This window comes from Callionymus lyra, chromosome 9, assembly GCF_982586985.1.
Source record: "Callionymus lyra chromosome 9, fCalLyr1.hap1.1, whole genome shotgun sequence".
Taxonomy (NCBI): domain Eukaryota; kingdom Metazoa; phylum Chordata; class Actinopteri; order Syngnathiformes; family Callionymidae; genus Callionymus; species Callionymus lyra.
The window spans coordinates 22,702,928-22,759,317 of NC_141826.1; the positions used below are offsets into that span (position 1 = coordinate 22,702,928).

Here is a 56,390-nt window from a genome sequence, read left to right on the forward strand (position 1 = left end):
CACTCCTCTCCTTATCCATCTGTCTACCCCCCCATCCTTCCTCCCAGCCGGTCAAAGCGGCAGGCCGTCAACAATGAGTCGGGTTCCGCTCGAGGTTTCTGCCTTCTAAAAGGAAGTTTTTCCTCGCCATTGCTCACTGTACAGCTCATTGTACAGTGTTTTGTTTCTTGCTCGTTGTTGAATTGCTGGGATCTATTTTTCCTTAATCAACTGTAGTCTTATTTCAACTGTATAGTGTCTTGAGATAACTTTGTTATGATAAGACACTTTAAATAAAATTGAATTGAATTGAATTGAATTAAATATACATACGCCCATATACATATGTGCATAAGCATTTATAAAAATACATAGTTTTTCACGAGTACAGCCAAAATGTTTTTTCTTCAAATGTTTGAATCTTTAATAATCTATCTGTAAATAAATCTTGAGTTAAAAAAATAAAATCAAGATCAGATCAAATACAAATCTTGAAAATAAATGCGGATTCTCAAGCCCACCACTTGTGGGCCATCTGCAGTTTTCCAAATATTACATTATTTATTAACAATAACATTGCTACTTACACATTACCTACAAAGTTCAAGGAGTGATCTAAAAGAAAATAGATCATAAACCACCGGTTTATGGTAGTTTTGGCACTCGAGTTATTATGCATCAAAAACATGTCTGTGAAACTGTAGTGACTTCATCAAGCGCCAGCTTCTCCTATGCTATATAAATGACTTACTTACTTACTAACTATACCTGCCCGAATCCTTCTGAAGCAGGTTGAGTTCAACACCTGTCCTCGCCATCATAAGGGTTGTTTCATTTCTCTCATCAGCTCAGTTGAACTTGGAAAAATCGACCCCTTGAGGACTGAGGGAATCGATACTTGCTCCAGATCAGTCAATCACCCACAATGCATTGTGGTGGGGCATGAAAAATACTTCCGTGGAGTGGCAGTAATGAACCTTAATCACCGTTGTCTGTTTTCCACAAAAAGAACATATTGATTTTGAAATGTCTAAAAATGAAGGAGGTTAATTGAGTTTAAACAATAAAACTGTCTAAAAAAGGTTACAAAACAGATTCATTTCCTGACTAAAACATCATTTAATATAATTTAAATAAATTATTCTGATAATCAGGGGCGCACAGTGAAAAGGTTGCTGGTTTGCTTCCAGGCCGAGCCAACTTGTGACTTTTCTTTGTGGAGTTTGTATGTTCTCCCCGTGTTGCGGGGGTTTACTCCAAGCACTCCGGTTTCCTCCCACAGTCCAAAAACATACAAAGGTTGATTGAGAACTTTTGGACAATTGTCCATAGGTATTTTTATATAATCAAAAATATTGAATCTTGAAAATTGATTTTTGAATTATTGAAATTAAAATATCAAACTGAATGTGTAAAAAATGACATTTTGATAATATTCAAAAATAAAATGTATTCAATTATTCAATTAAAGAATTAAACCGTTCAATATTCAAATTATTTAATTCAATTATTCATAAAACAAATTCAATTTTACAACATTTGAAATGTTTAATTCAACCATTAAATATTCTGATGGCACTGATATACTTCTGGTGAGATAAAACCTCATACCAGGCTTTAATAATTAAGTTAATAATCAATATGTTTGGAGGAATCGTTAATATAAACACTCCTAATTACGACACATATTTTGAACATCTTTAAATGAACACAAACTAAGAGCATGTTTTCAATATATTTTATTAAGCAGAATGCACACAAACCCAAATATTTACTGTATAGCACTTTCTGTGATGAAAAATATTTAACTCCTTAACAGAGATTTCGCTAGCAAACAACAACAAACATGGAAATACATGACTGTTTATTGGTGACATTTTTTACATACACTGGAAAAAACAAAATGAAAATGAAAATGAGAAACATGAGTTACATGTCAGACGTAATTTATTGGAAAGAAATCATTGTAACGATAAAAAAAAAGTTACTGAGAACAGAGCTTGTAATTTAGTGATAAACTTTCATTTGATCTACATGTTACTGTCTGTATGGTAGCTGGTGATATGCGTGTTCACTGGATATACTATGTTAAAGCTTGTCATTACCCTTGTGTTACATAGAAAATGTTACTGGTTACTTTGCGTTGCTCATATAAACAGTTTCCTTCAAAATTCTGCTTTATGAATGACACCCCGAGATACAGATACACCACACCATTGCATCCAAAATATTCATGATGAAAACACTAATTGATATATATTCTTTTGTGACACATTTTCATTAAATCTGGTCTATGTACAAAAAAAGAAAATTAATTACAATAATGACTCTTATTTACAATTTTAATGTAATTAAACAAAAGTTATTGAATTGTATTACTTGAAGAAACAACAGTTTATTGCAGCAATTTCAGACCAATGTGGTAAAATATCTACCATATTAGCATAGACAGTTTTGATGTATATAAAAAGTTCCCATGGCAGTTTATTTTTTGGGCGAGACAGACAACTCGAGTCTCGGGAACCTAAAACCACCCTTTGATCCACTATCACTGCTTGAAGAAGATAATCTGGATTTTCTAGAAGACATAGCTATCCCAGCCTGACCTTCTGCTGCTGCCTCTTTGTCATCATCAAGTGTAACTTCGTAAGAACCCTTGGTTTTGGAACCAAAACCACCAAACGTGCCAAATTTCAACTTGCCTTTCTTTCCTTTACTCTTCGAACCGAGCATGTCAAATGATACACCACCCGCCTCTTCCTCCAAATTAGCACCAACCTCTGCTACCCCACCCTCGTCACTAAAAGAGGAAGACCTGTGCCTTGACTTCTTGAAAAGATCAAGTGAAGCTGACTTGCTTTTTGGTGAAATACCACCATGGGCTCTAGCCCCCTCTCCACTAATAAATCCCTTTCCTTCGCCACTCATTTCTACCTCCAGTCCCTGAAGGTCACCTACACTTCTACCCTTAGTTTTCGATTTTCCAAAAAACTTGGGCAACTTCACGTTTACTTTGCCCTCATTCTGCTTAATTTCCGGGCCCTGAATTTTGATGTTTTGAGAACTACTTTCAGCTTGAATTGCCACACTTTCACTTGCTCCACTGTCTTTTAAGTCCTCAACTTGTGCTTGAACAAACCCAAATTTTGGTACCTTTATTTTTGGGAATGTCATTAGACCCTCTGGATATTTAAGGCCTCTGAATCCAATCCCTTGTGGCCTGTAGTCAACCCCTGAACTGCCTTTGACATTCGAACCACCAGAAATAGTTGTCCCTTCTAATTCAATATCAGAAGAAGAAATTGTTAAACCTGGCCTTTCAATATCAGTGGTCCCTACTCCTGCCACTGCACTTCCTGAATCAAACTTTACATTTCCACTGCCAGATCCGACTTTGGCACTCTTTAAACTAATAGATGGCAGACTTGTGTCAGATGATTTCAGCTCTCCAGATGACGATACATCTCCTTTCACTTTTGGCGACTTAATGTCTAACTCCACATCAGGAAAATGAAGCTTTCCAAAAAGGGGCTTTTTGGCCTTTATTCCCTTTACATGTGTGTCTAAACCCAAGTCCCCTTTTGCTTCTAATTCAACTTCACCTTTTTTGATCTTTCCTTTTCCTTTAGGAAGCTTTAATTTACCAGTTTTTGCTGTGATATTGGCATCAAGGTTTTGTGGTTCTAACTTAACTTCAGGACCATGAAAGGTTACGTCAGATTTTGAAATACCAGATTTCCCCTCAACTTCTGGTAACTTGACTCCAAATTTTGGTTGTTTGAATCTTGGAAATGTAACTTCTGGCATCGTTGTGTTTCCCTCAAACTGAGGGAGAGTAAAATTAACATCTTTACCCTGAATATTTGGGGCGCTGATGCTGGATTCAGGTAATGAGATTTCGACCTCACTTTGTAATTTTGGCGTTGACAGACCTACACCACCTTTCAAACTTAAGTCAACATCAGGCCTTTTTGGTCCTGAAATTGATGGCTTATTGAAATTTGGTCCTTTGATTTTTAAACTTGGACTCTCCAACTCGACATTGGTGCCATGTATGTCCACTTGAGGTATTTCCACATCAATCTTACCGCTGGCATCAAATTCTGGTCCTTGACTACCAGGACCCTTCATGCTAAATTTGGGCATGCTGAATTTGGGCATTTTGAAGCCAGATTTTCCTGAATGAACATCAGTATCAGGTAACTCTACCTGAACTTTTGGCATTTTAATTTTCCCTTCAGATGTTGGAAGAGAAATGTCTGCATCTCCTTTAATTGCTGGTCCTTTCAGACCAACATCAAATCCAGGCATTGTGGGGGCTTTTATTGATGGTAGCTTGAATTTGGTTCCTTTGATTTTTGCATCAGGGCCTTCAACATCAATGTCTAAGCCTGGAATGTTAATGTCAGCATTACCCTGTGGTAGATTGACATTGATGTCTGGACCCCCAATTTTTGGCCCTGATACGTTAAAACTTGGAATTGTTATTCCACTTTCAAGACTTTTAACGTCAACTATGGGAGCTTTGATGTCAACATCTGGTATTTCAAGGTCAACTTTGGGGGATTTAACATCAATGTCAACATCAGGAAGTTCCCCACTTCCAGTTTTAATCCCAAATGATGGCATCTTAAATTTGGGCAGTTTCATTCCACCTCCAGATGCCCCAATGTCAACTTTGGGGGCTTTAATATCGACATCTGCAGTTGTTAAATCAACTTTAACATTTGGAGAAGACAAATCTGTATCACCCTTTACTCTAGGGCCTTTCAAGTTCACATCCCAATCAGGCAAAGAAAGGTCTGGCATCTTAAATTTAGGGCCCTTTATTCCAGCCTTGCTACCTTCAATGTCAACATTGGGTCCTTTGATTTCAACTTCTGCACTGTGCCTATCAAATTCAGCCTTTGGAAGGGTGACATCCAAGTTGCCCTCTGTTTTGGGGCCTTTCAAATTAAAATCAATATCAGGCATGTTAATTTTAGGCCCAGAAATGGTTGGCATCTTAAATTTGGGCATTTTCATTCCACCTCCAGTTGCCCCCATGTCAACTTTGGGAGCTTTAATATCAACATCTGCAGTTGGTAAATCAACTTTAACATTTGGACCAGACAAATCTGCATCACCCTTTACTCTAGGGCCTTTCAAGTTCACATCCCAATCGGGCAAAGAAATGTCAGGCATTGAAAGGTCTGGCATCTTAAATTTAGGGCCCTTTATTTTCCCTCCTTTAGCGTCAATGTCAACATCTGGTACTTCAAGGTCAACGTTGGGTGATTTAACATCAATGTCAACATCAGGAAGTTCCCCACTTCCAGTTTTAAACCCAAATGATGGCATCTTAAATTTGGGCATTTTCATTCCACCTCCAGGTCCCCCAATGTCAACTCTGGGGGCGTTAATATCAACATCTGCAGTTGGTAAATCAACTTTAACATTTGGACCAGACAAATCTGCATCACCCTTTACTCTAGGGCCTTTCAAGTTCACATCCCAATCAGGCAAAGAAATGTCAGGCATTGAAAGGTCTGGCATCTTAAATTTAGGGCCCCTTATTTTCCCTCCTTTAGCGTCAATGTCAACATCTGGTACTTCTAAGTCAACGTTGGGTGATTTAACATCAATGTCAACATCAGGAAGTTTCCCACTTCCAGCTTTCATCCCAAATGATGGCAACTTAAATTTGGGCATTTTCATTCCACCTCCAGATGCCTCAATGTCAATTTTGGGAGCTTTAACATCAACATCTGCAGTTGGTAAATCAACTTTAACATTTGGACCAGACAAATCTGCATCACCCTTTACTCTAGGGCCTTTCAAGTTCACATCCCAATCGGGCAAAGAAATGTCAGGCATTGAAAGGTCTGGCATCTTAAATTTAGGGCTCTTTATTTTCCCTCCTTTAGCGTCAATGTCAACATCTGGTACTTCAAAGTCAACGTTGGGTGATTTAACATCAATGTCAACATCAGGAAGTTTTCCACTTCCAGCTTTCATCCCAAATGATGGCATCTTAAATTTGGGCATTTTCATTCCACCTCCAGATGCCTCAATGTCAATTTTGGGAGCTTTAACATCAACATCTGCAGTTGGTAAATCAACTTTAACATTTGGACCAGACAAATCTGCATCACCCTTTACTCTAGGGCCTTTCAAGTTCACATCCCAATCGGGCAAAGAAATGTCAGGCATTGAAATGTCTGGCATCTTAAATTTGGGGCCTTTGATTTTCCCTCCTTTAGCGTCAATGTCAACATCTGGTACTTCAAGATCAACGTTGGGTGATTTAACATCAATGTCAACATCAGGAAGTTCCCCACTTCCAGTTTTCATCCCAAATGATGGCATCTTAAATTTGGGCATTTTCATTCCACCTCCAGATGCCTCAATGTCAATTTTGGGAGCTTTAACATCAACATCTGCAGTTGGTAAATCAACTTTAACATTTGGACCAGACAAATCTGCATCACCCTTTACTCTAGGGCCTTTCAAGTTCACATCCCAATCGGGCAAAGAAATGTCAGGCATTGAAAGGTCTGGCATCTTAAATTTAGGGCTCTTTATTTTCCCTCCTTTAGCGTCAATGTCAATATCTGGTACTTCAAAGTCAACGTTGGGTGATTTAACATCAATGTCAACTTCAGGAAGTTTTCCACTTCCAGCTTTCATCCCAAATGATGGCATCTTAAATTTGGGCATTTTCATTCCACCTCCAGATGCCTCAATGTCAATTTTGGGAGCTTTAACATCAACATCTGCAGTTGGTAAATCAACTTTAACATTTGGACCAGACAAATCTGCATCACCCTTTACTCTAGGGCCTTTCAAGTTCACATCCCAATCGGGCAAAGAAATGTCAGGCATTGAAAGGTCTGGCATCTTAAATTTAGGGCTCTTTATTTTCCCTCCTTTAGCGTCAATGTCAACATCTGGTACTTCAAAGTCAACGTTGGGTGATTTAACATCAATGTCAACATCAGGAAGTTTTCCACTTCCAGCTTTCATCCCAAATGATGGCATCTTAAATTTGGGCATTTTCATTCCACCTCCAGATGCCTCAATGTCAATTTTGGGAGCTTTAACATCAACATCTGCAGTTGGTAAATCAACTTTAACATTTGGACCAGACAAATCTGCATCACCCTTTACTCTAGGGCCTTTCAAGTTCACATCCCAATCGGGCAAAGAAATGTCAGGCATTGAAATGTCTGGCATCTTAAATTTGGGGCCTTTGATTTTCCCTCCTTTAGCGTCAATGTCAACATCTGGTACTTCAAGATCAACGTTGGGTGATTTAACATCAATGTCAACATCAGGAAGTTCCCCACTTCCAGTTTTCATCCCAAATGATGGCATCTTAAATTTGGGCATTTTCATTCCACCTCCAGATGCCTCAATGTCAATTTTGGGAGCTTTAACATCAACATCTGCAGTTGGTAAATCAACTTTAACATTTGGACCAGACAAATCTGCATCACCCTTTACTCTAGGGCCTTTCAAGTTCACATCCCAATCGGGCAAAGAAATGTCAGGCATTGAAAGGTCTGGCATCTTAAATTTAGGGCTCTTTATTTTCCCTCCTTTAGCGTCAATGTCAACATCTGGTACTTCAAAGTCAACGTTGGGTGATTTAACATCAATGTCAACATCAGGAAGTTTTCCACTTCCAGCTTTCATCCCAAATGTTGGCATCTTAAATTTGGGCATTTTCATTCCACCTCCAGATGCCTCAATGTCAATTTTGGGAGCTTTAACATCAACATCTGCAGTTGGTAAATCAACTTTAACATTTGGACCAGTCAAATCTGCATCACCCTTTACTCTAGGGCCTTTCAAGTTCACATCCCAATCGGGCAAAGAAATGTCAGGCATTGAAAGGTCTGGCATCTTAAATTTAGGGCTCTTTATTTTCCCTCCTTTAGCGTCAATGTCAACATCTGGTACTTCAAAGTCAACGTTGGGTGATTTAACATCAATGTCAACATCAGGAAGTTTTCCACTTCCAGCTTTCATCCCAAATGATGGCATCTTAAATTTGGGCATTTTCATTCCACCTCCAGATGCCTCAATGTCAATTTTGGGAGCTTTAACATCAACATCGGCAGTTGGTAAATCAACTTTAACATTTGGACCAGACAAATCTGCATCACCCTTTACTCTAGGGCCTTTCAAGTTCACATCCCAATCGGGCAAAGAAATGTCAGGCATTGAAATGTCTGGCATCTTAAATTTGGGGCCTTTGATTTTCCCTCCTTTAGCGTCAATGTCAACATCTGGTACTTCAAGATCAACGTTGGGTGATTTAACATCAATGTCAACATCAGGAAGTTCCCCACTTCCAGTTTTAATCCCAAATGATGGCATCTTAAATTTGGGCATTTTCATTCCACCTCCAGGTGCCCCCATGTCAACTTTGGGAGCTTTAATATCAACATCTGCAGTTGGTAAATCAACTTTAACATTTGGACCAGACAAATCTGCATCACCCTTTACTCTAGGGCCTTTCAAGTTCACATCCCAATCGGGCAAAGAAATTTCAGGCATTGAAAGGTCTGGCATCCTAAATTTAGGGCCCTTTATTTTCCCTCCTTTAGCATCAATGTCAACATCTGGTACTTCAAAGTCAACGTTGGGTGATTTAACATCAATGTCAACATCAGGAAGTTTCCCACTTCCAGCTTTCATCCCAAATGATGGCATCTTAAATTTGGGCATTTTCATTCCACCTCCAGATGCCTCAATGTCAATTTTGGGAGCTTTAACATCAACATCTGCAGTTGGTAAATCAACTTTAACATTTGGACCAGACAAATCTGCATCACCCTTTACTCTAGGGCCTTTCAAGTTCACATCCCAATCGGGCAAAGAAATGTCAGGCATTGAAAGGTCTGGCATCTTAAATTTAGGGCTCTTTATTTTCCCTCCTTTAGCGTCAATGTCAACATCTGGTACTTCAAAGTCAACGTTGGGTGATTTAACATCAATGTCAACATCAGGAAGTTTTCCACTTCCAGCTTTCATCCCAAATGATGGCATCTTAAATTTGGGCATTTTCATTCCACCTCCAGATGCCTCAATGTCAATTTTGGGAGCTTTAACATCAACATCTGCAGTTGGTAAATCAACTTTAACATTTGGACCAGACAAATCTGCATCACCCTTTACTCTAGGGCCTTTCAAGTTCACATCCCAATCGGGCAAAGAAATGTCAGGCATTGAAAGGTCTGGCATCTTAAATTTAGGGCCCTTTATTTTCCCTCCTTTAGCGTCAATGTCAACATCTGGTACTTCAAGGTCAACGTTGGGTGATTTAACATCAATGTCAACATCAGGAAGTTCCCCACTTCCAGTTTTGATCCCAAATGATGGCATCTTAAATTTGGGCATTTTCATTCCACCTCCAGGTGCCCCAATGTCAACTCTGGGGGCGTTAATATCAACATCTGCAGTTGGTAAATCAACTTTAACATTTGGACCAGACAAATCTGCATCACCCTTTACTCTAGGGCCTTTCAAGTTCACATCCCAATCAGGCAAAGAAATGTCAGGCATTGAAAGGTCTGGCATCTTAAATTTAGGGCCCTTTATTTTCCCTCCTTTAGCGTCAATGTCAACATCTGGTACTTCAAAGTCAACGTTGGGTGATTTAACATCAATGTCAACATCAGGAAGTTTCCCACTTCCAGCTTTCATCCCAAATGATGGCATCTTAAATTTGGGCATTTTCATTCCACCTCCAGATGCCTCAATGTCAATTTTGGGAGCTTTAACATCAACATCTGCAGTTGGTAAATCAACTTTAACATTTGGACCAGACAAATCTGCATCACCCTTTACTCTAGGGCCTTTCAAGTTCACATCCCAATCGGGCAAAGAAATGTCAGGCATTGAAAGGTCTGGCATCTTAAATTTAGGGCCCTTTATTTTCCCTCCTTTAGCGTCAATGTCAACATCTGGTACTTCAAGGTCAACGTTGGGTGATTTAACATCAATGTCAACATCAGGAAGTTCCCCACTTGCGGCTTTCATCCCAAATGATGGCATCTTAAATTTGGGCATTTTTATTCCACCTCCAGACGCCTCAATGTCAACTTTGGGGGCTTTACTATCAACATCTGCAGTTGGTAAATCAACTTTAACATTTGGACCAGACAAACCTGCATCACCCTTTACTCTAGGGCCTTTCAAGTTCACATCCCAATCGGGCAAAGAAATGTCAGGCATTGAAATGTCTGGCATCTTAAATTTGGGGCCTTTGATTTTCCCTCCTTTGGCGTCAATGTCAACATCTGGTACTTCAAAGTCAACGTTGGGTGATTTAACATCAATGTCAACATCAGGAAGTTTCCCACTTCCAGCTTTCATCCCAAATGATGGCATCTTAAATTTGGGCATTTTCATTCCACCTCCAGATGCCTCAATGTCAATTTTGGGAGCTTTAACATCAACATCTGCAGTTGGTAAATCAACTTTAACATTTGGACCAGACAAATCTGCATCACCCTTTACTCTAGGGCCTTTCAAGTTCACATCCCAATCGGGCAAAGAAATGTCAGGCATTGAAAGGTCTGGCATCTTAAATTTAGGGCCCTTTATTTTCCCTCCTTTAGCGTCAATGTCAACATCTGGTACTTCAAGGTCAACGTTGGGTGATTTAACATCAATGTCAACATCAGGAAGTTCCCCACTTCCAGTTTTGATCCCAAATGATGGCATCTTAAATTTGGGCATTTTCATTCCACCTCCAGGTGCCCCAATGTCAACTCTGGGGGCGTTAATATCAACATCTGCCGTTGGTAAATCAACTTTAACATTTGGACCAGACAAATCTGCATCACCCTTTACTCTAGGGCCTTTCAAGTTCACATCCCAATCAGGCAAAGAAATGTCAGGCATTGAAAGGTCTGGCATCTTAAATTTAGGGCCCTTTATTTTCCCTCCTTTAGCGTCAATGTCAACATCTGGTACTTCAAAGTCAACGTTGGGTGATTTAACATCAATGTCAACATCAGGAAGTTTCCCACTTCCAGCTTTCATCCCAAATGATGGCATCTTAAATTTGGGCATTTTCATTCCACCTCCAGATGCCTCAATGTCAATTTTGGGAGCTTTAACATCAACATCTGCAGTTGGTAAATCAACTTTAACATTTGGACCAGACAAATCTGCATCACCCTTTACTCTAGGGCCTTTCAAGTTCACATCCCAATCGGGCAAAGAAATGTCAGGCATTGAAAGGTCTGGCATCTTAAATTTAGGGCTCTTTATTTTCCCTCCTTTAGCGTCAATGTCAACATCTGGTACTTCAAAGTCAACGTTGGGTGATTTAACATCAATGTCAACATCAGGAAGTTTTCCACTTCCAGCTTTCATCCCAAATGATGGCATCTTAAATTTGGGCATTTTCATTCCACCTCCAGATGCCTCAATGTCAATTTTGGGAGCTTTAACATCAACATCTGCAGTTGGTAAATCAACTTTAACATTTGGACCAGACAAATCTGCATCACCCTTTACTCTAGGGCCTTTCAAGTTCACATCCCAATCGGGCAAAGAAATGTCAGGCATTGAAAGGTCTGGCATCTTAAATTTAGGGCCCTTTATTTTCCCTCCTTTAGCGTCAATGTCAACATCTGGTACTTCAAGGTCAACGTTGGGTGATTTAACATCAATGTCAACATCAGGAAGTTCCCCACTTCCAGTTTTGATCCCAAATGATGGCATCTTAAATTTGGGCATTTTCATTCCACCTCCAGGTGCCCCCATGTCAACTCTGGGGGCGTTAATATCAACATCTGCAGTTGGTAAATCAACTTTAACATTTGGACCAGACAAATCTGCATCACCCTTTACTCTAGGGCCTTTCAAGTTCACATCCCAATCAGGCAAAGAAATGTCAGGCATTGAAAGGTCTGGCATCTTAAATTTAGAGCCCTTTATTTTCCCTCCTTTAGCGTCAATGTCAACATCTGGTACTTCAAAGTCAACGTTGGGTGATTTAACATCAATGTCAACATCAGGAAGTTTCCCACTTCCAGCTTTCATCCCAAATGATGGCATCTTAAATTTGGGCATTTTCATTCCACCTCCAGATGCCTCAATGTCAACTTTGGGAGCTTTAACATCAACATCTGCAGTTGGTGAATCAACTTTAACATTTGGACCAGACAAATCTGCATCACCCTTTACTCTAGGGCCTTTCAAGTTCACATCCCAATCGGGCAAAGAAATGTCAGGCATTGAAAGGTCTGGCATCTTAAATTTAGGGCCCTTTATTTTCCCTCCTTTAGCGTCAATGTCAACATCTGGTACTTCAAGGTCAACGTTGGGTGATTTAACATCAATGTCAACATCAGGAAGTTCCCCACTTCCAGTTTTGATCCCAAATGATGGAATCTTAAATTTGGGCATTTTCATTCCACCTCCAGGTGCCCCAATGTCAACTCTGGGGGCGTTAATATCAACATCTGCAGTTGGTAAATCAACTTTAACATTTGGACCAGACAAATCTGCATCACCCTTTACTCTAGGGCCTTTCAAGTTCACATCCCAATCAGGCAAAGAAATGTCAGGCATTGAAAGGTCTGGCATCTTAAATTTAGGGCCCTTTATTTTCCCTCCTTTAGCGTCAATGTCAACATCTGGTACTTCAAGGTCAACGTTGGGTGATTTAACATCAATGTCAACATCAGGAAGTTTCCCACTTCCAGCTTTCATCCCAAATGATGGCATCTTAAATTTGGGCATTTTCATTCCACCTCCAGATGCCTCAATGTCAATTTTGGGAGCTTTAACATCAACATCTGCAGTTGGTAAATCAACTTTAACATTTGGACCAGACAAATCTGCATCACCCTTTACTCTAGGGCCTTTCAAGTTCACATCCCAATCGGGCAAAGAAATGTCAGGCATTGAAAGGTCTGGCATCTTAAATTTAGGGCCCTTTATTTTCCCTCCTTTAGCGTCAATGTCAACATCTGGTACTTCAAGGTCAACTTGGGGAGATTTAACATCAATGTCAACTTCAGGAAGTTCCCCACTTCCAGTTTTAAACCCAAATGATGGCATCTTAAATTTCGGCATTTTCATTCCACCTCCAGATGCCCCAATGTCAACTTCGGGGGCGTTAATATCAACATCTGCAGTTGGTAAATCAACTTTAACATTTGGACCAGACAAATCTGCATCACCCTTTACTCTAGGGCCTTTCAAGTTCACATCCCAATCAGGCAAAGAAATGTCAGGCATTGAAAGGTCTGGCATCTTAAATTTAGGGCCCTTTATTTTCCCTCCTTTAGCGTCAATGTCAACATCTGGTACTTCAAGGTCAACGTTGGGTGATTTAAGATCAATGTCAACATCAGGAAGTTCCCCACTTCCAGTCTTACTCCCAAATGATGGCATCTTAAATTTGGGCATTTTCATTCCACCTCCAGATGCCTCAATCCCAACTTTGGGGGCTTTAATATCAACATCTGCAGTTGGTAAATCAACTTTAACATTTGGACCAGACAAATCTGCATCACCCTTTACTCTAGGGCCTTTCAAGTTCACATCCCAATCAGGCAAAGAAATGTCAGGTATTGAAAGGTCTGGCATCTTAAATTTAGGGCCCTTTATTCCAGCCTTGCTTCCTTCAATGTCAACATTGGGTCCTTTGATTTCAACTTCTGCATTGGGCCTATCAAATTCAGCCTTTGGAAGGCTGACATCCAAGTTGCCCTCTGTTTTGGGGCCTTTCAAATTAAAATCAATATCAGGCATGTTCATTTTAGGCCCAGAAATTGTTGGCATCTTAAATTTGGGGCCTTTTATTTTCCCTCCTTTAGCGTCAATGTCAACATCTGGTACTTCAAGGTCAACGTTGGGTGATTTAACATCAATGTCAACATCAGGAAGTTCCCCACTTCCAGTTTTAATCCCAAATGATGGCATCTTAAATTTTGGCAATTTCATTCCACCTCCAGATGCCTCCATGTCAACTTTGGGGGCTTTAATATCAACATCTGCAGTTGGTAAATCAACTTTAACATTTGGAGAAGACAAATCTGCATCACCCTTTACTCTAGGGCCTTTCAAGTTCACATCCCAATCAGGCAAAGGAATGCCAGGCATTGAAAGGTCTGGCCCTTGAATATTTGGCAGAGACATTTTGCCAGTTTCAACATTTACATCAGCTTTTGGGAGGTTTACGTCAACATCTGGTACTTCCAATTTAGGTAGTTTGAAACCAAATTTTGGAAGCTTGAACTTTGATCCCTTCACCTTTGGTTTGTTAAGCGTCATGTCAATATCTAAACCCTCTGGACTTTTTGTTTTTGTTTTTATTCCAATATCAGTATCCACATTAATCTCTGGGGACTTTCCCTTTTGACCTTTCATTCCGAACTTGGGCATTTTGAACTTGCTTTTCTTGGTGACAATTTCATGACCTTCAATTTCAACATTGGGCATTTTGATTTTAATGTCTCCGGTGGGCAAATCAACTTCACCCTTTGGAAGCGAGACGTCCAAAGTTCCCACTGTTTTGGGGCCTTTCAAATTAAGATCAACATCAGGGATGGAAATCTTTGGCCCTGAAATTGATGGTATTTTAACTTTCGGACCCTTCATATTCCCGCGTTCAACGTCAATGTCAACATCTGGTACTTCAAGGTCAACATTGGGTGATTTAACACCAATGTCAACATCAGGAAGTTCCCCACTTCCAGCTTTCATCCCAAATGATGGCATCTTAAATTTGGGCATTTTCATTCCACCTCCAGATGCCTCAATGTCAACTTTGGGGGCTTTAATATCAACATCTGCAGTTGGTAAATCAACTTTAACATTTGGAGAAGACAAATCTGCATCACCCTTTACTCTAGGGCCTTTCAAGTTCACATCCCAATCAGGCAAAGAAATGCCAGGCATTGAAAGCTCTGGCATCTTAAATTTAGGGCCCTTTATTTTCCCTCCTTTAGCGTCAATGTCAACATCTGGTACTTCAAGGTCAACGTTGGGTGATTTAACATCAATGTCAACATCAGGAAGTTCCCCACTTCCAGCTTTCATCCCAAATGATGGCATCTTAAATTTGGGCATTTTCATTCCACCTCCAGATGCCTCAATGTCAACTTTGGGGGCTTTAATATCGACATCTGCAGTTGGTAAATCAACTTTAACATTTGGAGAAGACAAATCTGCATCACCCTTTACTCTAGGGCCTTTCAAGTTCACATCCCAATCAGGCAAAGAAATGCCAGGCATTGAAAGCTCTGGCATCTTAAATTTAGAGCCCTTTATTTTCCCTCCTTTAGTGTCAATGTCAACACCTGGTACTTCAAGGTCAACTTTGGGAGATTTAGCATCAATGTCAACTTCAGGAAGTTCCCCACTTCCAGTTATAATCCCAAATGATGGCATCTTAAATTTGGGCATTTTCATTCCACCTCCAGATGCCTCAATGTCAACTTTGGGGGCTTTAATATCAACATCTGCAGTTGGTAAATCAACTTTGACATTTGGAGAAGACAAATCTGCACCACCCTTTACTCTAGGGCCTTTCAAGTTCACATCCCAATCAGGCAAAGACATGTCAGGCATTGAAAGGTCTGGCATCTTAAATTTAGGGCCCTTTATTCCAGCCTTGCTACCTTCAACGTCAACCTTGGGTCCTTTGATTTTGACTCCTGCACTGGGCCTATCAAATTCAGCCTTTGGAAGGGTAACATCCAAGTTGCCCTCTGTTTTGGGGCCTTTCAAATTAAAATCAATATCAGGCACGTTAATTTTAGGCCCAGAAATTGTTGGCATCTTAAATTTGGGGCCTTTTATTTTCCCTCCTTTAGCGTCAATGTCAACATCTTGTACTTCAAGGTCAACGTTGGGTGATTTAACATCAATGTCAACATCAGGAAGTTCCCCACTTCCGGCTTTCATCCCAAATGATGGCATCTTAAATTTGGGCATTTTCATTCCACCTCCAGATGCCTCAATGTCAACTTTGGGGGCTTTAATATCAACATCTGCAGTTGGTAAATCAACTTTGACATTTGGAGAAGACAAATCTGCACCACCCTTTACTCTAGGGCCTTTCAAGTTCACATCCCAATCAGGCAAAGAAATGTCAGGCATTGAAATGTCTGGCATCTTAAATTTAGGGCCCTTTATTCCAGCCTTGCTACCTTCAATGTCAACATTGGGTCCTTTGATTTCAACTTCTGCACTGGGCCTATCAAATTCAGCCTTTGGAAGGGTGACATCCAAGTTGCCCTCTGTTTTGGGGCCTTTCAAATTAAAATCAATATCAGGCATGTTAATTTTAGGCCCAGAAATTGTTGGCATCTTAAATTTGGGGCCCTTTATTTTCCCTCCTTTAGCGTCAATGTCAACATCTGGTACTTCAAGGTCAACGTTGGGTGATTTAACATCAATGTCAACATCAGGAAGTTCCCCACTTCCGGCTTTCATCCCAAATGATGGCATCTTAAATTTGGGCATTTTCATTCCACCTCCAGATGCCTCAATGTCAATTTTGGGAGCTTTAACATCAACATCTGCAGTTGGTAAATCAACTTTAACATTTGGACCAGACAAATCTGCATCACCCTTTACTCTAGGGCCTTTCAAGTTCACATCCCAATCAGGCAAAGAAATGCCAGGCATTGAAAGCTCTGGCATCTTAAATTTAGGGACCTTTATTTTCCCTCCTTTAGTGTCAATGTCAACATCTGGTACTTCAAGGTCAACTTTGGGAGATTTAGCATGAATGTCAACTTCAGGAAGTTCCCCACTTCCAGTTTTAATCCCAAATGATGGCATCTTCAATTTGGGCATTTTCATTCCACCTCCAGATGCCCCAATGTCAACTTTGGGGGCTTTAATATCAACATCTGCAGTTGGTAAATCAACTTTAACATTTGGACCAGACAAATCTGCATCACCCTTTACTCTAGGGCCTTTCAAGTTCACATCCCAATCAGGCAAAGACATGTCAGGCATTGAAAGTTCTGGCATCTTAAATTTAGGGCCCTTTATTCCAGCCTTGCTACCTTCAACGTCAACCTTGGGTCCTTTGATTTTGACTCCTGCACTGGGCCTATCAAATTCAGCCTTTGGAAGGGTGACATCCAAGTTGCCCTCTGTTTTGGGGCCTTTCAAATTAAAATCAATATCAGGCATGTTAATTTTAGGCCCAGAAATTGTTGGCATCTTAAATTTGGGGCCTTTTATTTTCCCTCCTTTAGCGTCAATGTCAACATCTGGTACTTCAAGGTCAACGTTGGGTGATTTAACATCGATGTCAACATCAGGAAGTTCCCCACTTCCGGCTTTCATCCCAAATGATGGCATCTTAAATTTGGGCATTTTCATTCCACCTCCAGATGCCTCAATGTCAACTTTGGGGGCTTTAATATCAACATCTGCAGTTGGTAAATCAACTTTAACATTTGGAGAAGACAAATCTGCATCACCCTTTACTCTAGGGCCTTTCAAGTTCACATCCCAATCAGGCAAAGAAATGCCAGGCATTGAAAGCTCTGGCATCTTAAATTTAGAGCCCTTTATTTTCCCTCCTTTAGTGTCAATGTCAACATCTGGTACTTCAAGGTCAACGTTGGGTGATTTAACATCAATGTCAACATCAGGAAGTTCCCCACTTCCCGTTTTAACCCCAAATGATGGCATCTTAAATTTGGGCATTTTCATTCCACCTCCAGACGCCCCAATGTCAACTTTGGGGGCTTTAATATCAACATCTGCAGTTGGTAAATCAACTTTAACATTTGGTCCAGACAAATCTGCATCACCCTTTACTCTAGGGCCTTTCAAGTTCACATCCCAATCAGGCAAAGAAATGTCAGGCATTGAAATTTCTGGCATCTTAAAGCTAGGGCCCTTTATTTTCCCTCCTTTAGCGTCAATGTCAACATCTGGTACTTCAAGGTCAACGTTGGGTGATTTAACATCAATGTCAACATCAGGAAGTTCCCCACTTCCGGCTTTCATCCCAAATGCTGGCATCTTAAATTTGGGCATTTTCATTCCACCTCCAGACGCCCCAATGTCAACTTTGGGGGCTTTAATATCAACATCTGCAGTTGGTAAATCAACTTTAACATTTGGAGAAGACAAATCTGCATCACCCTTTACTCTAGGGCCTTTCAAGTTCACATCCCAATCAGGCAAAGAAATGCCAGGCATTGAAAGCTCTGGCATCTTAAAGCTAGGGCCCTTTATTTTCCCTCCTTTAGTGTCAATGTCAACATCTGGTACTTCAAGGTCAACTTTGGGAGATTTAGCATCAATGTCAACTTCAGGAAGTTCCCCACTTCCAGTTTTAATCCCAAATGATGGCATCTTAAATTTGGGCATTTTCATTCCACCTCCAGGTGCCCCAGTGTCAACTTTGGGGGCTTTAATATCAACATCTGCTCTTGGTAAATCAACTTTAACATTTGGACCAGACAAATCTGCATCACCCTTTACTCTAGGGCCTTTCAAGTTCACATCCCAATCAGGCAAAGACATGTCAGGCATTGAAAGTTCTGGCATCTTAAATTTAGGGCCCTTTATTCCAGCCTTGCTACCTTCAACGTCAACCTTGGGTCCTTTGATTTTGACTCCTGCACTGGGCCTATCAAATTCAGCCTTTGGAAGGGTGACATCCAAGTTGCCCTCTGTTTTGGGGCCTTTCAAATTAAAATCAATATCAGGCATGTTAATTTTAGGCCCAGAAATGGTTGGCATCTTAAATTTGGGGCCTTTTATTTTCCCTCCTTTAGCGTCAATGTCAACATCTGGTACTTCAAGGTCAACGTTGGGTGATTTAACATCAATGTCAACATCAGGAAGTTCCCCACTTCCGGCTTTCATCCCAAATGATGGCATCTTAAATTTGGGCATTTTCATTCCACCTCCAGATGCCTCAATGTCAACTTTGGGGGCTTTAATATCAACATCTGCAGTTGGTAAATCCACTTTAACATTTGGAGAAGACAAATCTGCATCACCCTTTACTCTAGGGCCTTTCAAGTTCACATCCCAATCAGGCAAAGAAATGCCAGGCATTGAAAGCTCTGGCATCTTAAATTTAGAGCCCTTTATTTTCCCTCCTTTAGTGTCAATGTCAACATCTGGTACTTCAAGGTCAACGTTGGGTGATTTAACATCAATGTCAACATCAGGAAGTTCCCCACTTCCAGTTTTAACCCCAAATGATGGCATCTTAAATTTGGGCATTTTCATTCCACCTCCAGACGCCCCAATGTCAACTTTGGGGGCTTTAATATCAACATCTGCAGTTGGTAAATCAACTTTAACATTTGGTCCAGACAAATCTGCATCACCCTTTACTCTAGGGCCTTTCAAGTTCACATCCCAATCAGGCAAAGAAATGTCAGGCATTGAAATTTCTGGCATCTTAAAGCTAGGGCCCTTTATTTTCCCTCCTTTAGCGTCAATGTCAACATCTGGTACTTCAAGGTCAACGTTGGGTGATTTAACATCAATGTCAACATCAGGAAGTTCCCCACTTCCGGCTTTCATCCCAAATGCTGGCATCTTAAATTTGGGCATTTTCATTCCACCTCCAGACGCCCCAATGTCAACTTTGGGGGCTTTAATATCAACATCTGCAGTTGGTAAATCAACTTTAACATTTGGTCCAGACAAATCTGCATCACCCTTTACTCTAGGGCCTTTCAAGTTCACATCCCAATCAGGCAAAGAAATGTCAGGCATTGAAATTTCTGGCATCTTAAAGCTAGGGCCCTTTATTTTCCCTCCTTTAGCGTCAATGTCAACATCTGGTACTTCAAGGTCAACGTTGGGTGATTTAAAATCAATGTCAACATCAGGAAGTTCCCCACTTCCGGCTTTCATCCCAAATGCTGGCATCTTAAATTTGGGCATTTTCATTCCACCTCCAGATGCCTCAATGTCAACTTTGGGGGCTTTAATATCAACATCTGCAGTTGGTAAATCAACTTTAACATTTGGAGAAGACAAATCTGCATCACCCTTTACTCTCGGGCCTTTCAAGTTCACATCCCAATCGGGCAAAGAAATGCCAGGCATTGAAAGCTCTGGCATCTTAAATTTAGAGCCCTTTATTTTCCCTCCTTTAGTGTCAATGTCAACATCTGGTACTTCAAGGTCAACGTTGGGTGATTTAACATCAATGTCAACATCAGGAAGTTTCCCACTTCCAGTTTTAACCCCAAATGATGGCATCTTAAATTTTGGCATTTTCATTCCACCTCCAGGCGCCCCAATGTCAACTTTGGGGGCTTTAATATCAACATCTGCAGTTGGTAAATCAACTTTAACATTTGGTCCAGACAAATCTGCATCACCCTTTACTCTAGGGCCTTTCAAGTTCACATCCCAATCAGGCAAAGAAATGTCAGGCATTGAAATTTCTGGCATCTTAAAGCTAGGGCCCTTTATTTTCCCTCCTTTAGTGTCAATGTCAACATCTGGTACTTCAAGGTCAACTTTGGGAGATTTAATATCAACGTCAACTTCAGGAAGTTTCCCACTTCCAGTTTTAATCCCAAATGATGGCCTCTTCAATTTGGGCATTTTCATTCCACCTCCAGATGCCTCAATGTCAACTTTGGGGGCTTTAATATCAACATCTGCAGTTGGTAAATCAACTTTAACATTTGGAGAAGACAAATCTGCATCACCCGTTACTCTAGGGCCTTTCAAGTTCACATCCCAATCAGGCAAAGAAATGCCAGGCATTGAAAGCTCTGGCATCTTAAAGCTAGGGCCCTTTATTTTCCCTCCTTTAGTGTCAATGTCAACATCTGGTACTTCAAGGTCAACGTTGGGTGATTTAACATCAATGTCAACATCAGGAATTTCCCCACTTCCAGTTTTAACCCCAAATGATGGCATCTTAAATTTGGGCATTTTCATTCCACCTCCAGGCGCCCCAATGTCAACTTTGGGGGCTTTAATATCAACATCTGCAGTCGGTAAATCAACTTTAACATTTGGTCCGGACAAATCTGCATCACCCTTTACTCTAGGGCCTTTCAAGTTCACATCCCAATCAGGCAAAGAAATATCAGCCATTGAAATTTCTGGCATCTTAAAGCTAGGGCCCTTTATTTTCCCTCCTTTAGTGTCAATGTCAACATCTGGTACTTCAAGGTCAACTTTGGGAGATTTAACATCAACGTCAACTTCAGGAAGTTTCCCACTTCCAGTTTTAATCCCAAATGATGGCCTCTTCAATTTGGGCATTTTCATTCCACCTCCAGATGCCTCAATGTCAACTTTCGGGGCTTTAATATCAACATCTGCAATTGGTAAATCAACTTTAACATTTGGAGAAGACAAATCTGCATCACCCTTTACTCTAGGGCCTTTCAAGTTCACATCCCAATCAGGCAAAGAAATGTCTGGCATCGTAAACTTAGGGCCCTTTATTCCAGCCTTGCTTCCTTCAATGTCAACATTGGGTCCTTTGATTTCAACTTCTGCACTGGGCCTATCAAATTCAGCCTTTGGAAGGGTGACATCCAAGTTGCCCTCTGTTTTGGGGCCTTTCAAATTAAAATCAATATCAGGCATGTTAATTTTAGGCCCAGAAATTGTTGGCATCTTAAATTTGGGGCCTTTTATTTTCCCTCCTTTAGCGTCAATGTCAACATCTGGTACTTCAAGGTCAACGTTGGTTGATTTAACTTCAATGTCAACATCAGGAAGTTCCCCACTTCCAGTTTTAACCCCAAATGATGGAATCTTAAATTTGGGAATTTTCATTCCACCTCCAGGCACCCCAACGTCAACTTTGGGGGCTTTAATATCAACATCTGCAGTTGGTAAATCAACTTTAACATTTGGTCCAGACAAATCTGCATCCCCCTTTACTCTAGGGCCTTTCAAGTTCACATCCCAATCAGACAAAGACATGTCAGGCATTGAAAGTTCTGGCATCTTAAAGCTAGGGCCCTTTATTCCAGCCTTGCTACCTTCAATGTCAACATTGGGTCCTTTGATTTCAACTTCTGCACTGGGCCTATCAAATTCAGCCTTTGGAAGGGTGACATCCAAGTTGCCCTCTCTTCTTGGGCCTGTCAAATTCAAATCAACATCAGGCATGGAAAGGTTAGGCCCAGACACCGATGCCATCTTAAATGTGGGGCCTTTTATACTCTCTCCTTTAGCTTCAAGGTCAACATCTGGTACATTAAGGTCAACCTTTGGCGATTTTACAATAATGTCAGCTTTAGTCTTTTCACTACTTCCGACCTCACTCACAAATGATGGCAATTTGAATTTGGGCATTTTCATTCCTCTTTCAGGAACCTCAATTTCTACACTGGAGCCCTGTACGTCCAGTTTAGGTATTTTTACATCAATCTTGCCACTCGGAAGACTGGCGTCAAACCGTTGCACCTTTGGTGCTATAATTTTCCCCTCAGTTGTAATTTGTTGTCCCTTTAGCTCAATGTCAGGCATTGTTGGGGCTTTTACTGATGGTAGCTTGAACTTGGATCCTATGATTTTTGCATCAGGACCTTCAACGTCAATATCTACTTCTGGTAGTTTCATGTCAGTATTCAGTATCCCTGAATTTGATGGCATCTTTAATTTTAGGCCTTTGCTGTTCATTTCAGCATCTGATATTTCAACGTCAACTTTTGGCCCTTTAATATCAAGAGCTGCAATTGATGGCGCCGTAAACTTAGGCATTTTAAGTCCACCTTCAGGAAGCTCAGCGTCCACTTTGTGGGCTTCGATGTTAAGATCCTTACTTGGTATATCTTGAGCCTCTCTCTTTAGCCCAGGGATTTTAATATCTGACATTTTAATTCCACCCTGAAGACCTTTGACGTCAATGTCGGGAACTTTGATATTTAGATCTGCCTTAGCCATATCAACTTTAGCCTTTGGAAGAGAGACATCAAAATGACTTTCTTCTTTAAGTCTTTTCTCAGAATCTGACTCATTTATGGATTTTTCTGCCTGTGAAAATGTTGGTTTCGTGTTTATGTCTGTTTTGGTGGAGTGTTTTGCGTCCACCTTTAGCCCTGGTCCTTTGAGGTTCATATCACATCCTTTAAGTTTGGCACTGGGGTCGCTGACCTCAATGCCTCCTTTAAGAACTGACTTAACTTTAAGTTTTGGAAGTAACACTTCTCCATTACTGTCCAGCTCAGGGACTAGCACATTAATGCCAGCATCAGGCACCTTGACACCAATATTAACATTTGGAATTTTGGATTCAATCACACGAACAGATTCTGCATGATTGTCGTCTTCCTTGTTCTTTGACTTGGACATGGTGATGTCTAGTGATGTCGGTAAACTTTCCCCTTTGATTTTAACATCTGTTTTTGAAAGTGAGGCAATCTCTATTCGAGCTGAGCTGAAATCATCACCTTTGCCATCCAAAGTTATTGGTGCACCTTTGATACCACTTTCTTTCCCCATAGACAGTCCATCCCCCAACTCAGTTTTCAATCCACTGCCCTTTATCTGTATTCCAGAAGTTGTTATACCTCCCCTTGTACTTGGCATTTTCCCCTCTACCTTGAATTTTAAATTAGGGTCAGCAAGAGAAAAACTCTGGCCAGAGCTTAAATCACTGCCTGTTCCTTGTATTTTGTCTGTTGTTTCAAAGTCATGTGAAGATTTTCCTTTCAGTGACAAACTTAACGTCTCGCTATTCTTGTCAGATGGGGACATTCCACCAAGCTCTGAAACCCTAAACCCACCACGGCCACTTTCAGACTTGTTGCTTAATGTCACACTTGTTTCTGACAACTTCGTTTTTACATCCCCAAGTTCTCGACTACCACTTGAAATGTCATATTTGCATTGTCCCTGGCTGTCTGTGACACCAAAAACAGGGCCTTTAACCCTAAAACCACCTTTTCCTTCTTCTTGTGTGTATGTTGTAGTTTGTGGGCTTGTGTAAAACACATTCTTTGACTCAAACACACCATCTTCTCCAGCTTTACCTTGAACATTTCCATGTGAGATTCTGATCGAAGCTCCATCTCCAGCTTCATGAATTAGCCCCCTGAGTTCTGGGCTTGAGATCTCATGTTCTTCACTGATGCCACCTGGCATATCTACTGTATAGGTGGTAATTCGGCGGGTGATGGTTGTTATCGTGCTGCCATCGGTGCTTGTGCTGCTGGTTCGTTCTGTGCGTACGTCCACTCCTTCTGCAAGATCTTCTGACTTCAGCCTTGGTTTGATCTTTTTTGAGAAGATCCTCTTATAATCCTCGTCATCTCCACTCTGTAATGGCAAAGAAAAGTAATTTGATCAATATTCTGTCAGTTGATGACTATATTTTCCCATTATTGAAGAGTCTTACAAGGAGGATGTCTGGACTTGAGCTCCCAAACCTTGGTTTTGCATCCCAGGTTAAAGTTCCCATAGGTGAGCGACAAGGTGTGCTCAAAGGTGAGGGACAAGGAGATTTGTTTTGTAATTTCAGTCCAACTTTATGGCGATTCAGTGTCTTCAGTAAGTCAGCAGTTTCCTCAGAGCTCATGTTTTCAAAATAGATGGTTGCGCCCACAATCTGGTCACCTGTTAACGAAAAAAGGTTTTTTGAATCTGGCTATTTTGGGCCGACATAAAAATGGAATCAACTACTTGAAAAAATAGAAACTGACAAAATTGCATCACACCCTACCTTCATGTACTCTTCCAGACCGTGCAGCCGGGGACTCATCTTTCACCTCTCTGACGAAAACCTCACCGTCTGTTGTCTGTTCAATGGTCAGGCCAGTTTTGTCCGGACCCTCCCAGTCAGGAAAGAGCACCTCCCGGGTTTCCTCCTCTTCAGCCATCTTAAAGATGAAATTCAAACCATATTTAATTGGCTGAGTGCGAAAACGCACATTTAAAATAATAACTGGTTAAGAAAACGATAGTAATAATCACCTTTGTTTATGTCTTTTCCGTTTTGTCTTCTGGTGTTATGGAATTCCTTCCTTGTTGTTCCTGTAGAATATAAAAGTCACTCTTATTACACTTAATAAGTTTAAAATAACACATATATAATTAGTTGATTACATTGTAAAAAATGTGTATGTTTCGAAAGTGTACGATTGTATAAAAATGTAAATCAATGTAAAGAACAGAATAAGAGACAAATTGAATGTAATTTAATTGAAAGATGCTCTGAAATACAAAAAATGGTTTGAGTACTTTTTATGACCAAAATCTATGGTGTAACACATTACAATACACACTAGAGGGCAGTGTGCACCTAACCCCCTATTAAAAACGCAATTTCGTCAATTTCAAGTCATGTCATATGTGTTTCCTGTACTTGTCTGACCTCTTAAGATGAAAATAACTAAACTAACTAACTAATCTAAAGGTACCATAGTTAGTACAAATTATGTTATTACTGGCGAAAATTATAACTGTTAATTTCACATTTTTTATTTTCTATTTAATACTGCTTTTGTCAATTCATTCATTTTGTTGATTGAGCAACATGCAACGGTATTTAACTCTCTATACAGTCTTAGGATACTTGAATGACAATAAGGTACGTCTAAGTCAGAATCTTTACATTAAGATCCAGAGATCCAGGTGTTTAATGTAGTTATCAGCCTTTTAGTTACAGCATTGTTTACTTGCACTTAAGACCCATTTGTCCCAAACGTGGGCGTTTAAACGCTTCAATGGATCTCATGACATCCACGTACGAGTGCAAAATTAAAAATATATATTTTTTATAAACTGTATTTATTCAACAACATAACAAAGGTTTAAGTCAATATGTATTTTCTACTCTGCTGGTCCAAGATTCATAGTTCTAGATGGAGGAAGGAAGTGCCTGGTGTGAGAGTGAGACAAGAGGGAAATTGTGGGGCTAAAAGGAAAGTGAGATAACAGTGACTGTTGAGAAATGTCTCCGAGGAATGTTGCAATGAAAGTTAATAGTAATTCAGGGGCGAAAAACCCGCCACGTAGACCTCAAAATAGCAGGTTATCACATAACAGACGTTAAGCGCCTCACAGTCAAGGGGTTTATAAAAGACCCCGGATATTCCTCCACGAGTTCCACTGGCTCGAACAGTTCTGATATGCGGATGTGATGAAGAATTTAAATCGATTCCTATGATACCCATTATTTATAATCTGAAGCTAAATAGATTTGTTCTGGAGATCACAAGACCTTCGTGACTCACTGGCACCCAAGTTATTATTTTCATGGCCACTTATCTGATCGACATGAGGCACAAAGACGGGTTTAACCCTGACAGTTTTGAATACAACCTTGAATTTAGATACTCAGGAAGTAATATAAGATGACCACGAGCAACCACCAAGCACGTAGCGCCACCTTTTTATAAGCTTGATTCATAACAACTACAGCCACGGAGAGAAAATGCTTGGAAGAGTAAAGTTTCAGGTTTCAAAAGGATTATTATTTTATGTTGCAAAGTGGATGCCATAAAGTTAAAATTCAACAAAAAGTTTAAAAAAAAAAACGCATCTGATCGTCGCTAATGAATAACGAAGACAAAATTGAGATTCAAATAGTCATACCTTGGATTGCTCAAGCCAAGGTCCAGGGCTTCCTTCTTAGACTTTAATTCTTGAATGCTTGACTTCTGTAGGGACAGAAAGAAATAAGATTCATTAATCTTAGGTTCTAGGAAAACACAACTTTATGTTTTACAAACATCAGCTTGCATCGGTAACAACTGTAAAACCACTTTACATATGTCAAGAAATGGGAAAAAGACCTAAATTTATGTGTGTCCATGGGTTTGAGAATTGTGTAGTTGTTTTTTTATGTATACTTTTTATTAATCTCTGGTCCTTCCGCAGTACACACTCTTTAAATTGCATTATTATATACACAAATACATGTATTCATTTACTGTTTTTGTCCCTTTTTTGATGGCAAATATATTAGACTAGGAGAGAAAAAAACTTTTTTTGCAGTAACTTTGTGTGAGCTTTAAAAAGGAACAGGATCCTTTTTAAATGCTTTTATACAAGATAGTGGACAACTTGTATCAACAGATCCAAATGTAGATCAGCTGATGTTCTCAGTCACCAGACAGTCAAGATAACACCAATAACAAGAGCTTAATAAAAAAATAAAACTGTTACATGTCAATCCATCCTTTTTTTCTCTCTAATATATTCTGTAATATTGAAATGCTAAATGTTCCAATAACATCAGCATTGCAACCTCTTCACAACAATAATTCTGCTTTTCTAAACGATTTTATTTGACCTTTCAAGTCCTCCAGAAACAGAGGTTGCAGTGACGGTCATTTTTCATGTTGAGACCTGCAGCACAGCAGCTGTGTGTACTCTTCAATGAATGGACATGTGTCTGCAGATGCACTTATTGTTGATATGATAGTGTGTTTTGCAGAGTTTGAAGGCAAAATGTGATGTGGTTTAAATGAGAAACTGGTAAAGGATGCATTTCCATTTTGTATGTGGATGCATAGACGTGAATATATGTTTGCATTTAATCAATTAGCTTCTTATTACTCTTCACACATATAGAATGTTGAGTGACAGTTGTTCACACAATCAATAAGTGCTCTTTTAATCTGAAAGGGAAACATTTAATGATCTAAAGCACATTTAGCCAACTGAAAAAACTGAGACTTGATCATTAATCATTTTATTTTGGACATTATTTCTTATTGTTTATTAAATAACATACATTACTTGAAACATAACTTGTTAAATATCTTGGTTTTAAGACCTTTTTCCTTTTTTAAATAGTATAGATCAGGGGTTCACCTACTTTGTGTAAATGCAAGCTACCTTTAAGCACCATGGGCTACAATAATTCATATTTATTGTGACTTCATATATATTATTATGGATGCTAAATAATCTGATGATTATTGTATGAAGAATTACCTTCATTTATTTGGTTTGACCTTCATGTGCAACAGTCTCAGACTATAATGTGGCTTCTGAGGAAATGTAACCTTTGGTTTGAAGTGTTTTTATAGCAACTTATTTCCATGCTCTTATAGTTGTTATGAATGTGGTAAGAAAAAGGTATGTTTAAAAACAAAACTTAATCATCTAGTCACAATAAATAGATCAAAATGATCGTCAATATGTGTTTACTTTTTGCATTACAGGAATTATCTATAGAGAGCAGAGCAAACTAATTTCTAATTTGAATAAGAAAGCTTCCAAAAAAACGAGAGATACTAAAATAGTGAAAATAAAATATTAAAAAATAAGTGTAAAATCATTTAAAGTGGTTTGATTTGACATCACATTCGTTTGGTCCTGTTATTGACTAGTCAACAAACATTCAGTGACCCAGATTGTGGTTTTGGCTTGTTTTCAATAAAGTAGTTTTTGTTGATAGACCTCGGTGAAAAGTTTCTCAAGATTAAACCTAGCACTTGTTACTCTGCACTGCTACTTTCTTGGGAACTTTTTTCTGCAAGGCGTGATGCAACTGCGCAACGTTGGCGAGGAAAAATAGAAGCCGCCCCACCTTTTTATACTCAAAACATCAGTGGGAAAGAGACAAACACGCGCTCAGGAATGCACGCTAGGGTGAAGTGTGGTTGTGAACAGTTGGGAATAAAAACCACATGGAGTGTTTAAAGAAGAAATACTACACCACAGTCTACGGGTCGGATCACATTGCGGATCTCCACTGCTTGCACAGGGAGCTGCTCCGCGCACGGGCCCCACCCAGGCCTCCAGTCATACACATTCCTTGAAAGAGCTGTTGGGCCAGCTGGAAGGGCGCCCAGCCTCTCCCCACAGTGACTAACACCAAAGAAATGTCCTCTTTCTCTCCTCTCCAGTCCATTCTACGCTGCCCACCATGGTACCTTCCCAAACCTGACCACCCCCCCTCGTGACTCAGTGAACCACGTAGGTTCTGCTCAAATAAACAAAAACACCACGGCCAGTCAGACACGTTCATTTATGGAACACGCTGCAGTTGATGAGCTTAAACTCACACCTCAATGAGGTCTTTTGACCCACAACCAGCCTCCGCCCTCTTAAAGGCAAATACCAGAACCGGTAACACTGTCAGCGCTTTCAGCAGGAGATCCCCGGAAGCACAACAATAATCCTTTAAATCAATCAATCAGATGAAACTCAATAATGAGCCGAACTCATGACAAGTTTTAAAAGCCTACAAGTGAAGAAAAACAGACAGAGCCCGATTGAGTTAAGTCCACTTTGTTCCTGTGAACCACAAAAGCAAACACTAAGAGGCGCTGAAGGTCACTGAGAAAGGGCTCTTCTTAGCTGGATTGCAGTCGTGTTGCACGTATAAAAAGCATGCAATTCAAAATAGGCTCTTTCTTTTCTGTATTTCATCGTCCAAAAATGCCCGAACCAAACCACAAGCCCTTCACGAGAGGAAAAGTTAGCGAGCTGACGCCAACACCGCCTGCTGCTGATTAAGTCCTCGTGACTTTGCCGCACACAAAAAATGGAAAAAGTGTATTTATTTTATATTCAACAGCAGATTAGAGGATATGTGTCGTCCCACCAGAGCGCCGACATGGATTATAGATAATGAGAAAAATCAAACAGCTGTATTTTGCTCATCCCACGATGTTACACAACTATGAGTATTTCTAAATTTACCCTCAAAGTCACGCCGCCTTGACATGTCAGGCTGCTAATTCTAAATAGTCGGGCTGCGTCGCATACCTCTCCTTTACAACCTCACGGTGTCTGCGGTAGTGTGTGTTTCCATGTGTGTGTTGGCGAGCAAGGATTTCATAACTCCGTGATTCCAGGCCCTCATAAAACTCACGCCTTTCTTGAGGTTATAATAAACAGGTCGAGATTGCGAGCGGGGATGGGTGGAGGGTGTGTGTGAGAGCTGTGATCTCGTCACTGTCTTATCATGCTTCCCAAAACCACCGTTCTCAAACACGCCGATAGGCGCTTCCCAAAGTACAGGACATGCTCTTGAACAGGGAGTGGCAGCCGTCTGGAGGCTTAAAAGAAACCTCAACATGTTTGGCCTATTTTTTTTTAACCTGTCCCGAGGACAAGGTATTCAAAGTTACTTCCTCATTTTTAAACTCTTTTATTCATCTTTAAATGCATCCTTCTTCCCGTTCTGTGCCCTAGCCCCGCCGTCCCCATCGTCGTCCAGCGACCCAATGGACCAAAAGGGAAATAGAAGAGGAAGTGTGCGAGCGGTTTCTTTCCACTCGACGCCAGGTAACACCCACCATGAAACAAAAACACCGTACCACACACTCACCACATCTGCACGTCAGTCGGCGCCCTGGCCCGGTTGTTAAATAACTAGTAAGAAACACGCATTCGCTTCACTTTTGAGCTCCGTTAACTTATATAAACCATTACAGCTCGGATGCAAATGTCATTATTCGAGCAAACATTGACCGCCCCGGGCTAAGGTGAGGCCATTCACACTTAGAACTGGTTCTACTTTAGAACGTCCTGGAGCCCATGTGAGGCCGAGAGTATAACCAGATATATCAGGAGGTATTAAGTACACATATCACCACCAGAGTCCAAGTAGAAAACGAGACTCCTGTGAAAATACCCCAGAAACCACATACATTTAGCAGTTGTTTTTTTTTGTCACAATCAATCACCTTGACAGCCGCAATTTGAGAAGCGCCTGACATTTACAGGTCAACGTCAACGACAACGACTCGTGGTGAGCAGAGGGAATGAAAAAGGACAAACTAGAGGAAACTTGTAGGGTGTGGCAAGTGAGGAGGAACAAGCTGAAATGATGACTAATCAAACATCTCATCAGGGCATCCATTGACACGCCTGATGAATTCAGTGAAACCAAAAGTTTCGAGTTAATTGATCGTTAAGTTAAGACTAAATTGCTCTTTCTTTGCAACACGTTCACTATAAAAAACCTGGTTTGAATTAGCTCGTCTTTCCAAACCGCTACATTCCATTACTCCCCCTCGTCGCCCCCGCTCAGCCCATCCCCCCCTACACTAACTTTTGCTCTCCCTTCCCTTCTTCCACTCTTCTTCTACTCCTCCCCTCTTCACCCTCTACTCTCAGGTTTAGAGACTCAAGATCCCGTAATGTTTCTTAACTATACTAAACATTCAGTGACGACCAGTTGCCGTAAAAGAAAGATGAAAAACGTGTTTTTTTCTGGCATATTTCAGAACAGACCGTGTAGAACTAGGACCCCTCACGCCCTTGTATCTCATGTAAGGAGTTTTTTTTTTTTTTTTTTGGTGAAGGGTGTGCCTTTGCTCTTATGGGACGAACACAGGGAGAAAAAAAAGAAGGAGGGGAATAGAGGAGAGGAATCCACACCCAAGCTTGCTGACGTTTTTAAACATAGAAGCAAACTTCTTATTTTAAGATTTTTAAATGTAAAAAAAAAAAAGAAGAAAGAAGGATTTGTTAATGGAACTTTAACACAGATGTTGGTGCAGCCTTTTAAACTTCGACACAACTTTTATAAAACCATTGATCTGGTTGGAGAAAAGAAAATCGACACCCTGGTGATAGAAACACTAGATTATTACATTTACAGCAAAGATTACAAGCTGGACTTTCCTCGGAGAGGCAGAAGTAAAAGTGCGCAACTCCAGCCTGAAGCGTTCATGTGGTGGAGTACACACCCACTTCTATAACCTGCACTGCTGCTGCTCAGTGTTTAACTTCAGACGGCGGCTCCTTCTTGTGTTTACACAGAGAAACTGAATTGCCTTTTTTTTTTTCACCCACTTCAAACCTCCAAAAAATGTGCAAACCCATGCAACACATCACACACACACACCAGTGCGCTCCAAACTTCCAGTCACATTCCAAGACTTTTTATCAACTTCTGTCACAGTGGAAAGTCACAAAATCTTTGTCACAAATTGCTCTTACAATTCAAAGATGAACTTTCAGGGAAGAGGTGAATCTTACCTGTGCGCAGAACTGTGCGCCCAAGAAGCCTCACGCGAGCCTGAGCATCCTGGAACTGGTCCTCAACCCTTCTGTCCAGCCCGAGAAGTTCTCAAAGTCGTCTCAAGTCTGCAGTCTGATAGGATGGTGTCACCTCTCCTATTTCTCTATTAATCAAAGTTTCCAGGGAGTTTCCTCCCTTTTTTCTCCTCCCTCCCCCTTCGCTGGCAGACGACTAAAACTCCTTTTTCTTTGTGCGGCTGCTGCTCTGGGCTGAGCAGAGTGCTGGATGGGGAACAGGGTTGGGCTCCTGGTTTGCAGAGGGAGGAGTGCGAAGGGGAGGGACCCCTGGGGAGGGAGTGGTCCTTCGCAGACATGGGGACGAAACGTTTCGTGAAGCTCTCCTATGACAAGGAAAATAACTTTTCACTTTACAAAAAACATGTCTTGTGTTTAATGCACAGGTTTTGTTAACAGTTTTTAACAGTTAACCCTTCAACTTCAAAACTTATTGTAGCAACTTGTTCAGTCTCGTAACACAGACGCTCTCTCCCGCAGGCGGGTAATAAATTCGTGGCTTTCACAATGGTTGTCCTATTCGTCAATCACCATCTTGTTATGATATCATAATGTTATCACTAATCATATCATTAGACTGGAAACGTTTCTGTTCTGTTTGTTTTGGTGGTGAAGTCTGGACTGCAGACTCCAAATGAAGTAGTCCCTGCTTCACCTTAGCTAGAAAGTCCAAAATCTTGGACGACTTGCTAGCCATAGCAGAAGTAGCTAATGTGGCTTTTCCCAACAAAATTCTAATTTCAATGGTTTTCTAATCACTCTAATGTCCACTAAGGGTTTGGATTATTTTCAGAGTAATCTGTGTCCTTTTGGAGATACACACATAAATGTATCTACGTATACACAACAGTCATGAACGGCGCCCAATTTTCTTCTCACCTCCTCGTCCGAAAAGACACACTTAAAAACATCCAAATACCTCCATACTGCTCATCTGTAGCGTCCATCTTGCTTTAAAGCCTTAACATAAGGGATTGTTCGAAAAAACAAACAAAAAAGTCTATATTTTAAGCTTCTTTGTAGCAAAAGCTAAAATGCTAACTTTCTACACAGACAGTAAACACTGGCTAAATATGGCGCTAGCCCTCAGTGTAGACAGTAGACACCGGGAGCAGGCGCAAGATTGGCGGTATTTGGATGATTTTTTTAAGTCTTTTTGGACGAAGATAAAGTCAAAGACAACTGAGCTCCAGTCGCTACATTAAAATGAACAAACATATTTGTCTATAACTCTAAAAATATCAGATTACTCTGAAAAAGTTCTAAACCCTTAATCGACATGAGGGTGAGTAGAAAATGAATGAAATTCGAATTTTGGTTTAACCGACACTTTGACCAAAGATCTGTCTCTAAAGACATAATAAATAATAAATTGCAGGGTATGTTTTGTTTAAGCATTAACTTCAACTTGCACTTCGGCAGATTCTAAGTTATTAGTTCTTGGAAAAAGTTGAACAAAACTCAGAGTTTTATATTATGCATTCGTTAATATATTGATTGATTCTGGTTTAGCTAAATGACCGAACACATACTAAAGCAGCGAACCGAAAGCGTTGCACATGGATGCACGCTAGTTCAAGAGAGCGTAGAGTCGCCCGTTCACATTCTCAATAGCTCGTGGGACTGAACAGACGACATTGTTGAACGCGTGTTGATGCAGATTTTCAAAACCAGTCGTGCGTCACATGTCAAAAATCTTTTGTCAAAGAGAAATGTATTTGCAAAACCATGAAGCACTTGGCTATTAGACAAGGCCAAAGATTTTGAAGAGTTAGCATGCTAAGCTAACCTCTTAGCTCCAGTTGTAATTATAATCCAACTTTTAGAAACTTTTATTTATTTTCCAATATTACTCACCATCATACGCATCCCTTTCCTTTCCCACCTTGATCCAGAAAAAAAAACATTATTAATGATTTATTATCTGTAAAACATTGGAATATTTCTTAATCTCGCTGACTGTGCTGTATTTTCGACGGCTACGCGAGACGCTTTGGAAAATTATACGCCAGAGGCATAAACATGTTATTACAGTGTCTAAATGACTGGAAGTAAACTGACAGAAAGTTGTCATTACGTGAATGAGTCAGGAGGACTCACAGGGAGCTGCCAAGACAGAGATTTTCTCTCCATTTGGTATAAAGTCTTCAGAATGTAGTTTGGATTTAAAGGCCAGGGTAGGTTAAAACAGACACCTTTAAACCCCACCCCCCCCCCCCCCCAGCTCAGTACCTTTATATATACCACCAACTCCCAGGCTAGCAGCTGCTGTACAAACAGTTACGGCCGGTGTTTATTAGGCAGACATTAGCAGGTGTTGTCACACAAACGGACTGATACAAGTTGTTTATTTACTCAAGTTTTTACGACTGCAGAACAAATGGGTGACTTCAGAGTTGGCAGTTTGCTGCAACACGGTGTGTGACATCGTCGCAGGTAGCGAAGGAAGACGTCGTGAGAGGTTTTCTGTTGAACTTGAGCATTGTCAACTTGTCATTTGAACACAAACACGTAACGAAATGTTTGAACTACAGGTGACAAAAACCACCGTAGTGCCGGCTACTGTCAATAACCTATTGCATAATAGAAGCTTTAGAAGTTTAATAGTATTTATTCATCTGCGTACTTGAATATATATATATAACTAAAACATTTCAAAATAGTTGTAATGAGAAATAAAGTGCCATATATTGTTTCTATTACTATCATAAAAAGACAGTAACTTTCGTAATAAGTTTTATCCCCTGACATCCCCACCAACCCCAGAGGGGCCAAAATCTTTTAACCTTTTTGGTCGCGGGCAAATTTTATTTGTTTTTACAAATTCCCATCAAACTCCTTTTCTTAAACCTTCATTTTACTTTAACTGGAAGTTTCCAAAAAAAAGTGGACATCGATAATTTACCTTATCTTATCTTAAACACCGACATCTTTATAGGTCAACAAATCAACATGAACATTAATCTACAATTGATTTTTGAGACAGGACACTTAAAATGGTTTGTTGGACCAGATTTGGCCCACTGGCCTTGAGTTTACACATGGGCCTCAGAATGTCTTCACGATAAACAACATATCATTTTAAATTAAACACAAATATTCATCCTTTAAAAATTAGCCTAGCTCAGGTTTTGGGTTATGGTAAGATCTGAATTTCTTTTTTTATTTAAAAAAAAAAGAAGGATGTTGATAATAAAAAAAGGGCCATATTTCCATTTTAATAAAAGAAGAAAATCCTGAGGATGTTTGGATCATTAAACGCTCTTTTCAAATGTGTTTGTGTGAAACTTCAAGCAAGCATGTGACCAAGGTCGCGGCGCCCTATTAGCAGATTAGCAGATTTTATTTGATCTAATCCAATTCGGCTCTCGAACTCCAGTGGGAAATAAATCAACACAATCTGTCCAGAACTCAACAACATTCAGTGGAACCTTTGTGTCATCTTAACACAACACGGATGAGTAAGAGGGGGAACGACTTTTTTTTTATCTGGCACTAGACGAAAAAGAATAAACTGAGAAAATCTTGAGCGGCCAAGAAGTTGAAAAACAAAATGACTTGTAATGTAATTTAAATAAATTGATACATTGAGTCATAGCCAACAAATAATTATAATTAAATATACAACACAATACACACATTTTTAGATATAATGTTGGCTACACACCATTGATCTATACACACGCTGATCTATATTCTTTAACTGTATATTTAGTATTGTATCTAGTATGATTGTATCACTTTCTCTTTATTTCTCTTTGTTCTTCTTATTTTATTTTGATTTATTTTTTATGAAACATTGCTGTATTTTCTTTGGCTATTGGAAAAAAACAATTTAAATCAATGAAGTTTTACCTTACCTTATTACATACATACATGTATAAAATTGTATATAATTTAATAGGAAAGTTTTAATTAATTTAACTCGAAGTCCTCCTGAAACATAAAGTGAAGGTATACATATACATACATAGCCAACAAATAATTATAATTAAATATACAACACAATGTGTTGGCTACACAACATTACATACACACATGTATCACATTTTATATAATTTAAAAGGAAAGTTAATTTATTTAAGTCCCCCTGAAACATTAAGTAAAGATACAGGATATGACATTTTAAATTAATATTAAATTATTAAAACAGGGCTACACAAATAAAACATTGGATAATTAACTTTTATTGACTAGTTTATGCCTGTAACTTCATTCTATTGTAAAGTATTCAGCTTTTAGCTAATAGATAAATAGTCTTTTTAAAAGTTTAAGTGGCTCCTGAGAGATCTTGGAAACATTTAAATTAAAAATATAAATAAATATATATCAAATATAAAGGTACACTTCAGTTGTATGTCTGCATTTCCTGAGTTTTTGTTTCAAGTGCGACTGAATTGTTCCTGACATTGAGAAACAGACTTCCCTGCAAGCTTAGACACAACACTGTCACACCCATCCAACAGCAAACAGTTCGCACATAATGTTCTTTCGTTAACGGGTACAATCCTAAACCTTCAATGCGAAAAGTCATGTGCACAATTCACTCGCCTCTTAACAGTGAGGCCGAGGGGTTATCTCAGGTCAGCGAATAAAAACTTTTCTAGAAGTTTTATCGTTAAAGTTTTTGTCATTTCTGGACTAAAGTGTGTGTCATGCGTAACGCGTGACTGTGCAGGTCGAACGTTAGAGCGAGTCATGTGTGGTTACCGGGTGAAGAAAAAGAAACTCAGAGAAAATCCCTTATGGCGCTTGAGGGAGTGTCCCACACAGACACAGACACACAAACAGACGCACACAATAACGCAAGACTACACTGGGCAGTGAGATCAGATTTTTGTTATTCTAAACTGACTGGGTGCAGCTTTTAGACAATAGAATGTCAACTGAATTAAACTCTTGCAGCTTGAAAAAATAAAGCAACACTCGCCTTTTTAAATGTTTTTTCTGTTTAGTTTCTTTATCAGTCAAGGGGGCAGAACTTTGCCATGTAGGTTAACAAAAACATGTCAATCAATGTTTAATCCGCAGAAATGATGCTACAAATGAGACGATTAATTTTATGATGGCAACTCTTGCACAATATCTTAAACTCCACACATCCCATAATTAAAGGCGTGTTCAGCGTATGACGCATCACCTTTACATTCCATGGCAATATAAACCATATCTTGACGGCAGTTTTTACAGCCCAGGATGGATCTGGAATCCTATCGTTGAAGGATTAAAGTTGGACTCAAATGATCTCAAAGACTCTATGGAAATAAGTTTATCATAAAAAAATATTTATTTCAATTTTTATATGAGATAAATATTACTTATAGCCAAAATAATGTTTCATAATTCAGCGGAACGTCTGACTGTCGCATAAAAGACGAGCAGTACGGAGGTATTTGGATGTTTTTAAGTGTCTTTTTGGACAAAGCTGAAGACGAAGACAACTGAGCTCCAGTCGCTACATTAAAATGAACAAACATATTTGTCTATGACTCTAAAAAAGGAACAGATTACTCTGATAATAATCCCAACCCTTGGTTGAAATGAGGGCGTGTAGAAAATGAGTGACATTTTGGGTGAACTATGACTTTAACTATAAATTCTAAGCTGTATAAACGATAACATTTGACTTCATCATCTTCAATCCTTCGTCATCTGACGTTGATCTAAAGCAGGAGTGCCTTGCTCTGCCTGCACTCATGAAAACTTGAGAAATAAAGGGAGGGCCACAGAATATCATGTAACCATGTGGCCCTTTGACTGTATTCATGCGGCCCTCAAGAGGTGAGAGTAGAACAGCGTTCTTTCTGACAGCTTTCAATTTAATATTGCGTTTATTATTGTATTTACTCTAAATATATACAGTATATATATATATTTTTTCGTTTCTGATTTTTTTTTGTTTTTACTTTTATGAAAATTTCTTGCCCATCGAAATTATTGACATCATATTTGGAAAAATAAGTTATTTTCCGATCAGTTTATTTTACATGAAAGGTTAAAAAAGTGTTTATATATTGTATGCTGATGCTTCTTTCTTTACTATTCTTACTTGCTTGGTTTTTTTCAAAGTTTTTCCGTCATAGTTTAGCTCTTCGCTCGTCTCCTCTGGATTGCCGGCCCCTCACAACAGTAACATTATATGATGTGGCCCCCAGAGGAACTTTAATTGCCCACCCCTGATGTAACCCATACTTTAAGGCTGAGTTGAAGATTGTGTGTTCGATGTCGCATCAGCCGAGCATCTCTTCACCTTTGCCTTGTTTGACTTCGTTTAAAACACACACAATTTAACAAGTTGTCTGAAGTTTGCTCGGCAACACCTCGTGATGAAACTGGAGTTTATCTCTCGGGGAGGAAGTCGAACCTCGTCGTGTCGCAGCGTAGAGATGGTGAGAGAGATCAGTCGTCGTTTCGCTACAACTGCACCGTCACCTCAAAACACTGCCGTGTGTCCCTTTGGACGAAGGTTCGACGCCGCCTGCATCCTGCAGCAACACCTATTTGCTCAGCTCAGCGCGTGTTTGAATTTTTGCTTATAGGGTGTGGCCGCTTTTATGACTTTGAGGATGGTTTGCAGTTGAGAAGCCGAGCTGCCTCCAGTCGACTCGTGCTCTTTTGTAAATGAAGAGCTTGTGTGCACAGCGGCCTCTCTCTCTTGTTGGTGTTTACACAGCAATAAGACGTTTAATTAATCTCGTTCACACGGAGGTTGATACAAGAAACGTGACGAAGAGGTTCAGATGTTGCACAAACCGACTTCCCACGTTCTGTCTGGGCTGAATACGAGGATGCATGGGAAAGGGTGTGTTTCCTGGTTCTAGGTGTGTCGGCCCGAGTTAACTCGTGCAAATAGCCGGGCTCAAAGGCACGATGAGTCATGGCTCATGACTACAATGAAAACATGGCAGCTGAGAGAGCAGGAGGTGAAATCAGAGGATTAGCAAAAGGAACATAAGACTGAATGAGTTTTTGCTTCATTTTGTTTTATTGAAAAAAATCTGCTGGTACTTTTGGAGCCTTTTTGGTGACAATGGATTTGACTTGGAAATGTTTGATAGAGGATGTTGACGCATATTCTATTTTTTGAATCATTTGAACCTTCGTACAGTTACTTAAAATCATTTGGCTTTTTAGTAACTAAGGAACAACTAATTTCAAACCTACATTTTCGATGAATAAATCATTTCAGCTCATTCAGATAATGATATTATCCAAGAATACCTAGAATAAGAAGTAAGACAAAACAACAAAACATTATTTACTGAGTTTGTAAAGTGTATTTTAAAGATATTGACAGGAAAGAAATGAAATCTAAGTAAATATTTAAGTCTTTAAGTATATAGTCTTTGATTAGACTCACATTTATTCATATTTACCTGACATGTCTAAAAAATATATATATTTCAAGGCACAGAAAGACAATAAAAGGAAAGTAGCAAGAACTTTCACTGCACCTTGAATGATGCATTCAATGACAATGGGATTACTATGATGCGTTCAAGAACACATGATATTTTGAAGCTATATGTGAAACACTCTATGACTGGACTATGACTTCAATGAAAAATAAACACACAGAACGAACAAAGATAATTTGTCCAACAGATGATGAGACATTAATGTCGCTTTTTGAAATTTACATTATGGATTTAATTATTTCAGTCACTCTATTCAATGTATTTAACATGTGGAGCCTTAAAACACTATTGCTCAGTTTTGTTGTTGTTATTTTTATAGGTTTCTGTAATCAAAAGTTAAAAAAAAAAAAAACTTTTGAGTGCGTTCAAGTTTCTAACCGGGAGAAAAATGGTTAAAAAAATCATTATCGTCTTGTTGAGACTCCAAAAATTGGCAACAAAAATGGTCGACACACCCCTAACTTATTTAATCTCTTATTTGTTTATTATTTTTAACCTTTTTCGGAAGCATCCAAACTTAGACTTGGCAAATTTGCCTTTATCCATCCGTTACGAAAAAAGTCACTTTCTCCAGTAAATAGTTACTTTGAAAGTAACTAGTAACTTAAAGTTACTTTTGAAAGAAGTAACTTACAACTGTAACTAAGTTACTATTTTAAAATAACTTTCCCAAAAAAGCGAACCTTATGTACGTTTGTTACAACTTTGACAGAATTTCTTGGCTATAAACGAGTCATTCAAGATTTATTTTGTGTCCTTCCTGGTCGGAACCATCCTGACACAAAACACATCTTTGTTCAGAGACACAACTGAATCTTTCACTGGTTTTGAGTGAATTTTTGGATCCAATTCGCTTTTCTCTGTGACACACAGGGTGGGCCGAAGGTACGCTCAGGTATACTCTCACATTGGTGTTTGTTATTGTCACATTTGTAACACAATTTAATCTCGAATGAGCTTGAAAAATATCTTCCGTCAACACGGCAACATTCCTCAAACATCTCTGGAACACTGTCATATTGTTCTGGAGGCCCATCCTGCACATGCTCACTTCAAACCTCGCTCTTTAAACACATACAACACTCAACATATAATTACACGTTTCTCATCTTTTCCCTCCATCTATACTCAAGCGTTCGCCGCCGCTCGAGCCGCAAATCTGGTGTTTACAGCTGACGTTAGATTTGGCTTTGAAACGTTTCGGCTCTCATGAGGTTAAGAGCGAAAACTTTTAAATTCGATTTATGCTCCTGATGGAAGAGTTCAGGGCAGTTTTTTAGAAAATCTAATAAATGTTAATCTTGTTTGAGGCCCACGCTGTGTTTTCTAGATCGAGTGTCGTTTGTGATCGAGTTGACACATCTGACGCACGCAGATTTATTAACTGGTTTCAGGAAAATTCAACACAAAAAAAAATGGGAATCTACTACTGACCTACTTTCCAATGGAAAGCACTAAACTCACGAAAAGTCTATTTATTAAAATGTTGTTTCATGTGGATTATGGAAGGTTTAACTATACTTTGTTTAAAAAAACATCTTAAGACGTTTTTATTTGTTCAGGCTTCTCCTTGATTTTGTGGAACTCCTGTTGTGTTATCAGTTTTATCTTGATCTTTAAAGTATTACTTTATTGAATATTGTTTTGATTGTTTAAGCGCTTTGTGACCCTGGTCTGGAAAAGCGCTATACAAATAAAAATTACTTACTTACTTACTTGTATTAAAGTTACTTACCAAGACTTAACAACACTGAACACTCAAGTATATTTATAATTCTTTAATTTTTGTAGTTGTATTCATTGAATTTGTTCTGTGTTTTGACCAATTCATTTTAATTAGCTCCTTGGCAGAGGTATGTAACGAAATAATACTTCTGCCAGTGAGCTTGGATGCACTGGAAAACCGGTTTTTGACTTTTAATATGGCATTTAGCTTATGCTAATCCATGGTAGCATGTGATGTGAAGAACTGCCAACATTGATTTATCAAACAAACACTCAACCTGTTTCTGCTCCTCTTTGTTCCGGCACTTTTGAAAGGATCTAATGTCGTTAATAATAACAAAGAGTCGCTATAACAACAGATTAAAGATGACGATTGAACATCGTGATCTCTCTTATGAGTCGTTTTAATCATTTCCCTGAATCTTTTGAGCACAGTTTGTGTCGTCTTTCAACCATTTTTTTGTATTTTTTATTAGACTGGCAGTTTTATTGTTCCCTGGAATGATGAGTCACTTTAAACGTAGCCGGTTGATAAAATTCCTTTGAGTCAAAGTACAACTTTCTCCTGTAATCTTCGTTGACTGTTGATAAACACGATCAACGGCATCAGAAGTCACACACAGACGCATTGTGTTCGCTTCGATCAGTCAATAAAGTCATCTGAGGCATTTCTTAACCACTGGAATTCACTACACAAACCAGATTGAGTACAAATACAACAGTTCTTTGTACACTTTCTTTTTAACAATGCAACATTGTCAATATGGTGTCACTGTCTTCGGCGGCCAACGCTGAAATTAGAAGAGGAAGGAATGCAGACGGGAGGAATCGGCAAAAGATATATACGCCACAGGTTCCGTCTGTTCCCGATAAACATAGAAATACTTATTGTGTTACGAGAGCAGGAACGACTTTGAGCACTTGTTGCTGCTGCTCCCACTTAGCAATGCAAAACAAGACGTGACCTTACGCTTTGTAAATAGAGCCTTTATTTGTGCAAACATCAGACGTTTGTGTGTCGCCCTTCCTCCCTCTTCTCTTCAGCCATAACTCATGTTAAAAGACCAAAATCCCTTGATCTCTTTACCGTCATAAAACATATATATGAAGTCCTTCTGGTAAATTATAATTGTTACCTCTTGTTCTTGCGGCGGTGGGGTCAGGACTGCAGACTATTCAGATAAAAACTGTAAAAATAAATAATATAAAGGTTTTGTTTTACTCATTTTCACTGGTTTACAGGTTCTTTTTTTAAGTAGGTTCAGAGAAAAGAACATCTTTGTTTCAAAATGAAACACATTATAGTAAGTAAGTAAGTAATAGTTATTGGTAAAGATCTTTCTAGACCAGGGTCACAAGGCACTTAAACAATCAAAAACAATACACAGTTAAAATATACACTTTAAAAGATCAAGATACATAACACAGGAGTTCCAGAAAATCAGGGAAAAGCACAAATAAGAATAACCAATAGAACAGAAAATATATGTAAAAGTTATTTCCTTCTGTGCGACCTGGTAACAAATGAAATTGGATGAAGAATCCGGAGACCATTGTAGCAATTCTATTGTACCTGTTGTGTGTTGACATGTTTGTGCAATTATGCAACGACTGTTTGATTGATGGATGGATTGTGCAGATGCTGGACTTTACCATTGACTCCATGAGATAGTAAGTTAGTAAGTAATGGTTATTAGTAAAGCGTCTTTCTGGACCCGGGTCACAAAGTGCTTTAACAATCAAAAACAATACACAGTTTAAACTAAGTATGTACAGTGGTACACTCCTGGGAGGAGGAAGCCAGTTGAAAGAATACAGTTTGAAATGGAATAGAAGGAAAATTTGAAATTAGTGGGGGGGGGGGGTTTTATCATATAGTTGAAAAAATAGACTATATCAATAAAAACAAAAGATAAATAGCCATTTCAATCTAAATTACATTTAAAAAGATGGTCTTTTTACTAAATAAATACAAAATAGACAACTTTTTGTCGTATAACGTTAAACACATGAGTAATATTTTGGGGGATTGTGGCCAACAAGCGTTGTCAAAGGGCCTATCGTGGCCCCCGAACCCATCTGCTCAAGGCGAAATGATTCAGTTTGAATCATATGAACTGGTAGTGACGGAAATCCTTAAATTCTGATGCAAAGGTAACTGAGAGTGAATGTGAGAATTCTGTTAAATGATCAAAGAAGCTGCAACAATTAATGTGATTTATCAACAAATTGGATTCGTCACATTTAATTGAACTCTAAGTCACACCAGGGAGACACAGGTCTCAGCAGATGGACTTACTTGTGTCTGGAATTCTTTCGGAATCACTCAGTCATGACAAGAATCCTCCATAAAACAGCTACACCCAAAATCTGGTGTATATAAGCGAATGAAAATGATGTCATTTTCACCTCCACACCTTCTCTTATCACTCTTTGTTCAAGTATGTGGGATTTAAAAAGTATGTTTATCAAAAGATCTTCGCATATGAGACAATTCTAAATGAATATGTTTGAATGAGAGGAAGAAGCTACAATACCTCTGGTTAATTACAGTCTATACGCCGAGACTTATTCGATACTTACTTGGTATTGAGAGCATAATGACACCAATTTATGCTCATTACTTCCTGTTGACGACAGCTTCCTGTTCAGGCTGAAGTCGTGCCCTGTGATTAACACAAGACTGAAGAGTGTCGGTCCAAGAACGACAAATATATACGGTTACAAAAGTACTTTTCAAACATATTGTTGAGGACAGTAGCCTCGGAAAAATGTTGGTGTCGATCATCATCGTCAATGCTTTTTCAACCTGACTGATGATGTTTTTGATGATATTGATCAAAAAAACTTCTCATACCAAGAAGTAGAAAACGTTCCCTAAAATATAATTGAGTCCAGTATCTAGAACGAATGAAACAATAAGCAGGAAAAACTAGTTTTTCAAAGAAAAGAAGAAAAAAGACAATTTGCCCAGAGGGTGGAAGGAAGTGTCCTCCACATTTTTGGGAGTAGAAACTTGAAAAGATTTGTCTCCACATGTCTCAGATGGTTCTGCAGCAGCACCTGAGGAGACTTCAGGTCTTCAAGTCTTCAGGAGGGTCGTGTCAGTGGATCAGAGTCCAGTTGTCACCATGTTACCATGGAGATTCGAAAGGAAAATCCAGTGGGGATGAATTAAATATACAATTATACAAAAGGAGTAAGTGTTGTGTGTTTATACAGCGAGACTGAAAACTGATGCTTTTTGAGTTTTGGAAGAAGAAAAGATGTTTGTTTTTTTTTCCGCCTCCCTTTTTTCTGCTGTTGATTCACTTACTGTGGTCGCATGAGTTCTCAATCAAACAAACATTTTCATGGCTGTGGGAGGAAACCAAAGTACCCGGAGTAAACCCAGGCAAACACGAGTAAAGTCACAACCTTCTTCCTTGTGATCAAACTATTATCCTTTATTATGCAATATATATTCACTTTATTACACGTAAGAAAGAGCAAACAACACATGTACTAACCTTATACTATGATTAATAGTTGTGCAGTGTAAACAACTGAATTATACATTAGAAGGAGACAGAAGTACATTCACTAAACTCCTTCAATTGCTTCTTTTTGTGCACTATATTTAACTTTATTATACATTAAAAGGAGACCAAGAAACACACCCACTGACCTCAAACTATAACTATCTCTATGCAGTTTATTAACTTTGTTATACATTTTAAAAAAACATTCCCTTCCTCATACAATAATTACTTTTAATGCAGTAAATTAACTGTATTATACAATATAAGAAGGCCAAACAATCCATTCAGTAACACTATTACCTTTTGAATGCAGTATATTAACTTTACAGTGGAAGGAGGACAAACTAGTAGAAATAAGCAACATTGATGAATCCACCAAACTGACAATTTAATTATTTTTATTACATCTTACGAAACAAAAACATCCGTCAAGAACTTTTTGAAGTTATTATATTTAGAAAATCCTCCTCAAGAAATATTACTTTTGGTTCTTCTGACCTATTTTTATTTATTCAATACAATTCAATTATGTCAATAATTGAATTTTCTTGTGAAGTTTTCTTGTGAAGTCACAACAAGCACTTTATTTAACTTTATTGTACATTAAAAGGAGACCAAGAAACACACCCACTGATCTCATACTATTACTATCTCTATGCAGTTTATTAACTTTGTTAGACATTGAAAAAAACGCTAAAAAAAACATTCCCTTCCTCATACAATAATTACTTTTAATGCAGTATATTAAGTGTATTATACAATATAAGAAGGACAAACAATCTATTCAGTAACACTATTACCTTTTGAATGCAGTATATTAACTTTACAGTGGAAGGAGGACAAACTAGTAGAAATAAGAGACATTGGTAAATCCACCAAACTGATAATTTAATTCTTTTTATCAAATCTTACGAGACAATAACATCCTTCAAGACCTTTTTTAAGTTATTATAATAAGAAAATCCTCCTCAAAAAATATTACTTTTGGTTCTTCTGACCTATTTTTATTTATTCAATACAATTAAATTATGTCAATAATTGAATTTTCTTGTGAAGTTTTCTTGTGAAGTCACAACAATCCTCAGCTCACAACTCAAACCTCCACAATTACCATGTGATGTGATTGCGTACGACGTCGACACCAGGGTGTGTGTGTGTGTGTGTCCGTGTGTGTGTGTGTGTTTGCAAAGTGTGCGTTTCGAAAGTGTGTACACGAGCGCTCTTGTAAAAACAAAGTGCATCTCTGGTTAACGACTGAGCGTTCGCAGCCGCCCCTCGCAAGATTGTGCCGAAGAATCTCGCGCGGCGGCTCCAGATACACTATCGGGACCAGGGTCACTCCGACTTGACTCCGGCGTCTCGTCATCGCTTATCTTGCTCGGAATTTCCCCTTCAGCGAGACTTCTACCCTGGGATGACTCAGAGGAGTCCACTTGTATAGGAAAGAAAAAAAAAAAAAGAGGAATGAGAGAGAACTGAGTGTGGTTTGCTGTGACTCACCAGCACGAGGAGGAACAAGGGGAAGAAAAAAAATAAAACTGACTATTCTTGGATGGCAGCTATGGCAACATAATAAGCAAGGGGGCAGGTACCTGTGGCTGCGTTGCCAGGGCGATGCCCTGGTTGTGTATGGATAAATATGACCACAAAAAAAAAAAAAAACAGTGTGTCATGTCATGAGTGACGTGGACGACCGTTGCTACCGTGGCAACGCTGATAACGCCGCACTATTGATGGAGCGAGTCCAGATGTTTGCGTCCGACCTCCCCCGTGAAACTAGTTCCATCTGCTGCACTTCAAACGAGGGCAGATAGCTCTTTCGGAGCCGCACATTCCGATCATAGCTGGAGGGTTTCAACACTCCCGGGCTCTTTTCTCGGACGTTAACCAGGAGCAGGTCGCAGCACGAAAGCAGCAACAATCGTTTTCCCAGGCCGGAGTAACTAAGAAGCTACTCCACTCTTCGTTTTCAAGCACCCGTAAGAGCTTCCGCTCACGACCCAGCGTCCGGCCATGTTTGTTTATCTTTAGCTTCAGATCCGTTTTAATCGACGGTTGCCATGGCTTCATATCAGTTTTTTCGCTGCACTTTCTCGCCACACCTCCACATTCTGGTAACACGAGCTCGCACTCTGGGGTTTCTTGTCCAAACAGGCAGGGGCGTCTGTTTTCCCTCCGTCGTAACCTCCCTTCTGTGAGTCGTCCTGCCCGTCACCACCGGTTGCCACGGCGACCACGACTCACCAGAAGCAGTAAATAAGTGGGTGCCGTAGAAGAATGTCTGTTTGATGTGCTGCTCCGTAACTATGCTGTTTGGTTTTTGTCTGTCTTTAGTGTTTGGCACCGTCTCGACCTTTAACCTCTGGGTTTTTAGTTAATGCTGAATTACTATGGTGCGTCTTAATGCTACGGAGAAATGTGGAGGTCCGCGCCCCTGCACCAATGAGGAGGATCCGTTCATGTGGGAAACTCTTGTTTTTGTTATTTTTTTCAGCGTAAAATAAAAACATTAAATCTTCTTGCGAAACAATCGACGAAACGCCCGGAGTCACACATTCCAGCGTTGGCAACTAACTCATGCATCTCGAAACTTTTCGGTTTGACGATTTGATTAAACTGGATTAAGACATTAAGCTGGTTCACGTCAGGGTTTGGTGTAAGACCACTAGATGGCTCGGAACCAGACGTTTTTAATGGACCTAGAGCGCCACCTACTCTGAGCTAAGGACACTGTATCACGAAACTGTCGTTATTTTGTTGTCAACTTCAAAAAATGACTGCATCGCAGAACCAGATGTTTTACTCTATTATTATTATTTATCATTTTAACACCTACTGAGCTCTGCCAATAACAACAGTGTATCATGAAACATCGCAGGTGTTTCATGATACACTGTTGTTATTTATATATATCATTTTAATATATATCATTTTAAACACCACTAAGTGGCTCTAAATCTAAGGTTAAATTAAACTTTGTTTTCAAACTACGGCAACTACGCTGACAATAACCAACACTGTATCATGAAACCTCACAGCTGTTTCTAGTGATGGTCTGGTGAAGCTTCATGAAACAGTGTCATTATTCTCAGAGTCCACTAGATGGCGTATCTGCACTATTTTCCTTTGTTTTGAACAACTGTTGAAACATCATTTTTAAACTCAGGGCGCCACCTACTGAACTTCGAACAACATGACACTGTTTCATGAAGCTTCATCAGCGCATCACTAGCTGTTTTATTACACAGTGTCATAATTTTATACGCAACTAGAGGGCCCTCAACCAGAAGTGTTGTAAAACCTTGCTCCATTACCTATTAAGTTCTGATAATAAAAAAAAAAACGACACTGTATCATAAAACATCACAACCATATTATGATACAGTTTCCACATTTTAAATACCTATACATTGGCCCTGAACCAGAGGTTTAATGAAATTATACATAATTATTAAACTTCCCCACTTTACCCACTCTGACAACAACGACACTGTATCATTAAACGTCACAGCTGCTTCGTGATACGGTTTCCTTATTTTTAAATTCTACTAGATAGTGATGTGTTAATGAAGCTTCATGAAACAATGTCATGTTGTTTAGAGGTCAGTAGGTGGCGCCATCAGTTTAAAAATTATGGAATGTTTCAACAGCTGTTCAAAACAAAGGAAAATAGTGCAGACGCCATCTAGTGGACTCTGAAGATAATGACACTGTTTCATGAAGCTTCGTCAACACATCACTACTACTCGATGGCCCTGAACCAGAGGTTTTTATAAAACCTCATAGCATTTTTAAACACCTACTGAGCTTTGACAATTTCGACACCGTTTCATGTTGAAATTTCCGAATGTCCTTGACCCTATGACCCCCATTGTTCAAATCAAATGGCCTCTTCCGGCCCTCGGGCCACGCTTGAGTCGTCCCAGCAGGTCGACCTCCAGTTGAATTCCTGCAGTATCAATCTGGGACGCGAACCAAGCGCTCCTGAAAACATCCGAACCCTCGGGCCGACGTTCACACGGTTCGTCTGTTTATCTGGCTGGTTTGCGTTGGATAGAAGTTTGTGGAGTTTGTTTCAAAAGTTGCGCAACTAAACTCACGCATGACTGCAAAACAGTGATGATGTCATCGTGCGCTCTGGAGAAAAAGGATGTTTTGTGGAACAAAAAAAAAAGGTCTGAGGGTGAGCATATATAGATGTGTAACCACCCGAGACCAAAATGGAAAGCCATGTCGGAATCGTAGGTCGGCTGTCCTTATATGGTCGTTGAGTCGCGCGTGTGTGTGTGTGTGTGTTTGTGTTTTAAACAGTAATGTTGACGTTCCAAGAACCATTCATTCACACCTTCTGTTGTTATTATGACTTATTTTCACTGCCGTGTTTTATTATTCGTTCCTGACCCTCGAGGGCTTCATGAAGAACGAAACAAAGTGACTTGAACATAACAAATAGAAGTCGCTTGTTTAAGGTCAGAGCTTCCTGTCGCCGGAGGACTTTCAATTAAAAATAAAAGCATGAACACGTGAGATATACACTTCTTTGAATTTGAAATTCATTTTTCTTTATTTTTGCAAGATGCATTTCCAAGACATGTGTGACACACCCTTCTTAGAATAATCATCACACCTTTTTTTTTTTTTTTTTTTTTTAAATGGGTGTCAAAGTCAATCAGACAAAAAATCTTTTTGCACGTTTGTTCGTGACCCAAAATAATATTACAATTAATTAGTTTTAATCAGTTTTTTTCTCCGTCCCTGCATCATTTACAACATCGATAATCTCCTTCCTTATCTCATCTCAAACACTGGCATCTTTTAAAGGTCATCATGTCAACTACAGCATGAAAAGAGTTTCAGCCCCTTTCAAAATAAACTTTCAAAAGTGTAACCCCGGGTTACAGCGAGTGGGATAAAAGCCCCTCTGGGTGGTTCAAATTGGATCAAAGATCCTTTTTTTTTAATGAGCTGGAAGGACGCGGGAGGAGAGTCGAGAGGTTCTTCGGGGCTCTGGAGTCCCAGGGTTTTTCATCCCGCAGACTTTTTAATTTGTCCTGCGAATGCCAGCGTGTGCTCGTCCAGACCGGGCTGAGGACACTCGGGGTGAAGCCCTCGACTGCTGACTCAGGAGCTGTTTTCCTGGCCTGACTCCGTCTGCTCAGGTTTACAGCGTTTGTGTGTTGGTGGGATCTGGAGCCGTCCCCCCAGACGGAGAGGCGAAGGAAAGCTCCATAAAACTGTGTAGTGTGTGTGTGTGTGTGTGTGTGTGTGTGTGTGTGTGTGTGTGTGTGTGTGTGTGTGTGTGTGTGTGTGTGTGTGTGTGTGTGTGTGTGTGTGTGTGTGTGTGTGTGTGTGTGTGTGTGTGTGTGTGTGTGTGTGTGTGTGTGTGTGTGTGTGTGTGTGTGTGTGTGTGTGTGAACCGACATGCTACTTAAAGTCATAAACCCTTTTAGACATGTTGACGGAGGTAAACAATTCTGTGTGAAAGTTAAGAAAACTCAAACGTTGCATCAGCTCTGGCAGTATTTCCTTAAAAACAAGTAAAAACCAAAACTCTTCAAGAAACTTAAACCGACCGGAAAAAGTAGCAAAAACTAGAGGCTTTATTTATCATCATCTGTTTTCGTTGCCACCATAACAACAACAAAAGTTTCCTCCTCGACGACCACAAACGCTTTTTCATCTTTGAGTAACGCACGAAACATTTTCATCGAGGGGTTTTTCGGTCTTGACGCTTTTATGCGGTGGAAACATTTTCAGTAGCTTCGCTTTGAATAAACATGTCGTCCAGTAAACAATTTAAATTATTGTAAATATCATTGAAAACTTAAGCTGGGCCATAGAGGATCAAGCCCCTGAGCCCTAAGTTTGATTTATGGTCTTCATTAATATCCTAATCATGTGTAAAGAAAATAACCCGAATTACTTGCCTCAAGTCTCCTCATGGTTTTATGGTAAGGCTGGTTCATCCAGATCCCTTATACGGTCACTTGAGTGGATGGTTTGTTTGTTTTTTTCGTTCGGTAGTAGAGACAACACATAATAAAAAAAACTATAAATACACTCAGAGAGTGCAGACCTCCCCCGAACAGCTAATTTTCAGCCAATCTATATATTTTCTTACGCAAAATTTGTTTGTTTAAGGTAAGACTGAGGTCGATACTGACCAGAAAAAACACAGTTCAAGAACTAATTAATATTATTATTCCATGAACTTTATTTTATTAAATATCTATATGCCATTTTTTGGTAATGTATCTTATTTAATTTAAAGTAATTGTATTTTATTAATCTCTTTATTCACATTATTTCATTATTTTACTCTGTAAGGTAAAAGCAATTCATCTGGCAATAAAGATTTCTGATTCTAAACAAAGGCTTGTAATAACAGGACTAGACAGTTCTCCGCCGGGGGATCGTGAGAGTGTTGCTGTGCGCTTTGGCCCGTGACGAAAAAAAACATAAAAGCTACAAAAGAGTCAAATCCCACATAACTTGGACTTTTATCTACATTCTAAAGTTTGAATGGTGTTTCCACGTGAACGTTCGCCAGAGCAGGAGATGTTTGAGAAATATTGCAGATTTGTGACTTTTTGACCTCGTCCCATTCATTCCTTATAGGAAATTTATCCCAGTTTTTGTTGACAAATGGCGCGAAATATTGATATTCTGGTGAGAAAAATAATAGAAGCAACTGTCAGATCGAGCTGCACGTATTTTATATATGTTTTGTTTGTATGCGCTCAATGGTGCGTGGCGTGAAAAGTGCCGAAAACGGAAGGAGGACCAGCCCCGCCCGCTAAAAACAGTTGTTTAAAAGAAAGGAATTTAATCGGTGAAGGAAAAACACAGAGATAATTAAGATAAACTGAGTCTCCACGAATAAAAACACTATCAGAATCATACTTCCTGGTACATTTATAGGTCGGATTGGCAGAAAACATTTTGTCCCCTTAAACTGTATCACTTTTTTAGCATTTGAAATATCAATAATGTCGTAATATTCCAATTTAAAAAAAGAAAATGGCCAGCGACTTTCTTGAACTCGCCCACGGTTGATGAAGTAGTAAAACCAACATTTCAATTCAAGAATCTACTGCCAAATTATATCATCAGTTGCTTTTCCTACGCTTGACATTTGTCAGAGAACGTCATTGAAGACGATTACATAAACTCTTCAGCCACAACATCGTGGAGTAGGATCAACGCCACAAACTCAGGAGTGTGTCTCCAGAGTCCAGGACATGGACTCTCCAGGGGTGTCCACCTCTCTCTCCCTTAAAGACCCTCATTCTTTCCAGATGTGGGTCTCGCGCCAACAGATGTGCGACACATGGAGCTCCTACAGGGGTCCGACGGCCACACAGGGACCTTGTGTCGAGAAACAATACAAGACTCTTTCTGTTCCTCCCTCTCCGCCACTCCTAGCTTGCAACTTGAGAAAAGTTCTCCCCCCTTTTCCTCCCTCCTTCCCCCCCGAGCACCACCCGCCCATTTGCTGGACTAGAAAAATGTGCGTCGAACAAGGAAGGGAGGAAGGAAAAGCAGTGGTGTGTGGCCGAGAGAACCCCGGGGAGGAAGGCTGGCAGGTTAAAGGGAAAAATGTGGCGGTTGCACCAACGTATTGTTCAGGAAGAAAAAAAAAGGTTATCTAAGGAAAAAGAAACTTGTGTTTTCATCCGAGTATAAACAAGCAGCTCTAGAAGGCTTCAGGCCTGCAGCACAGTCGTCCATCGTGACCCACAGGATGAGTCATGTGTTCAAGGACTTGGGCACTCGGTGGGAAAATTTCCATTTTCTGATTTCCATGAGGCCGAACAACAAACTAAAATGGCTTCCACGGTTGTACCAACACGTTTTTTTTTTTTTTTTGTGCAACGCTGGCTGGAAAAACTGAGTCACTGCAGGATGAGATTCTCACTTCTGCCAATGTGTCAGGCAGGAAGGGACACACCCGAAACTTAGACGTATGATTGTTCCCCTTTTTTTGTGTTTAATTTAATAAACATTCCTCGCACACTCGGGACCATTTTGTGAAACCTTTTCAAAAAACATGTGGTTCTCAGGGCGTGTCTCACGTGCTGTTTGCAGACAAATCCAGAATTATGCTAAGAAGCGTCACAAGGTGTTTGGCTGCACTTTCTATCGAGCTCAGAGTCAATATTTGTGCAGGGAATATACATGTGGGGGTATGAGAGGAATGTGTTTCCTCGCCGCAGATGTTTAGAATATTTCACTTGTTGGGTGTGGTCGCAGAGAAGTCAACAGTAAATGTGTCAAATCATCGGCGTTTCCGTATGAAGTATTACTAGGGTGGATACTTGAAGAAGTCATGAAGAGGTTTGTAATAAGTTTAAAAAGACACAGAAGATAAATGTTTTACAACACTTGTAAAAAACAAATACTGAACCTCCGTGCACCTGGTTTTGTCCGCCCCCTGTAGGCCAATCAAATAACTGCAGCAAAGAGTTTATTTTTAAGAAAAAAACAAGTTTTCAGTTACTAATGTTAAAAGATTAATTAAATTAAAAACACCAGAAAAAGGTATTGCAAAGAAGTTACCAATTACAAAAATGTATACATAATTTCAATAAGACAACGTCAATCCCATAATGCAGTGCGAGATGTTCCAAGAGTCAAATTTAAGGATAGATTTTTTCTAATTTAGTCAGACATTTTTTTACTTGTATTTATATCACGCATTAGTTAGAGAAGAAACCTCCCACCTGGAGTCCAGGCCTTGAAGAGTTTCGACAGCAGGTGGCGCCCTTGAGCCTGTTTGGAGAAAACGTGTTAAACGTCTTTAATGTGACTCATGACTCGATTATAAACATGTGTGGAAATGTCAAAAACACCCGATTTATTTTGCCTCATCTACAAGATCGGGTTCCTTTTATTAAAAAATATATTCAGAAGTTGAGTAGAACCTTCCAAATGTTTGCGTGTTTTTGCAATAGTTGGAAGGATTTTGATAAACCTTTCCAAGTTGAACTACATTTGTTTTCCACTTCAGAATCCATCTTTTCTTTGCCACAATTTTAACGTTCATCACATCTAATGTTTTATAAGATCATATAAACCATCTGAGCTCAGAACCTTTTCTCACAACAACCTCATAAAACGCAGGACAAATGCGTCAAACTACGATCAACCGTTAAACGAAGGATACGCAGTGAATTATGGGAAATATGAGCGTGGTAGACTTTACACAAAACTCTTAACCGACTCACTTCTTAGTTGGACAACTGCGACACCTGCAGGACAAACGTGGTACCTCAGTCTCAGTCTAACATTTAGCCAAACATTGGATGTTTTCTTAATCTACGCAAATTAGTTTAATGAACTAAACTAGTTTAATAAAGACTTTGTCCACGTTTGTCAGGAGCGTCAAGGTGTTGATTTAACAGGATTATCTTGGTGCCTTTTTCTGCAGAAACATAAAGTTCAGTTTAGCTTCGTTTATCATCTTGAAAGTCTGTTTGGAGAACTTCTGCTTTCGGAACTAAACCGACGCCCACCCTGGACCCTTTCCGGTTTGCATATCAGTCAAACCGCTGGACTGATGATGCCATCTCTGCTGCCCTCACCCACCTGGAGACCAAAGTGTACGTCAGAATGTTGTTTGACTTCAGCTCAGCATCAACACCATCAGCAGCAGCTCTTCCACAAACTGGACCAGTTGGGAGTCAACACCTCCCTGTGCTGTGGCTGTTGGACTTCTTGACGGGGAGACCACAGGCAGTGCGGGTCGGCAGTAACACCTCCAGCACCATCACACCTTTTGACAAACTTGAAGACTCCTGAAGATGTGCTGCGGGTGCAGTTCAGCGAGGAGATGAAGGACCAGAACATACAGATGCATTGAATATGGGAGACAAATGAGAAGACTAAAAAGCCAAATGCTAGCAGATCAATTAACAGTGCTCTGGATTGGTTTGAACAAAAGCCTGAACAAAGCCAGGGAGACCCCTGAGGTAGAAGAACGAGAAGATTCTATTAAGGTAAGGTAAGGTAAGGTAAAACTTTATTGATCCCTCAGGAGGTCTCCTTCGGGAAATTGTTTTTTACCAATAGCCAGCAATTTTTCATAAACAATAAAAAATAATACATAAAAAATAAAATAAGAACATAAAGAGGAAGAACAAGATGACACAATCTAAGTCTAAAGATAAAGACAAAGAACATAGGTCAAAGAAAAACAACAAAGACAAAGGATACAAAGACTAACATAGAACAGAACATCCAGATACTCCCACTCCACTCCTGCCCCCGAACTCAGAATTGTACAATTTAATAGCCCGAGGGATGAATGAGTCCCTGAGTCTATTTGTTTTGCACCTGGGTAGGAGCATTCGTGCACTGAATCTGCTTCTCTGCTCACTGATGACAGTTTTCAGAGGATGACTGTCATCATCATGATGGACAGTAGTTTGTTTAATGATCTCCTCTCAGCAACTGTCACCAGTGAGTCCAGCTTCATTCCAACCACAGAACCAGCCCTCCTGATCAACCTGTCCAACCTGTTGACACTCCTCTTGGACACATTTCCACCCCAACACACCACAGCATAGAACAGGACACTGGCCACCACAGACTGGTAGAACATGCAGAGGAGCTTCTTGCAGATGTTAAATGATCGAAGCCTCCTCAGAAAGTACAGTCTACTCTGAACCTTCTTATATACATGGTCTGTATTGCAGGACCATTCCAGTTTACTGTCCATCCACACACCGAGGTACTTATAGTTGTCCACTATCTCCACCTCGTCGCCTCTGATGGACACTGGACGTGGCTTTGTCCTAGACCTCCCGAAGTCCAAGACCAGCTCCTTGGTCTTTGAGGTGTTCAGCTGCAAGTGGTTCCTCTCACTCCAGTCCACAAAGTCATGCATCAGACTCCTATACTCGTCTTCGCTGTTGTCCCTGATGCATCCAACAATAGCAGTGACGTCAGCATACTTCTGGACGAGACTCAGCTCTGAGTTGTAGCAGAAGTCTGAAGTGTAGATGGTGAAGAGGAGAGGGGCCAGTACTGTCCCCTGAGGTGCTCCTGTACTGCACACCACAGTATCAGACTTGATGTCCTTCAGCCTGACATACTGTGGTCGATCAGTACCAGGGTCCACATGCATCTTAGTCAGTTTGTCCTGCAGCAGAGTGGGTTGGATAGTGTTGAAGGCACTAGAAAAGTCCAGGAACAGGATTCTCACTGAACCGCTTCCTTTATCCAAGTGGGAGTAGGTCCGATGCAGGAAGTGAAGGATGGCATCTTTCACACCAACTGCTGGCTGGTAGGCAAACTGCAGGGGGTCTTGCGCGTGCTGGACTTGTGGCCTGAGATGTTTGAGGACCAGCTGCTCCAGTGTCTTCATCATTTGCGAAGTCAGTGCCAACGGTCTGTAATCGTTCAGCACACTCGGTCGGATCTTTTTAGGGACTGGAACGATACAGGAAGTCTTCCACAGAGTTGGTACTTTCCCCAGCCATAGACTGAGGTTGAAGACATGCTGGAGTGGCTCAGCTAGTTCAGCAGCGCAGGTCTTTAGCAGTCGAGCAGACACCTTATCAGGACCAGCAGCCTTCCCTGGACGAATCCTCCGAAGTACATCCTGTACCTGGAGTGAGGTGAAGCTGGGAAGTGGTTGTGTGGAGCTGGGGGGGGCACAAGAAGGTGGGGCAGGTCCTGAGGCGGGCAGCAGTGAGGGTGAGGTGACCTGCTCAAACCTGTTGAAAAAGTTGTTCAGTCCATTTGCCTCCTCCACCGTGTCCACTGCAGTCAGAGAGGCCTTGGTCTTGTGTCCATTGATGGTTTT

The 56,390-nt window shown here is 39.9% G+C and overlaps 1 protein-coding gene across 1 annotated transcript; it reads right to left on the minus strand.

Annotated features, from left to right (window-relative positions):
• Positions 1-1,703: 1,703 nt before the first annotated feature.
• Positions 1,704-32,126, minus strand: ahnak (AHNAK nucleoprotein). The gene is made up of 6 exons (XM_087799376.1): positions 31,861-32,126; positions 26,509-26,573; positions 24,886-24,945; positions 24,635-24,791; positions 24,311-24,528; positions 1,704-24,231 (listed from the first exon to the last, which is right to left on the minus strand). The coding sequence occupies exons 4-6, from the start codon at positions 24,789-24,791 to the stop codon at positions 2,464-2,466; spliced, it is 22,143 nt and encodes a 7,380-aa protein (XP_087655502.1). The 5' UTR covers positions 24,886-24,945; positions 26,509-26,573; positions 31,861-32,126; the 3' UTR covers positions 1,704-2,463.
• Positions 32,127-56,390: the final 24,264 nt, after the last annotated feature.

Coding starts and splice junctions, on each gene's coding strand:
- ahnak (XM_087799376.1), bottom strand. CDS start 24,791: ATGGCTGAAGAGGAGGAAACCCGGGAGGTGCTCTTTCCTGACTGGGAG. Junction 24,529..24,634: donor GTCTGGAAGAGTACATGAAG/GTAGGGTGTGAT, acceptor TTTCGTTAACAG/GTGACCAGATTGTGGGCGCA. Junction 24,232..24,310: donor CAAGTCCAGACATCCTCCTT/GTAAGACTCTTC, acceptor TTGCCATTACAG/AGTGGAGATGACGAGGATTA.